General features: G+C 42.5%; 3 protein-coding genes across 4 annotated transcripts; 2 read left to right on the forward strand and 1 right to left on the reverse strand.

Annotated features, from left to right (window-relative positions):
• Positions 1–13,980: 13,980 nt before the first annotated feature.
• rnf208 (ring finger protein 208) lies at positions 13,981–35,245 on the forward strand. 2 transcript variants are annotated; one of them, XM_066651161.1, is made up of 3 exons: positions 13,981–14,645; positions 32,568–33,002; positions 33,145–35,245. In XM_066651161.1, exon 3 carries the CDS (start codon positions 33,381–33,383, stop codon positions 34,269–34,271), a length of 891 nt encoding a protein of 296 aa, XP_066507258.1. In that variant the 5' UTR covers positions 13,981–14,645; positions 32,568–33,002; positions 33,145–33,380; the 3' UTR covers positions 34,272–35,245. The 2 variants fall into 2 exon arrangements, with proteins under 2 accessions (XP_066507258.1, XP_066507257.1); XM_066651160.1 differs by having other exon boundaries at positions 32,568–35,245.
• A 1,023-nt stretch (positions 35,246–36,268) lies between these two features.
• Positions 36,269–49,414, reverse strand: si:dkey-106l3.7 (uncharacterized). The gene is made up of 6 exons (XM_066651476.1): positions 48,657–49,414; positions 41,780–41,950; positions 40,468–40,579; positions 39,755–39,831; positions 39,395–39,492; positions 36,269–37,917 (listed from the first exon to the last, which is right to left on the reverse strand). Exons 1-6 carry the CDS (start codon positions 49,323–49,325, stop codon positions 37,854–37,856), a joined length of 1,191 nt encoding a protein of 396 aa, XP_066507573.1. The 5' UTR covers positions 49,326–49,414; the 3' UTR covers positions 36,269–37,853.
• A 5,874-nt stretch (positions 49,415–55,288) lies between these two features.
• On the forward strand, positions 55,289–60,667 carry cimip2b (ciliary microtubule inner protein 2B). Its single transcript, XM_066651805.1, has 6 exons — positions 55,289–55,425; positions 56,078–56,265; positions 57,372–57,526; positions 58,047–58,179; positions 58,978–59,187; positions 60,507–60,667. Exons 1-6 carry the CDS (start codon positions 55,361–55,363, stop codon positions 60,596–60,598), a joined length of 843 nt encoding a protein of 280 aa, XP_066507902.1. The 5' UTR covers positions 55,289–55,360; the 3' UTR covers positions 60,599–60,667.
• Positions 60,668–63,228: the final 2,561 nt, after the last annotated feature.

The raw sequence follows: 63,228 nt of genomic DNA on the forward strand, positions 1-63,228 counted from the left end.
ATTGTATGCTACATTGCAGCTGTATTTTGCTTTATTAAACATATAACAAGCTCATAAATTCGATTCCAATATACTCAATACCAATAAACCTATTGAGAGAAAATCCCAGTTACGTTAGTCCTCATATCTCAGCTTTGGGATGAGATAGTCTGAAAATAATCACACCCCTGTGTAAGTCAGGATGTGCTTAATCAACATCGTGAGTTTGGAAGAAATCTGAGACAGTCAAAAATTTACTCTAAAATAACACAAAGGGGTACCCCTTAGTGTTTTTTTTGGGTGAAAAATGTGACCTCCTCAGATCTTCTTCAAACCCACACCGTGTGTCAGGGAGGTCCTGACGAAGAGAGTGGTGTGGTCATTTTTGCCCTACCACATCCCAAAGCTGAGATATAGGGACATGTTGTACTGCATAAAATGTATAACTGTAAATTTCATGATAGGATTCCTACTTCCAGTGAAGCTAGGTAAACACATGAGTAGAAGGGTGTGATCAGAAAAGTCTAGTCCCTCCAGTATATGCCACATTGCAGCTGTATTTTGCTTTATTAAACGTATAACAAGCTCATAAATTCAATTACAATATACTCAATACCAATAAACCTATTGAGAGAAAATCGCAGTTACGTTAGTCCTCATATCTCAGCTTTGGGATGAGATAGGCTGAAAAGAATCACACCCCTGTGTAAGTCAGGATGTGTTTAATCAACATCGTGAGTTTGGAAGAAATCTGAGACGGTCAAAAATTTACTCTAAAATAACACAAAGGGGTACCACTTAGTGTTTTTTTGGGTGAAAAATGTGACCTCCTCAGATCTTCTTCAAACCCACACCGTGTGTCAGGGAGGTCCTGACAAAGAGAGTGGTGTGGTCATTTTTGCCCTACCACATCCCAAAGCTGACATATAGGGACATGTGCTGCACAAAATGTATAACTGTAAATTTCATGATAGGATTCCTACTTCCAGTGAAGCTAGGTAAACACACGAGTAGAAGGGTGTGATCAGAAAAGTCTAGTCCCTCCAGTATATGCCACATTGCAGCTGTATTTTGCTTTATTAGACGTATAACAAGCTCATAAATTCAATTCCAATATACTCAATACCAATAAACCTATTGAGAGAAAATCCCAGTTACGTTAGTCCTCATATCTCAGCTTTGGGATGAGATAGGCTGAAAATAATCACACCCCTGTGTAAGTCAGGATGTGCTTAATCAGCATCGTGAGTTTGGAAGAAATCTGAGACAGTCAAAAATTTAGTCTAAAAAAACACAAAGTGTTTTTTTGGGTGAAAAATGTGACCTCCTCAGATCTTCTTCAAACCCACAGCGTGTGTCAGGGAGGTCCTGACAAAGAGAGTGGTGTGGTCATTTTTGCCCTACCACATCCCAAAGCTGAGATAAAGGGACATGTTGTGCTGCATAAAATGTATAACTGTAAATTTCATGATAGGATTCCTACTTCCAGTGAAGCTAGGTAAACACATGAGTAGAAGGGTGTGATCAGAAAAGTCTAGCCCCTCCATTATATGCTACATTGCAGCTGTATTTTGCTTTATTAGACGTATAACAATCTCATAAATTCAATTCCAATATACTCAATACCAATAAACCTATTGAGAGAAAATCCCAGTTACGTTAGTCCTCATATCTCAGCTTTGGGATGAGATAGGCTGAAAATAATCACACCCCTGTGTAAGTCAGGATGTGCTTAATCAACATCGTGAGTTTGGAAGAAATCTGAGACAGTCAAAAATTTAGTCTAAAAAAACACAAAGGGGTACCACTTAGTGTTTTTTTGGGTGAAAAATGTGACCTCCTCAGATCTTCTTCAAACCCACACCGTGTGTCAGGGAGGTCCTGACGAAGAGAGTGTGTGGTCATTTTTGCCCTACCACATCCCAAAGCTGAGATATAGGGACATGTTGTACTGCATAAAATGTATAACTGTAAATTTCAGGATAGGATTCCTACTTCCAGTGAAGCTAGGTAAACACATGAGTAGAAGGGTGTGATCAGAAAAGTCTAGTCCCTCCATTATATGCCACATTGCAGCTGTATTTTGCTTTATTAAACGTATAACAAGCTCATAAATTAAATTCCAATATACTCAATACCAATAAACCTATTGAGAGAAAATCCCAGTTACGTTAGTCCTCATACCTCAGCTTTGGGATGAGATAGGCTGAAAAGAATCACACCCCTGTGTAAGTCAGGATGTGTTTAATCAACATCGTGAGTTTGGAAGAAATCTGAGACGGTCAAAAATTTACTCTAAAATAACACAAAGTGATTTTTTGGGTGAAAAATGTGACCTCCTCAGATCTTCTTCAAACCCACACCGTGTGTCAGGGAGGGCCTGACGAAGAGAGTGGTGTGGTCATTTTTGCCCTACCACATCCCAAAGCTGAGATATAGGGACATGTTGTACTGCATAAAATGTATAACTGTAAATTTCATGATAGGATTCCTACTTCCAGTGAAGCTAGGTAAACACATGAGTAGAAGGGTGTGATCAGAAAAGTTTAGTCCCTCCATTATATGCCACATTGCAGCTGTATTTTGATTTATTAGACATATAACAAGCTCATAAATTCAATTCCAATATACTCAATACCAATAAACCTATTGAGTGAAAATCCCAGTTACGTTAGTCCTCATATCTCAGCTTTGGGATGAGATAGGCTGAAAATAATCACACCCCTGTGTAAGTCAGGATGTGCTTAATCAACATTGTGAGTTTGGAAGAAATCTGAGACGGTCAAAAAATTAGTCTAAAATAACACAAAGGGTACACCTTAGTGTTTTTTTGGGTGAAAAATGTGATCTCCTCAGATCTTCTTCAAACCCACACCGTGTGTCAGGGCGGAACTGACGAAGAGAGTGATGTGGTTATTTTTGCCCTACCACATCCCAAAGCTGAGATAAAGGGACATGTTGTGCTGCATAAAATGTATAACTATAAATTTCATGATAGGATTCCTACTTCCAGTGAAGCTAGGTAAACACATGAGTAAAAGGGTGTGATCAGAAAAGTCTAGTCCCTCCAATATATGCTACATTGCATCTGTATTTTGCTTTATTAGACATATAACAAGCTCATAAATTCAATTCCAATATAGTCAATACCAATAAACCTATTGAGAGAAAATCCCAGTTACGTTAGTCCTCATATCTCAGCTTTGGGATGAGATAGGCTGAAAATAATCACACCCCTGTGTAAGTCAGGATGTGCTTAATCAACATCGTGAGTTTGGAAGAAATCTGAGACGGTCAAAAATTTAGTCTAAAATAACACATAGGGGTACCCCTTAGTGTTTTTTTGGGTGAAAAATGTGACCTCGGGCGGCACGGTGGCACAGCAGATAGTGTCGCAGTCACACAGCTCCAGGGGCCTGGAGGTTGTGGGTTCGATTCCAGCTCCGGGTGACTGCCTGTGAGGAGTTGGTGTGTTCTCCCCGTGTCCGTGTGGGTTTCCTCCGGGTGCTCCGGTTTCCTCCCACAGTCCAAAAACCCACGTTGCAGGTGGTTTGGCGACTCGAAAGTGTCCGTAGGTGTGAGTGTGTGAGTGAATGTGTGTGTGTCTGTGTTGACCTGTGAAGGACTGGCATCCCCTCCAGGGTGTATTCCTGCTTTGCGCCCGATATTTCCAGGTAGGCTCTGGACCCCCCGCGACCCTAAATTGGATAATCGGTTACAGACGATGGATGGATGGAAATTTGACCTCCTCAGATCTTCTTCAAACCCACACCGTGTGTCAGGGCGGTCCTGACGAAGAGAGTGGTGTGGTCATTTTTGCCCTACCACATCCCAAAGCTGAGATATAGGGACATGTTGTGCTGCATAAAATATAAAACTATAAATTTCATGATGGGATTCTTACTTCCAGTGAAGCTAGGTAAACACACATGTAGAAGGGTGTGATCAGAAAAGCCTAGTCCGTCCAATATATTCTACATTGCATCTGTATTTTGCTTTATTAGACGTATAACAAGCTCATAAATTCAATTCCAATACACACAATACCAATAAACCTATTGAGAGAAAATCCCAGTTACGTTAGTCCTCATAGCTCAGCTTTGGGATGAGATAGTCTGAAAATAATCACACCCCTGTGTAAATCAGGATGTGCTTAATCAACATCGTGAGTTTGGAAGAAATCTGAGACGGTCAAAAATTTAGTCTAAAAAAACACATAGGGGTACCCCTTTGTGTTTTTTTGGGTGAAAAATTTGACCTCCTCAGATCTTCTTCAAACCCACACCATGTGTCAGGGCGTTCCTGACGAAGAGAGTGGTGTGGTCATTTTTTGCCCTACCACATCCCAAAGCTGAGATAAAGGGACATATTGTGATGCATAAAATGTATAACTGTAAATTTCATGATAGGATTCCTACTTCCAGTGAAGCTAGGTAAACACACATCTAGAAGGGTGTGGTCAGAAAAGCCTAGTCCGTCCAATATATTCTACATTGCATCTGTACTTTGCTTTATTGGACATATAACAAGCTCATAAATTCAATTCCAATACACACAATACCAATAAACCTATTGAGAGAAAATCCCAGTTACGTTAGTCCTCATATCTCAGCTTTGGGATGAGATAGGCTGAAAATAATCACACCCCTGTGTAAGTCAGGATGTGCTTAATCAGCATCGTGAGTTTGGAAGAAATCTGAGACAGTCAAAAATTTAGTCTAAAAAAACACAAAGTGACTTTTTGGGTGAAAAATGTGACCTCCTCAGATCTTCTTCAAACCCACACCGTGTGTCAGGGAGGGCCTGACGAAGAGAGTGGTGTGGTCATTTTTGCCCTACCACATCCCAAAGCTGAGATAAAGGGACATGTTGTACTGCATAAAATGTATAACTGTAAATTTCATGATAGGATTCCTACTTCCAGTGAAGCTAGGTAAACACATGAGTAGAAGGGTGTGATCAGAAAAGTCTAGTCCCTCCATTATATGCTACATTGCATCTGTATTTTGCTTTATTAGACGTATAACAAGCTCATAAATTCAATTCCAATATACTCAATACCAATAAACCTATAGAGAGAAAATCCCAGTTACGTTAGTCCTCATATCTCAGCTTTGGGATGAGATAGGCTGAAAAGAATCACACCCCTGTGTAAGTCAGGATGTGTTTAATCAACATCGTGAGTTTGGAAGAAATCTGAGACGGTCAAAAATTTACTCTAAAATAACACAAAGGGGTACCACTTAGTGTTTATTTGGGTGAAAAATGTGACCTCCTCAGATCTTCTTCAAACCCACACCGTGTGTCAGGGAGGGCCTGACGAAGAGAGTGGTGTGGTCATTTTTGCCCTACCACATCCCAAAGCTGAGATATAGGGACATGTTGTACTGCATAAAATGTATAACTGTAAATTTCATGATAGGATTCCTACTTCCAGTGAAGCTAGGTAAACACATGAGTAGAAGGGTGTGATCAGAAAAGTTTAGTCCCTCCATTATATGCCACATTGCAGCTGTATTTTGATTTATTAGACATATAACAAGCTCATAAATTCAATTCCAATATACTCAATACCAATAAACCTATTGAGTGAAAATCCCAGTTACGTTAGTCCTCATATCTCAGCTTTGGGATGAGATAGGCTGAAAATAATCACACCCCTGTGTAAGTCAGGATGTGCTTAATCAACATCGTGAGTTTGGAAGAAATCTGAGACGGTCAAAAATTTAGTCTAAAATAACACATAGGGGTACCCCTTAGTGTTTTTTTGGGTGAAAAATGTGACCTCGGGCGGCACGGTGGCACAGCAGATAGTGTCGCAGTCACACAGCTCCAGGGACCTGGAGGTTGTTGGTTCGATTCCAGCTCCGGGTGACTGCCTGTGAGGAGTTGGTGTGTTCTCCCCGTGTCCGTGTGGGTTTCCTCCGGGTGCTCCGGTTTCCTCCCACAGTCCAAAAACCCACGTTGCAGGTGGTTTGGCGACTCGAAAGTGTCCGTAGGTGTGAATGTGTGTGTGTCTGTGTTGACCTGTGAAGGACTGGCGTCCCCTCCAGGGTGTATTCCTGCTTTGCGCCCGATGATTCCAGGAAGGCTCTGGACCCCCCGCGACCCTAAATTGGATAATCGGTTACAGACGATGGATGGATGGAAATTTGACCTCCTCAGATCTTCTTCAAACCCACACCGTGTGTCAGGGCGGTCCTGACGAAGAGAGTGGTGTGGTCATTTTTGCCCTACCACATCCCAAAGCTGAGATATAGGGACATGTTGTGCTGCATAAAATATAAAACTATAAATTTCATGATGGGATTCTTACTTCCAGTGAAGCTAGGTAAACACACATGTAGAAGGGTGTGATCAGAAAAGCCTAGTCCGTCCAATATATTCTACATTGCATCTGTATTTTGCTTTATTAGACGTATAACAAGCTCATAAATTCAATTCCAATACACACAATACCAATAAACCTATTGAGAGAAAATCCCAGTTACGTTAGTCCTCATATCTCAGCTTTGGGATGAGATAGGCTGAAAATAATCACACCCCTGTGTAAATCAGGATGTGCTTAATCAACATCGTGAGTTTGGAAGAAATCTGAGACGGTCAAAAATTTAGTCTAAAAAAACACATAGGGGTACCCCTTTGTGTTTTTTTGGGTGAAAAATTTGACCTCCTCAGATCTTCTTCAAACCCACACCATGTGTCAGGGCGGTCCTGACGAAGAGAGTGGTGTGGTCTTTTTTTGCCATACCACATCCCAAAGCTGAGATAAAGGGACATATTGTGATGCATAAAATGTATAACTGTAAATTTCATGATAGGATTCCTACTTCCAGTGAAGCTAGGTAAACACACATCTAGAAGGGTGTGGTCAGAAAAGCCTAGTCCGTCCAATATATTCTACATTGCATCTGTACTTTGCTTTATTGGACATATAACAAGCTCATAAATTCAATTCCAATACACACAATACCAATAAACCTATTGAGAGAAAATCCCAGTTACGGTAGTCCTCATATCTCAGCTTTGGGATGAGATAGGCTGAAAATAATCACACCCCTGTGTAAGTCAGGATGTGCTTAATCAACATCGTGAGTTTGGAAGAAATCTGAGAAGGTCAAAAATTTAGTCTAAAAAAACATAAAGGGGTACCCCTTTGTGTTTTTTTGGGTGAAAAATGTGACCTCCTCAGATCTTCTTCAAACCCACACCGTGTGTCAGGGAGGTCCTGACGAAGAGAGTGGTGTGGTCATTTTTGCCCTACCACATCCCAAAGCTGAGATATAGGGACATGTTGTGCTGCATAAAATGTATAACTATAAATTTCATGATAGGATTCCTACTTCCAGTGAAGCTAGGTAAACACATGAGTAGAAGGGTGTGATCAGAAAAGTCTAGTCCCTCCAATATATGCTACATTGCATCTGTATTTTGCTTTATTAGACGTATAACAAGCTCATAAATTCAATTCCAAAATACTCAATACCAATAAACCAATTGAGAGAAAATCCCAGTTACGTTAGTCCTCATATCTCAGCTTTGGGATGAGATAGGCTAAAAATAATCACACCTCTGTGTAAGTCAGGATTTGCTTAATCAACATCGTGAGTTTGGAAGAAATCTGAGATGGTCAAAAATTTAGTCTAAAAAAACATAAAGGGGTACCCCTTAGTGTTTTTTTAGAAAGCCCAGCAATGCCTCTACTTCCTTCGAAGGCTGAAGAAGGCTCATCTGCCCCCTCCAATTCTCACCACTTTCTACAGAGGAGTCATCGAGAGCATCATGACCAGCTGCATCACTGTTTGGTTTGGAAACTGCACTGGGGCAGATCGCAAGTCCCTCCAGCGGATCGTGAGGACAGCTGAGAAGATTATCGGTGTGTGTCTTCCCTCCATCACAGACATCTACACCACTCGCTGCACCCGCAAAGCACTCAGCATTGTGGGAGATCACACACACCCTTCACACACTTCACGTCTGGAAAAAGGTATCAAAGCATTCGAGCCCTCACATCCAGACTCCGTAACAGCTTCTTCCCACATGCTATCAGACTCCTAAACACCTAGAGACTGAGACTGGACTGAAAGAAGCTCACACACACACACACACACACACACACACACACACACACTTCACACAAACACTGGTCTGTTGGACTGTAAATGAGTGTACTGTTTTCACATATCCAGTTTACATCATGTTTATATCCAGTTACCGTTTACAGCACATGAGTAGAAGGGTGTGATCAGAAAAGTCTAGTCCCTCCAATATATTCTACTGTAAATTTCATGATGGGATTCCTCTTTCCAGTGAAGCTAGGTAAACACATGAGTAGAAGGGTGTAATCAGAAAAGCCTAGTCAGTCCAATATATCCTACATTGCATCTGTATTTTGCTTTATTGGATGTGTAACAAGCTCATGAATTTAATTCCAATGTATTTAACACCAATAAACCTATTGAGAGAAAATCCCAGTTATTTTAGTCCTCATATCTCAGATTTGGGATGAGATAGGCTGAAAATAATTACACCCCTGTGTAAGTCAGGATGTGCTTAATCAACATCGCGAGTTTGGAAGAAATCTGAGATGGTCAAAAATGTAGTCTAAAAAAACACAAAGGGTGGCCCTAGGGCCCCCTCAGGCCGCCGCCAAAGGCGGAGCCCCCTGACCCTGTGAAATACAACATAATAATATAAATAAATAAATCAATTTAAGAAAAAAAAAGCTCTCAGCAATATCACATGACTTCTGTAGACACACCTACAATTTCACTAGGCACACCAGGCCATAGAGCAACCACTCCTGGTCAGTTGAATTCAGTGTTTTAAAAAGGTCCTCAGTCTATACTTTTAAATCATGGTGAATTAACAACAAATGGCGGGAATTAGAGCTATCTTCACCATTCTTGAGAACTTTAGTCATTTCATAGGATATGTTATCATATTAAACCTGGCCGAAAAACAATGTCTCTTTCTCTGAGTGTGTTTTGGGAGAGTTTTCTGACTTGCGCGATCTAAGCTCCGCCCAGTGTGGCAAAAAAATAAACATACCTCTCAGCTGTATCACTTGACTTCTAAAGACACACCCACAATTAGAATAGGTAGTCTAGGCCATAGAGCTACCTCTGTTTGCCGTTAGAATTCAGTGTTTTAAATAGGCCCTCAGATGTCTATTTTTTTAATTCATAGTGAATTAACAAAAAATAGCGGGAATTAGAGCTTTCTTTGCCATCCTTGAGAACTTTAGTCATTTTATAGGATATGTTATCATATTAAACCTGGCCGAAAAACAATCTGTCTCTTTCTCTGAGTGTGTTTTGGGAGAGTTTTCTGACTTGCACGATCTAAGATTCGCCCAGTGTGGCAAAAAAACAAACAAAAAAACTCTCAGCTGTATCACATGACTTCTATAGACACACCCACAATTGGAATAGGCGAGACAGGTATGCTGTGTGACGTCAGCGTTTCCAAAAAATATCCATTTTTCTCGTCCACATGAGAACAGTGAAACAGCATTTACAAAAAACTTCATTTTAGAGAGTCTTTAAAAAAAACTTAAAACATTAAACTTCATTTTAAAAAACACCTGTATCCATGTGGACGGAGTCTTAGACGGGTGTTTGGGATCCAGCATCAGCACCTGACCCCTCTAATGATGTTGTGGTGGAATATAATCACATACAGACTCAGAAGAGAAATTAGATTAAGCCTGGTGTAAGCAAACGAGACGAAGGTAAGAGCTGATTGGATTTGAACATAGAGAGTTAGTTAGACTTTAAAGGAAGGAGAGCTCTAAAATTCCAGGAAGTGCTTGAGAATATGGGAATATGCTTGTGGCTAGAGAACACATCAAACTGCATGCAGACAGTGACCCAGGGTGTGGCTCTGACCCAGGACCCTGTGGCCCTGGGGCTGTGAATTTGTGACATATGGAGATGCAGGGATTACTAATAGACCAGCTGTGAAAGAATAAGAAAAAGAAAAAGAAGAAGAAGATTAAGTAGTAGAAGGTGGTGTATTTGGAGATATAATAAAGAAAGAATGGCCCTAAAACAGAGCCTTGAGGAACACCCTAATGCACTCTTCTGTGTTACCTATTTATTTACACTGATACATTATTCTTGTAAAGCACAGAGTCATTTCCTTCTATTTTATAAAAGCCTTCCCTGTTTTCTGGAGAATGGAGGAACATGTGAGTTAAAGTTTACAGTCTGATAGTGTTCACACAAGTCCAGATACTCCGCAGATGTCACACTCACATCTTTTAGGTCCTAATGAGTAACACATTGCTTCTGTTCAGCGGTGAACTTCCCTGAAACCGCACAAACAAAAAAATGATTCATTTATTGAGTTTGGAGAATGTAGAGACTTGCCACAGACAGGGTTCAGCCTAAACTCGATGAATGAACACTGTTTACCTTTAAGTCACAATAGGAGCAATGTTTTTCGTTTATGAAAATAAAACTCTACAGGTTCAAAAAATTCACGATTAATATTTTGTTCCATAAACCACAACTCGAATGAGATGAAAGAGCTGTGGTGAAGTCCCCAAATTAACCACTTTATGCTCCTCAGAGCGTGTCCTGCATGAGCACCATGTTTAAAAATGTATTTTACAGAATCTTGGATATATCCAGCACACTAGGTGTCAGTATAACGTCTGCGTCATAACATAAAGAAGAACCCGTGAAGAAATGTGAGTGACTGAAAATATCCAAAGGTATCTGTGTGTGTGTGTGTGTGTGTGTGTGTGTGTGAGTGAGAGAGAGAGAGAGAGAGAGAGAGAGAGAGAGAGAGAGAGAGAGATGTGTGAGTGACTGGGTGAGTGAGTGAAAATGTATACAGCTGTGTGTGCGTGTGTGACAAAGAGAGTGACAGGATGAGGGTATGCAAATGTCCACAGGTGTGAGTGAGTGAGTGGTGAGTGAGTGAGTGAGTGAGTGAGTGGTGAGTGTGTGAGTGAGTGAGTGAGTGAGTGGTGAATGAGTGAGTGAGTGAGTGAGTTAGTGAGTGTTTGAGTGTGTGAGTGGGTGAGTGAGTGTGTGAGTGAGTGAGTGAGTGAGTGAGTTAGTGAGTGGTGAGTAGGTGAGTAAGTGAGTGTGTGAGTGAGTGGTGAGTGAGTGAGTGAGTGGTGAGTGTGTGAGTGAGTGAGTGAGTGGTGAATGAGTGAGTGAGTGAGTGTGTGAATGAGTGAGTGAGTGAGTGAGGCCTGTGATTCATAATGAGCTCTGAACTCTGATTGGGATGAAGTGCTGACAGAAGATGAATGAATTATAATATTATAATAGAGGGGATATATAAGAGTCAAATATAGAAGAGTCAAGCCCATGTTCTGATATGAACATATAAAACCTTATGAATAATCTGAATTATAGTTAGTTTATGCTAATAATATAAGATTGTGTAAAATAATCTGAATCATATATACATATAGAACATATATAGTATTAGGAGATATTTAATAATTGATTATAATCTTCTGATCACATACAGACTGTATACAGTGTGGTTCCTGATCTCAGTCATGTGACTTGTGGTGAAAGCTTGGGTTGACTGACCTCTTCTGTAATATGGAGGATGAATGACTGTCTGTGTGTGTGTGTGTGTGTGTGTGTGTGAGAGAGAGAGAGAGAGAGAGAGAGAGGGAGGGAGAGAGAGAGGGAGAGAGAGAGAGAGAAAGAGAGAGAGAGAAACAGAAACAGAGAGGCATCTTTGTAGGGTCTAAATCCCCCAGGATGATGAAAACACAAACAGTTAATAGTTACACATGAGCATTCAGCTTCTGTCCATAAAGAACCACACCGGAGGTGGAAGAAGCATCTAGTTACATTCTCTCATACCCTCTGTACCATGACCCAGAGCGTCTGTTTAATGTAAACTCTACTTTCTAATGAATTCATAACCATTTCATAGTTATAACTTTGTCTGTGACACGTTTAAAATGACATTAACTTCTTCAGATGCCTGGTTCCATTCGTCTTCACTGTGTACAATTCTGTCTGAGAAGAGAGGGAGACAAATGATTTCTCAAAAGCAGTTTGCAGAAGCTCTGGTGATGAAAGAGAGGAGAGAGAGAGAGGAAGTAAGATGTAGCCTAATGTGTGTGTGTGTGTGTGTGTGTTGTTTTATGGGGACAACAAAATGTCCTGTCCAACTTAAATTATAACGTTTAAGCTGAAGCTGTGTTAGTGTTATGTCAGGGTTAGTGTAAAGTTAGTGTAAAGGTCAGTGTAAAGTTAGTTTAAGAGTCAGTGTTAGTGTAAAGTTAGTGTAAATGTCAGAGTTAGCGTAAGGGTCAGGGTTAGTGTAAAGTTAGCGTAAGGGTCAGAGTTAGTGTAAAGTTAGTGTAAGGGTCAGTGTAAAGTTAGTTTAAGAGTCAGTGTTAGTGTAAAGTTAGTGTAAATGTCAGAGTTAGTGTAAGGGTCAGGGTTAGTGTAAAGTTAGTGTAAAGGTCAGTGTAAAGTTAGTTTAAGAGTCAGTGTTAGTGTAAAGTTAGTGTAAATGTCAGAGTTAGTGTAAGGGTCAGGGTTAGTGTAAAGTTAGTGTAAAGGTCAGTGTAAAGTTAGTTTAAGAGTCAGTGTTAGTGTAAAGTTAGTGTAAATGTCAGAGTTAGTGTAAGGGTCAGGGTTAGTGTAAAGTTAGTGTAAGGGTCAGTGTAAAGTTAGTTTAAGAGTCAGTGTTAGTGTAAAGTTAGTGTAAATGTCAGAGTTAGTGTAAGGGTCAGGGTTAGTGTAAAGTTAGTGTAAAGGTCAGTGTAAAGTTAGTTTAAGAGTCAGTGTTAGTGTAAAGTTAGTGTAAATGTCAGAGTTAGTGTAAGGGTCAGGGTTAGTGTAAAGTTAGTGTAAAGGTCAGTGTAAAGTTAGTTTAAGAGTCAGTGTTAGTGTAAAGTTAGTGTAAATGTCAGAGTTAGCGTAAGGGTCAGGGTTAGTGTAAAGTTAGTGTAAGGGTCAGAGTTAGTGTAAAGTTAGTGTAAAGGTCAGGGTTAGTGTAAAGTTAGTGTAAGGGTTAGGGTTAGTGTAAAGTTAGTGTAAGGTCAGGGTTAAGGTTAATTTACATGTAAAGTTAAGGGTGAGGTCTTAATAAGAGCGAGCATTGGTTATGGTTAGTGTTAGGTTAAGTCTCCATGAGATGAATGGATGTTATGACATTGTGTATGTGTGTGTGTGTGTGTGTGTGTGCTGGGGATTATCTCTGCACTATGTCTGTATGTTGATCTGAGCAGATCCGAAACTGATTAAAATCCCACAGTTATGTAACGCAGGCTCTGGACGATGCACGTTTAAAGACAGACGTCCAGACGCTGGGGAATTCTCTCTCTCTCCGGACGTTCATTCATTTATTAATTTATTATCATTGAATAAACTCTTTCCATGCTCTTTTTGTTTGTTGGCATGATTTTATCAAGCTGTAATGTTCCTAAAGCATCTGTAAAAAACGACAAACTAACACTGAATGATTGTGTCACAGTGCATCCACCATCTTCTGTGAGCAACAACATTGAATCTTAGCTAAAGATGTGTTAAGGTTTGTGTTAATCTCTGTGAATGTAAGTCAGTGTAATGTCCTCACAATGCATGCAAACAAACAGCTGTGTGTATGTATGTGTGTGTATGTATGTGTGTGTGTGTGTGTGTGTGTGTGTGTGTGTGTGTGTGTGAGGGGGGGTGAGCTACTGTGGGCATCATAACAAAGAAAGAATGTGTTTAGTGACACAGAATGAATGGAAGGTCTGAAAAATGCTGTGTGTGTGTGTGTGTGTGAGGAGGAGGAGGGGAAAGCAGAGAAGGGTTCTGATTGGCTTAGATTTTTCACTGGTGACGAGAAAACGTGATGCAGTCTGCAGAGGCACTGCAGCGGAGACTGCAGAGAGAGAGAGAGAGAGAGTGAGGAAGAGAGAGAGAGAGAGAGAGAGAGAGAGAGAGAGGGAGATGAGGAGGATTTGTGATAAAAAATAAGGAGAGTGTGGAAAAAATGAAGGGGAGGATATAAGGAGAAAGAGAGAGAAGCAGCACAGAGAAAGGTCTAAGAGGAGAGAGAAATACATACACACAGGTGAACGAGGGGGAGTGTGTGAGAAGCACAGAGAAGCATTCATGAGAGAGAGAGAGAGAGAGAGAGAGAGAGAGAGAGAGAGAGAGAGAGTTTGTAGTGAAGAGAGCTAAACGTTAACTGAGAAGCAAAATCAGACTGCAGATGCTTTGGTGCTGAACAAGAGAAAAGAGGGAGGGAACAGAGAGAAGAGGCATGTGAGAGAGCGAGAGAGAGAGAGAGAGAATGGAATGACAAGCAGGTGGGAGGGCTGAACTGATGGAGAGAGATATGTTCAGAGAACAGCAGTGAGAAAGAGAAGCATCGTGAGAAAGGAAAGAAAAAGAGGAAGAAGAAGGAGGGAAGGAAGCCGCTCGCCCGTCATATCTCCCTCTCCATCAGTCTTGTCGCCGTGACGACGCATCTCTCAATCTTTCCCCCTCCTCCACCCTCCTTTCTTTCTCCTCCCAGACGAAGGGATGCAGGGATGCTTTCGTTTGCTCCGTCCTCCGCCACATCCCTCCATCCACAGCAGGAACAATACGCACGAGTGAAGGAGTGAACCTTCATCAAAGAAAACACACGGATCAGCTTCTTCTTCATCACCATCTGTGGATCTGACTGTTCTAAACACACAGGTAAGAGAAGGGCTTGGGTTCCTATCTGTTTATAAACATGTGGGTTAACACACACACACACACACACACACACACACATGCTGATAAGTGCGTATGTGTCCTCTGACTTTCACTATATGTTTTGATCACTATTCATTGCCTGAATGCATCTATGCCCGAAGGCATGATATCTCACACACACACACACTGATTTAACTGCTGTACTTATGAGGACCTGAAGCTGAACACAAACCCTAACACCTAAGGCTAACCTTAGTAAAGATAAACCTGACAGTTGAAGAGTTGTATACACACACATCGTATGTCTACAAAAGAGCTGACTGAGGCAGCTGGGATTATATATATATATTTACATAGGGGTGTATATGTTCTGATCCCAGCCCCTGACCCAGAGGAGGCTGTGGGGTCTGGGTTTGAGTATGTTATTGTGTGTTACTGGGTTTATATCGTTCAGGTGCTGTAAAAAAAAAATGTGTCATGTGGACACGGAGGAATGAAGAACATTCCATGAATGAGTCATGCTATTTGTGCGGGCATCTGTAACACACACACACACACACACACACACACACACACAGAGAGACATACACACACAAACAAACAAACACACACCTTTACGATCTAATGTGAGTGTAAACCTGGATTTCATAATTTGGATTTTATGACCTGATTTTAATTTCTTCTTCTACTGTGTGTGTGTGTGTGTGTGTGTGGCTGCATGCTGCCCATGCACGGCTGCTGCAGTCAGAGTTTGTGTGTGCTGCTCCGATTGCATAACCTCCCTGGCATGCACCATACACACACACACACACACACACATATATATGCACGTTCAGGTGAAGCTTCCAGATCGATATACATCCCAGGTCACGGTCACATCTGCTTTATTAGCCTCCTTCATTATTAAGGACGCTCATTAATATGCGCTAATTAGCATTCCTCCTTAATGAATACCTTTACAGCTGTAACAAGCCGTTGCTTTGTGTGTGTGATTATGGAGGTGGGTTATTATCACAACATGCTTTAATGCGAGCATCACCGTGAGCAGCAGGTGCAGTTACGGTCAGTTCATCGTCATTAGGGTTTATTGTTATTATTATGGACAGTCTCAGTGTTATTAGCGCTGACAGTGTGCGAACGAGACTGTGTCTGCTTCCTGCGTGTGAGCGATAGCATATTTATAAATGTAATATTATTAATAATGTTAAGACAATCCGTGTTTACAACCTTATTATTTTTCAAGGTTAGAATGTTATTATTACCATAATGTTATGGTTACGATGTTATTGTTACCATAATGTTACTATAATTTTTTTTTTTAATAATATTGTTACAATTGTATCTTATGCTCAATACGTCATATGTTCAGCCTAGTGCATTCTCTAATGCTGTTTACAAAATTGTAATTATCAAAATGTTGCAATGTTATAACACCATTGTTATCACTGGGGTCTTTGTGATTAATGTTTATTGTTATCATGAACACTTCTGACTGTTATTAAGATGCATGTGAATCATTTTCAGAGCTCCTCAGGTGTTTGTAGTCCAGCGTATTACTGTGTGGTCACTAGGTCAAGCTGTTTTTGCTAAGAGGTTGGTTTGGTGTTTCAGGTGGTTGCTAAGTTGTTCCATTTGGTTGCTATGGTGATTGATATGGTATTGATAAGTGGTGGCTGGGTCACCGCAGGTGTATGCTGAGTTGTTGGTCATCAAGGCAAATGTATTCATTTTATTAATAAAAATATGTATTATTAATAACAAACAGAATTCACTATTATTAGCATTAAAGGGAACATAGATGCTTCTGGGGAACTACTGTTCTCACAGCAAAACAAACTCCCTCTATGTGTGTTCCTTCAGAGTCTCCACGTATTTTAAGGTGGAATGGTGCGTTTTGTGGTTGAATGTGTAACTCAAGCTGTTTAGTTTTGTAGCACTTTCACTCTGTGTTTATTTTCATGCAGTTAGCGCTCTCCCAAATTTAGTGTCAGTTCTCCCTCAAGTAATGCATCTCAATCATTATCCACTATTACCCACCAATGAAGTGGAAATAGAGCAACATCCTCAACACTTTTCGAGCTCTTCAATGTTCTGAGGTCTCTCCACCATCTAAAGGCCTCTAGATGTTGTTTGTCGAGGGTCAGACAGCGATGCAAGGAGAGAATGCCTGAGCAGTTTCAGACTGAGACCCTTATTTTTTCCCATTTACAGAGCCAGGGCTGTGTACAAACAGTGGATCCTTTTCCAACGTGAAAACCAACCAAAGAGCAGCAAGGAAACAATCTCTGAATTTTACAAAACAGTATTTTTTTTATTAAAATTGTGAACACCGTAGACATTTCTATTCTGTCATCCATTTTGGAGCAGTTAGCTAACAAACCAGCTAACTATACACAGTACAAACCACACCATAAAAGATATGTCCTCTAATCCCAGCTCCTGACTGACCATGCTCCTGGCTGAGGGCCTTTCTGCACTATGTAATAATCCTCTCTAAACACGTTATATAAAATGTTGTAGTAACACACAGCTACATGCCCAGTGTTTACTCCAGTTCGGATCTACAGTACTGCTCTACAAAGCCTTACACCTTCAGTACACCACGGCCAAACAACGCCGGCCATGCTATTGGTCAAAGACACAAATCTGAGTCCAAGTTCACTAAACCTACTCACTTCACCTTCTACAGCGTGTATATAAGTGTGTACAGTGTGTTACCTGATGTAGGTAGTAGGTGGTTTCCTTGTCTGAGGACATATTGTAGTCAGCTCTTATTATAAACATTGGTCAGGAGCAATTAATCAATTGAACACTGATTGTCAGAGAAGCTGTGCTCATTAAGGATTCTCATTGTGAGGATTAGTGTGAGTGGTAATGTAAGGCAGTGCTTATATCAGCATTAAGGCTTTAGGTTTTGAACGTCCTACAGTATTATACCTGCATCTAGCACTTTATAGAATACTTGTTTTACACTTGTGCATTACAGATCACTAGTATGTGAGTACGTACTGTGCTAGTACTTTATTAAATACAGTAAAATACTGTAAATCATATTACAGTATATTAGTGTTTCACACTCTGTGTGTTTACTATGCTCAGATAAAATTGACCCAGTGTAATACTGGTATACAAGGGCTTTACTGTATGTTCTACTTTTGTAGAATGTGTTTATAGTTTTTCTTTCCATCCACTACATCCCAGAGGTCTTCCACTAAACACAGTGAAGTAAAAATACTCAAAAATACACGATGATATTTCTGTCTGTCATAACGCACCTGTCACCATCTCCTTTTCCATGAATCGCTTCAAGGTTACCTTTACCCTCAGTCCTCCCAGGTGTGTCTTACTAGGGTCCTGTTCAGATCCTGAGGTCTTTAACTCTTTAAAGCCTGACACATGAAATAATAATACAATAAAACGGTCGTTCCTCAGTACTTTTCAGGAAAACGACACATTGAGCCGATGAGAAACACTGCTCCGGAGGTGTCCTTGACCCATGAGCACTCTGTTCTTCTCTCTGACATTATACTGGTGGTAATAAAAACACCAAAACCACAAAGGCTCGTTTTTGTTGCTCTGCACAGCCGTGTTTCCACATTTAGAGAAACTGCAGTTGTTTCTGTTATTGTCTGAACATTGGCCTGAGGTCTGAGGTCATTCAGAAGACCTCCCCCAGTCCTCTGTATCATCACCTTCTTCCTCTGAATCGGTCTCACAACATCTACATCGTCAACTGAGCGACATTTACACACAGAGGCTTTTGGAAAACTACAAATATATTTTTGTTTCATAAAAATAGTAAAATTCTCTAAATGTGCTTTGCTGCTGTAAAGAACAGTCTGAATTTACTGAGTATTTATTATAATTCATGAGCATGCGACAGGTAGAATACACTACAGCTATGAAATGCTTAGTTTTACTGCAAGTAACATCACTCAGGTCATACCTTGATTGCTGCAGTTAAAAAATTAGCCTTGAGATGTTCTCCTGTGTTTTCATGAAGATATTGTAGTGGTTTGTTAAAGGCGTGGAAATGCTTCCACTTCATTCACAGTTCAGTACAGGATTCAGAACACTTCCCCAAAAGGATGGAAGTTTGTTTTGGTTTTTCTCTTCATTAGATGATGAAAGAGCCACCTCTAAAGATCATGTCTCATATTGGATACGTTTGGCTTTAAAGGGTTAAAGGAGCTGGCGTATCTTCTTATTTTGACAAAATACAGTGATTGTGTGTGTGTGTGTGTGTGTGTGTTTGGGGGATGACAAATAGACATTCCACTTTAGAAGGTGATATGTCACTTTATTGTGATATGTTCAGTGATAAATTACAGTTTTGTTTGAGTTAAAATATTTAAAGTAAATTCCAGTCCTGGGAGCAAACCACATTTCCATTTGTGTCGGAGGGGGGAGGGGGAGGGGGGTTGGGAAATATTTGAAAATATTTTCATCTACAAAAAAGGGGGGCACTGTAGAAAATGTTTGGGAAACACACGTTTAGAGCATCATCAGAGTGTCAGTGTAATGTGACTGTGTCTCTAAAGACTGAAATACATCACCACTACAACACTGCGAACCACAACCAAGAGTCTAACCCCAACAGCAGCTTCTGCATTTCATGAAAAATGGATGCTTCTGGGCAGTCACCATTTCCTTGGTCTGAGTGTTATCTGGAAATAGAAGCTCAAAGCAATGAGTAAGGTGTGTTTCAGCCATGCGTGCGTGTGTGTGTGTGTGCTTAGCTGTGTGATGTTGCATGTGTAATATAATGATATTTTATTTAATTTTTGTTATGATGAATGTAGCTATAATGATATGCCATAAACTTTTCTGGTTATTGCAGACACACACACACTATATATATATGAGAGAGAGAGAGAGAGAGAGAGAGAGATGTGATTATGGAGAGAGAGTGTGATGGCAGTTTTTAATTCCTACTCCAGTAATTTGGAATCGTCCTTTGTAGGTCAGGAATGGGTTAATTTACAGACCTCATACACTCACACACAAAAAGAATCAGCCGAAGTGTCCAAGCATCAGCGAGGAAACTAGAAACCACAGAAAACCCCAGTCATTAAAACCATACAGAAGTCAGAGAAGTGAAGTTCATTCACAAACACAATCCACACGTCAACAGTCAGGACTCAGGTCTGTGTCCGGTGTGTGTTATTAAGGACAGATGTGTGCAGTTTTATCAATGTTTTTAAAAGCTGATCAGTTGTCTAATGGTTAGAGAAGAGGATCTAGGGCTGAAAGGTCGTTGGTTCGAATCCCACAAGCGGCAGGAAAATTGAGGACAGTGGGAGTGAAGGAACATCACTGTCTTCCTCCTCGATCCACGGCTGAGGAGCCCTTGAACAAGGCACTGAACCTACAACTGCTCCCTGGGCGCTGGGGATGTCTGCCCACTGCTCTGGGTGTGTGTTCACAGCCCCTAGTGCAGTTGTGTGTGTGTTCACTGCCACAGATGGGTTAAACACAGAGGACACATTTCATTGTTTGTTTCATCGTCCAGTGACAAACTGAAGATGTCCTGCTGCTCTGTATAAGGATGTCTTCCACAGTTGTTGTTTTTAAGTCAAACTTAAAAATCTATTTATATTCTCAGCCTTTTCGCTCTTAAATGGTTGTATAGATTTTTGTCCTATTCCCAGGTAATATTCTCTTTATTTTAGTTTTATTTTAATTAAACTTCATTTTCTTTATTTATTTTTTAATTCAGAATATTAATTAACATTCTGTTTTATATTTCTGTTGTTTTTGAAGTGTACAGCACTTGGGCTGAGGTCTTTTAAATGTCCTTTAGAAAAAGAATGATTGAACTTACCTTAGGTCAAGTTACCTCAGATGCCATCTGATCTCAGTAGTCTGTTTTCTCGGCTCAGTTACGCTCCAGTCCAAACATTTCAGAGATCTGATCTAGACATTTCTGATGATTCATACAACATTCAAAAAGATTACCAACCTTTCAAAGTTCTGTTCACATTTGAGCGACATGGTGGAGCAGCACCAGGGTCATGGAGGTTGTGGGTTCTCCCTGTGTCTGTGTGGGTTTCCTCCGGGTGACTGTCAGTGAGGAGTGTGGTGTGTTCTCCCTGTGTCTGTGTGGGTTTCCTCCGGGTGACTGTCTGTGAGGAGTGTGGTGTGTTCTCCCTGTGTCTGTGTGGGTTTCCTCCAGGTGACTGTCTGTGAGGAGTGCGGTTTGTTCTCTCTGTGTCTGCGTGGGTTTCCTCCGGGTGACTGTGAGGAGTGTGGTGTGTTCTCCCTGTGTCTTTGTGGGTTTCCTCTGGGTGACTGTCAGTGAGGAGTGTGGTGTGTTCTCCCTGTGTCTGTGTGGGTTTCCTCCGGGTGACTGTCTGTGAGGAGTGTGGTGTGTTCCCACCTTGCCCAATGATTCCAGGTAGGCTCTGGACCTACCACGACCCTGAACTGAATAAGGGTTACAGACAATGAATGAATGAATAAATGTTCACATTTGCATCTCAGATGATGAAATATCTCTGTAACAGAGGAAACCACTAAAGAAACAGAATGTTTCTATTTCTAATGTGAGTGGTGGAATATTAGTGCATTGTGAAAATATCTGAGTATCGTGATTAGATCATTTTACCAACTGCTAGCATTCAGTTGTGTAACAGGAAGTTCCCCCTCCACAAAATGAATGGAAGACTAAGCAATGTCCCCACAACGTATGAAAACAAGCTCTCACACACTTATACAGCAACTATACTGTAAACCCTGTGTGTGGGTTCTGTTATTGCAGACATGTTATTTTGTGTGTGTGTGTGTGTGTGTGTGTGTGTTAAGGATCCCTAGCTCTGCTGCAGCAGCAGGAACACAGAGTCCTCCTCAATGAAACTGGAGGCAAAATGGCTGACGCTAGCTCTGAATGACAGCCATTGAATTATTAAACACTGCTGCCTTTCACACACACACACACACATTGGTTTTCCTGAATCGTGGGACCATTACATAGACTGCTATTCCTTCTATGAAGACCTACATTTACCATAAGTAATACCAGGTTAACCCTAATCTTAAAACCTGTCCCTAAACTGACAAGTCTTCACTTTACAATGTAATTAAATTAATTGTGAGGTCCAGTTTGTGGTCCCAACAAGGAAGTAATGTCCCCATAATTAGAGTTCCCATAATTTTGTTCCCCACAGCGTATGTGAAAACTGGTACCCACACATACACACACAAAATAAAAAACCCAAAAACACCAAAAAAAAAAAAAAAATAATAATAAATAAATAAATAAAACACGCAGAACCTCCTCCTGTACACACACACATACACTCTCTCTCTCTCACTCTCACACACACACACACAGTCTACAGTCAAGGCTGTGTTTGTTTTGGATGTAAGACCAGTCCAGTGTAATACTTTAGTGTTCAGACCTAAATGTGCACTTCTCAAAGTAAAGGTACACCGTAAAGTAACATGTCACAGGTTTGTTTAAATGCGGAGGGTTTAACTTTGGATGATGTGGAGCTATTAAAATAAACACATGCAAATGATATTAGTTTTTTTTCCCTTGATCTTAAATCAAGTACAGATTATTTCAACAAATGAAGGGAAAACAACAAGAGTTTAAAACAACTGTGAGTCATTGTGATTAATAGATAATATTAAGATGTGTTATTTCCTTTCACTAAACAAGGTCTTGTCTTGTTCGTAGAGGTGGCTTTAATATTATGGCTGGTCAGGGTAAATACTCACACATAACACATCTAAAACATGACCCAACATAAGGATAAGATATAACAGCAAATGTGTGTGTACGTGTATGAAAAAGAGATATCGATAACATCTCACAGATACATCATGTTCTTTCTCTGATCTATCTGAGCAGGTGGAATGTGTCCAGGCTACACACACCCACACACACACACACACTGAAACCCACTCTTACCCACATGTGGACACTGACATAGAGAGATTAAGAATGATGAAGAGAGACAGAGGGAAAGCGAGAGAGAGAGGGGAGGATGAGGCTAAGGAATGTTCTGGGTGGTGCATGTGTGTTGCTTTTATTTAGACTGTGTGTGTGTGACGGGGGGATGTGTACAGGAATGTTCTAGATGTGAATGAGTGTTGAAAGTGTTTCCTGTGTTTACTGATGTGAGCTGGTGAAGAGGATAAATCACAAGGAGGTACAGCAGGTACCATCAACTTCATTATACGAATGTTTTTTTTTTTTGTGTGTGTGTGTGTGTGTGTGTGTGTGATGTATATAGCTCCTGGTTTGATGCCATGTGATTTCCTGATGTGAAATGGCTCCTGAGTTGAAGACATTTCTAGTAAGAGCTTTAATGTTTTAATGTACGTTTGTGTGATATGTGTGTGTGTGTGTGTGTGTGTGTCTAGTATTGATTTATGTTGAAAAAACATTGGTCTGCACAGTGGCGCAGCAGGTAGTGTCAGTCACACAGCTCCAGGGACCTGGAGGTTGTGGGTTCGATTTCTGCTCCAAGTGACTGTCTGTGAAGAGTGTGGTGTGTTCTCCCTGTGTCCGCGTGGGTTTCCTCCGGGTGACTGTCTGTGAGGAGTGTGGTGTGTTCTCTCTGTGTCTGCGTGGGTTTCCTCCGGGTGACTGTCTGTGAGGAGTGTGGTGTGTTCTCCCTGTGTCCACGTGGGTTTCCTCCCACACTGTAGATTGATTAGATAGTACATGTGCAAAGAATGAGCGAATGAATGAGAGTGTAGACGATCAGTGCTCACACAGAGAGAGACTAAGGATGTGTGAAATGGCTGGAGGCAACAGCAGACTGTGCCACACATCAGTGCAGTGGCATGGGTTCAGTGCAGTGCTCAATGCCACAAACTTAACACTTGCTTTTTTGTAATTTTTTTTTTTTTTGGAATCTCTTTTTCCGAATGTGATCAGTGTTTGGTTGAATCCACAGATACAGAACTGGCAGATACAGAGGGACCACTGTATGTTGGTATTTTCCCTTCTTATAATTGGCACTGAAAAGGCTATAACCAGTGGCGGATGCTGGTCTTTCAAGGAAGGGAAGCTCAATTTCGGCCTACATCATAAAATGTGTCGGTTTATTTATACGTAAATTCTACCCTCCGTTCCTTTTTAAGAAAATGATCTGTGACCCTGTCGTACCAACAAGGCGTCTTTTCCAGGGACTTGACTAGTGTCCGCTCAATGTCCAGCAGAGCTAGGCTGCTTAAACGGCCTTGGCCCATGTGAAGTGTGTCCGCCTGTGCTCCCACAGATCTTTACACCAAAGGATCGCTGATTCGCTCATTTCGCAGTCAATCAAAAAGGGATTCAGCCTCAGACAGATCATCCAATCATCATGCAGAAGCTGAGCGTCCGGGCCAGCCGAGGCCAGCCCACTGCCCCATAGACCCCCAGAGACGCTGAGCGTCCGATGGGCGGGACAAAGCCCGGCATTTATCCAATGACTCGTCTCGTTTCGCTGCACTTCGCTATTGAACTCTGTGGACTGTTTAAAGCACTGTGAAGCTGCGGGAATGATTGAGAGGAAAGCTGCGTCTTTACCAGTGATAAGAAACTGATTCTGAACAAAAGTTGAGCGCGTTGTAGTGCATATTTATTCAATGACATGTACACACAACAGTTTGTATTTGATCACTTATTTTTTGACATTTTAGGGGAAGCTGAGCTTCCCTTGCAGTCTTAGAGCAATCGCCACTGGCTATAACATACGTTAGGGATGATAGTAGGTAGATGTCTTTAGAAATAAGCTCAATGATCTGATAATAAATATACAGCTATCTCCTATATCTCATTCAGCTAATGAGAATGTAAAGCAGTATTAACTACACTTACAATGCAAAATACGTACACTTGGCATTTTGTTTCAGTGTGCTCTCTCTCTCTCTCTCTCTCTCTCTCTCTCCTTCCTTTTGGCTCATGCCTACAGTAAGTAATATCTTACATGTGGGTGTTATATCCAGTATTGCTGATTATGAGAAATGCCAAATTCTACCTGTTTTCTTTTATAAAGCAGTCACATCAAAGCAGAGGTCTGATTTTTTAGGGTTAATTCCTCTTTTTATAAACACAAATGAACAGAAAATATAACCTGCTAATATACAGTGGTCCCTCAATGAAAATAGTGTTTATTTGAGAGGCCAGCCTTTAGATGTGGTGCACAGCAGTAGGCCTAGCGTTAGTATTAGCATTAGCATGGCGCTTCTTGGACTGCTTTAAATCTATTTGCTGCTTCTGAGATTAGCCTCTTATATAACGTCTAACAGCAAAAAGGATGCACTGGCTTCTCACTGTTTGGGTCAGTACTATACTGAATGGAATGGTGTGGAGTATGGTATTTAACAAACAATAAATTCACTTTGACTATTGAGGTATAAACAAAGATAACATGGTACTGCTTTAGAATAAGACTATACTTATAAAACTCTATACATGGTTAATATATTGTGTATTCAGGTTGTAAACACATTAAAAGTCATTAATTATAATTTATAACACAGATATAAAGGCCATTGGTGACCTGTTTTTTGCCAGAGTCAATCCACATCCATCTACACGTTTAAACCTTAAATGTTACAGAGTACTCATCTTCATTTTTGCCATCAGTCGACATTAACCCTGTCAGCTTCAGCACATATTTTTAATACGTTTAACCCTTTAAGCATTAAGTTTAATCCATTAACCACTGACTTATAACATGTTTACAACCTAATTAATATCCATGTAATAACCAGATATTTTATTGGCCTGAAAAAAACGATGTTATATCACCACACCAAATTACACACTTCTGAATTGTTGTGATCCTGCTCCACTTCTGACATCAAGTGCAGGGACTAAAATCACCCTGCCCCCTCGTTTGAGTCTGTCCAATCACAGCGCTGGACGCTCGTTTATGTGAAAACGCAAAGACAAGGTTAAACGCAGCAAAACAGACACAACGAGCACTGAGTAAAAACTGAGAAGAGAGAGAACCGAGTGAAAACAGGTCAGGTGTTTAGTTGTGAATCACCATCACCACTAAAACTCATCCCACGTTATTGAATGGAGGTCTCTCACTGGGTGTATATCACTGTAACCTGTGCTTGGCAGTGGGTATTGTGACCATAAGCTCATGTGCGGCTACTCTAATATCTTTTGGTCTGTGCTTTTTTTGGAGATTGTAGAAGCTGCTTTTGGTGCTGATGACTGTCTAGATACATTTGGACACATTGAGGTGTACAGTGTGTAAAGGGCAGTGTTTTGTTCTCAGAGATGACAATGACGTGACGATGACTTTGTGGAGGCTCTTTAGTGAATTCCATAACATGATCAAACCCTGTATCTCCAAACAAACTCTTATCTACGTGGAATGATTCGCAGTGTCTTCAGTATGTTCTCATATCCACCCTTACAGTTTAGTGCGCAAATACAGATGTCCAACATAATTGGAACATATCTTCCTTCAGTCATTTCTGTTTACACTCAGTGCACTTTGAAAGAAACACGCTGTTTTTATTAGGGCTCTGTCTGCTGGAGATAATTGTGTGCTGCTTTACATCATTGTACTGGCCTCAGACTCTTCACTCGGGATGTGAAGCATAAGAAATGACCAGATTTCAGCTGCTGTTTGTGCAGAGAGTTGATAACCTCTTATCTCTGTTGTTTACTGCCAGCATGAAAGTGAGGCGGCCATTTTTTCCTCTACATCTCACGCATGCTGACGCCTGTGCATGTGTGTGTGTGTGTGTGTGTGTGCGCGAGCGCGTGTCAAGTGTGTTTCATCACGAGTCTATTGTTAGGATTTTAGAAGATTGTGAAGATTATTCACCGCACCTCTACATTTCACACATTGTTTCTTAAAATATCTGTAATATTCACCACAGTGAGTCATTAATAAATTACTTAAATGGCTTGAAACATTAAAAAAAATGGTGCTTTCACAATGATGCACACTTAATCTGTCAAGGCAATCATTATTAGTTTAATATGGTGGATGGCTGTGTGTATTTCTGAATGCATCTACAGAGCATCTGTGCTTATAGGTCTACGCTTGTGTGAGTGCCTACACTTGCTGTTGTGTCGAGTTGCCCTGCGGCTCCCTGGTGCCATGGCAACGCAGTCAGAAATGAATGTGAGTGAATAACAGCTCAAAAGCCCCGCCTCCTGCTCCAGGATTGGCTATAATTTTTCTGCAATACAAGACATTAATGATCACAATAATAACTCATTCTAACCCTAACCTTACCTCTAATCTCCTGAAGGTCAGGGGCTGCAGGATTGTTTCCTGTGTAACATCCTCCCACAATGGTTTCAGCTCTGTTTCTGTGATTCATACGAGTGAGTTTGTGTGGATTTAGAGAGAGAGAGAGAGAGAGAGAGAGAGACCAGTGGACAGCAGCTCACTTACTGATCTTAAGAAGTGATTGTAGAAGTGTTACAAGTGTCTGATGTTCTCCTTTGAGTCGTATATGTACTAAACTTTAGAGATATTCCTAGGTGCCTAAAGGTGTAATAAAGGCATCTGTTACCCTCTTTCATTCTCCTCAGTAGCAGTTAATATGCGCCAGATTAGTTAAGAGCATTATTGTGGTGCAGAATTTTGTTTGCACAATGTTTTTCTCATGCATTTAATGTTAATACGAAGTAATTGGGTGGCACGGTGGAGCAGCAGGTAGTGTCTCTGTCACAACTCCAGGGACCTGGAGGTTGTGGGTTCGAGTCCCACTCCGGGTGACTGTCTGTGAGGAGTGTGGTGTGTTCTCTGTGTCTGCGTGGATTTCCTCCGGGCGACTGTCTGTGAGGAGTGTGGTGTGTTCTCCCTGTGTCTGTGTGGGTTTCCTCTGGGTGACTGTCTGGGAGGAGTGTGGTGTGTTCTTCCTGTGTCTGTGTGGGTTTCCTCTAGGTGACTGTCTGTGAGGAGTGTGGTGTGTTCTCCCTGTGTCTGTGTGGGTTTCCTCCAGGTGACTGTCTGTGAGGAGTGTGGTGTGTTCTCCCTGTGTCTGCATGGGTTTCCTCCAGGTGACTGTCTGTGAGGAGTGTGGTGTGTTCTCTCTGTGTCTGCATGGGTTTCCTCCGGATGACTGTCTATGAGGAGTGTGGTCTGTTCTCCCTGTGTCTGCATGGGTTTCCTCCGGGTGCTCCGTTGGTAGTGGATTGGAGACTCAATAGTGCCCGTTGGTGTGTATCGCCCTGTGAAGGATTGGCACCCCCTCCAGGGTGTGTTCCCACCTTGCACCCAAGGATTACAGGTAGTCTCCGGACCCACCACCGCCCTGGAATAGATAAGAGTTACTGGCAAATGTAGACCTTTCTCACATTTTCTGTGACCACTTCATTCAGAGCCAAGCATGACATAAAAAACCCAGTTTGAAAAATAAACCTAACCTAAAATTAAACCAGCATTTCAGCTCTCATCAACTTACCTTTAAATTCAGTTGTAGAAACTGGGCTAACCCAAGCAGGGCCCTCTGCTGAAGACTCAACTGGTCTTGACTCGCCCGAAGGGTGACCCAGCTGGAACCCATTAAACAGCCTACAACACACTATCCCACACTCGGGCTGCTGTGGCTACAAGACTTGGGACATGACGGTCACCGGTTTGATCCGTAAGACCTGCAGGAACATCCACGGCTAAGGTGCCCCTTCACAAGGCACCTGACCCCATGCCACTGCTCTGTGTGTGTGTTTGTGTGTGTGTGTGTGTTCACTGTCACAGAGGTTAAATGCAGAGGTCAGATCCTGTTGTACTCTTCTACAATGACGATAAAGCACGATTTCCCCTGGGCAGCCCTTGTCACAGTATATTCACCCTTTTTGATCCCAAGCCCAGGTAAAGCCCAATAAACCCAGGTAAGTCCCAGGTGTAACTCACTTCGACGCGCTGGCAGGGAAAGGGTAAATGGAACAAAATGATCTTCTGACATTTAACTAGAAAAAAAGAAACAACAAAATATAAATCCAGAAATAGCTGGAATAGTCATATATTCATAAAAACCTGCAACAACAAGAAGTGCCAAGATTCTGCAGTGAATGAGGAAGGACCAATGGATGTAGGAGGACTGTAGGGGTTGTATTAGTCATGATTCAGTGAGATCGGGTGGGCTGTGAGTGATGAACACTGTGCGTGTGTGTGTGTGTGTGTTGTGTGGGTAAAGTGGGACACTGTCACTGAGTGAATCTGTTGGGGAGGCTGCTGTGAAACGGAGGAGAGATAAAAAGCTCATAAATAGCAACTCTGGTTAAAGAGTGCTCTCTCTCTCTCACACACACTTACTTTTTCATCTCATCTTTCATGCAACATCTAGGTCACCTCTTTCTGCCCTCTATTTCTCTCACTGCCTCTTGGCTTGCTCTCTCTCTCTCTGCTCTCTCTCTCTCTTGCTCTCTCTCTCCCACTATCTGCTCTCTCTCACTCTCCTTTCTCACTCTCTATCTGCTCTCTCTTCTCTCTCTCTCTCTCTGCTCTCCTTTCTTTCTCTGCTCTCCTTTCTCTCTCTCTCCTGTTTCCATCTTTCCATCCTCCCACTGCAAATATGTCATTTCTCCCTACTGTTTCCTGTCTTTACCAAACACACACACACACACACATTCTCACAGATGACTGGCTCGTGCATGTCACTCCACACAATAAACTGCTTTTGTTTGTGAGCTGCTGGCGTGCTGCTGACTCACTGAGGGCCTACACGCTGTCGTCCATTTCGCAGCGCAGTCTGTCTGCCTCCATTACATCCCATAAAAACTGCACGACAGTACGGAATTAAGCAGCTACTGGACAGGTTTGTCCTGCAGCAAGGTCAGTTCCTCTCTCTGCCGAAGCGCTCAGGCCCCTGCAGGACCACAGATGGCTGCTGGTCTCTGCAGCTTTTTGGCTTTGGGAGCTGTGTTCTCACAGATAGCTCTTAAAACGGCAGCCTTTCACTGCTAGTCAAATGTTTGGGGACATCCACATTCTTGAAATGTTTTTCATAGACTTCAGAAGGAAGTCCTCTGGCAGCGTCGTGCCCATATAAGGAAATCTGAGTCTAGTAGACTTTCTGTATGGGAAAATACAGAAACATGGCTAACACTTAGCTGCTAAAGCTATAGTCTTTCTCTCTTAGTCAGACGTTTGGGGACATTCCCAAGATGTTTTTCATTGACTTCTGACATCCTGTTGTCAGCTTCATGCCCATATAAGGACTTCAAGGTATAAGCATTTTCTCTGTTACTTAAATGAATGACGCTTCTGTTGCATTCTCTTCTAAACAATACGTTTTTCCCTTGCGCTGTATTAGCATTTAGCATACACTCTGTAATGGGACAGCTATCCAGACAAAGATAGCTGTTGACTGATTGTGATAAACCCAAAAACAAATAGATAAACTAAAATAAGTATTGGGGCTTAACCAGGTTTGATGTGGTGAGGGGTAATAGTCACCAAGAGCTATCAGGGAGTGAAAGTGCTTGTGACTACCAGGGAAACAAATGAAGAGGGAAACAGATCAAAGTCAAAGAAAATGAAAGAAGAGAGGATTTAAAGAGGAAAAGGGGGAACAGTGGGATATAGAATCCCAACAGGGCAGTGTTTTCCAGACAACTGGAGAACAGAGAAAAGATATATCATGGGAGACTAAACCCAACGTTTAAATAGCACAAAAGCAAGCAATCACTTCTTTTAAAGAGCGAGATAACAATTACCAGCAAGGTTTGGCTTTTGCAAACTCAAAACTCTGCACTGAAGACACAGACTGAAGGCTTAATAAAGGGTAAGCCCCAGCTGTTGTCAATCGGGCTGATTAACACGGCTCCTGAGATGTGGTCGCCCCCTGTTGGTGGGAGGACCACGGCGCGGGCAGCCCCTTACACACTCTTATCCGAAATGATTTGCATTTTTTTTTTTTGCTGCTAGACAAAATGTCTGAGGATGTCCACATCTGTCTACAATATGTTCTTATATCCACCCTTACAGTTCAGTACGCCAATACAGATATCCAAACTCTCGATAAATGTTAAGATATTTTTGGTAAATCATCAAAAATAGTTAGAACGCATCTTCCTTCAGTCATTTCTGTTTACACTCGGTGCACTTTGAAGCGAACAAAGATAATATTTACATGTTTTTCTGATCCAGAACATCATCTTTATCAATTACACCCTTCTGGGAGGTGCTATAGAGCTATAAAACTAAGACAACCCATTTCAAAAACAGATCTGTCTCTACTTTAATAAGGTTATTAACCACTTCTGAGTTGTGTATACCATTACAGATTGTCTGCTACTTGTCAGCCATTGTAAGAATGCACAGATTACCACTGACTTTATATGTTTATTTTATTACACATTAAATGTTGTGCATTGTATCGTATGTTGCTTATTGCATGTGTTTCGTATGGTGTTTGTATTACATCTTGTTGCACCAGGCATAATCATCACGGACATGACATGTGTCAAAAACATCTTTCAAGTTGAGTCTTATCCATAGTTGGTGTCAAAGCCAAATAAGGACTTCTAATGGGCTTCTAATAAGGCTTTCTAATTTCTTTGGGCTATTTTGGGAAGGTCTTATATCAGTTCATATGACTGCAGTGTTAGTTCACATGTAGCACTTCTACTTTGCAGAAAACAAGCCCAGACCAGGTGGTCCTAATAAGATACTACAGACTTCAGAAGCCCTTTATCTAAATAACCGTGTGACCACTTCATTAGAAGACCCTCACTTGCTGGTGTGCGTTTAGAAAATGGCTCATCTGTTGAGGATAGTTTGTGTTTGCCACCCTTTAACCTTTCATCAGTGGTCATTCTCCCAACACAGAGATGCTCTTGGCTGGACATGTCTGGGTGGTGACCCGTTCTGGTTTCCATATATGGGCGACCATGATCTTGAGGTCTGAAACTGACCAAAGATGAATGGGATTTGAGAGTGGCCGATAAATTATGCAGAGGCAGTCTGTAACTTTACACCTCTATAGGGCGCTAACAAGGTAAAGTAGGATGTTCTAAGAAAGTGGACAGAGAGTGCCATCGTGGGAGGAGAAGCCAAAGCTGTAATGTTAGTACTCAAAGGTGATTAAACCTCTTTTGGGCCTTGTTAGTTCTGCAAAGTCAGGGTCTGTTCACACAGAGTCTGTTAATGCAACTTTAAAACTTTCAACACAGCGGAAACTTCACTGGAAGAGGAAGAGGCAGCCGGGTTCACGCACTGGGTTCACGCCATTCTACAGAAAAGACAACCACACGAGGAGTGCACCACCTCATTGAGAAACTGAATCTGTGTAAGGAGCTGTTCTGAATGTATTTCCGTAGGTCAGGGCGAGTCTGAGGAGCTGCTTCTGTGCGATTCTCCTCATTAAAATGATTATATTTTATATGTTTTTTTACTTATGCCTTTTTTGAAGTCTGTGTTTGTCTTGTTTTATGAGCGTTTGTGTTTTGCCACCATCTTAATGGTCATTCGTTAATGCACATAACCATAACACACACTCACACACACTACGCTTACTGAATGCAGAATGTAAACATTTATTATCCTTCCAAATCAATATGTAATGTGAGTTTTCATGTGTAATTCATTTGTTCTGATTTTTATTACTTTTTAGATAATTTTTTAGAAGGTTTATATTGTAAATACTTGCTTGTGATGTCTTTCTACTGTTGTGTGCCTTGCTATCTCTAAGCTTCTGTAAACACTGTACATTTCCCCACGGTGGGATTATCTTATCTTATTTTATCTTGTGAAAATGCAGTTTTGATTGGTCATGATCACAGCCTATTCATTTCCAAAGTAGAACTTGTCCCTCACAGTTTACCTTCATTTCAAACTGGCCACACTTGGCTTTGTGTTAAGACTTTGTGTTAGTTGGCCTTAGGTGACTTTGTCTAATACTGTGCAATTGCCGAAGGTTCCTCTGTGGAACCTATGAAAAAGACTGCTATGACCTTTCATTACATAATCATCACCTGGCTTTTTTTGTCTTTGTCACCAGGAAAAGAGACTACCTAAGAGACTCCACATCCGGCCTGCATGGGAAACAAGCCTGGAACAGACGAGATCTGGACAGACTCCTGGGACACTCCGGAAGCTGTCACATCACCGGAGAGTGGACTCGCACACACATGCGCAGACATCTCTAGAGGAATTCCAAACTGCGTCTGACCTGCCTTGTCTTCCCTTTGCCTCAAGATCCTTGGCCAAAAAAAGGCATTGCTTATCACTGCCCAGGAGGCTGGATCTTCTGGGCTTCTGAAGCTCAACACTGAAGGAGGAAGGACCTCATTTCTGTTGTGCCATTGGTGTGGAAGGGTTACCTCAACACACACCACTCTAGTTCCTTTTGGAATCTTCTCCAAGCCTGAGAACACAGACAACGCGCTTGGGACTCTGTCTTTAAAAGCCTTCTTAAAAGGTGTATACTGTGCAGGTGCTTATTGTATTTATTTCAGTATAAAATAATTATTTATGGTACTAACTTGAATATTTAGAATTACCTTTTTGGTTGAGTATTACATGCTGTGCTGTGTTCAGCCATTCCTTTGTATAATTCTGTTTTTCTGGTAGAGAAGCCGGAGTATTAATAACCAGGGTGTAAGTCATCAAATTTGGACACTGCAAACTCAGAGAGACTGGACACCTCAAGTCAGTCAAACTTGCGACTGCTGGACCTTGAAATCTTGGACTGCTGGACATCAGAAACTGCTGGACATTGTGATCTGCTCTCTGTCCATTCTTAAAAAACGGTGCTTGACCAGTGGAAGAACCAGAACAATGGACAAAAACATTCGTCCCTACGTACCCTCCAATGGCTGATTGTAGACCACTGAATATCCACAGACCTGTGAGTCTGACACCACCAACACCTACTCAAGCATTTACAAAGAGCAACTTCCACTTCCCGGAGCGGATGTCCTGTCTGCGGCGCCAGCCTGTGACCATCCCAATGGATACCGTCAAGATCATCCAGTCGGAGAAGTTCCCTCGGGAGTGCCCCATGCCGGTCACTCAGCCTCGTTACGCGCCTCCTCCGCGAGTGGCCTGGGACGGAGGAGGTGAAGGGGAGGTCATCGTTAACCAAGCTTGCAGTGACTTGTCCCTGGAGGTCAATGGAAACACCGTGGTCAATCCCCGGCCTTTGGTCTCCCCTCCAGCTCCGGTCTTGCGCAGGGAAGCGAGCTACTTGGCCCAACGCAAGGCAAGCTCCACCGAGATATGCTACCACCAGTTTCACTACAAGATGGACGACGTGATCGTGAACCAGTATGTGCTTCGCTCTTCGTCCACTTCTTCTTCCTCCTCCTCCTCCACATCCTCTGGGCCGGTGATGCCATGCGAACCGCTGGACTGCCCCACTTGCGGACACATGTACAATTTTGCGGGAAAGCGCCCCCGGATCCTCTCCTGTTTGCATTCGGTTTGTGAGGAGTGTCTGCAGATCCTGTACGAGTCTTGTCCCAAGTACAAGTTCATCTCTTGCCCCACGTGCCGTCGGGAGACCGTTCTTTTCACCGATTACGGCTTGGCAGCGCTGGCCATTAACACCAGCATCTTAAGCCGGCTGCCGTCTGACCCCGGAGGGACGGTGCAGTGGGGAGGAGACGCCGACCGCAGTTGCTACCAGACAGTGCGCCAGTACTGCCAGTCGGCGTGCACCTGCCACATCGCCAACCCTCTCTCATCCTGCGGAATCATGTAGATCCAAAACGGGCCAAAATTAAGTGGTACTTACTGAGCCAAAACCACTACTCAGCTACTCACTACGCTTTTCCAATCTCTCTTCCTGTAGACCCAAAACACACCCCCTGGTGGCACTGTTTGAGTCTTTCCTATGATCCTGCTTTCCTCACCTTCTCACCCACCACCTTTGTAACTTCTTGCAGCAACCTGTAGGATGTTAAAAACCACTGAACAATGCAGACGGCTGGAACAAAAGCAGGTAGCACTGTTTGAGCCAAAACCACAGCCCTGCTTTCCCAACTCTCTCCTTCTCCCGCCACTTGCCACACTGCGTAGGACACTGTAAACTCCAAAGGACAGTGCACACTGCTGGATCAAAAAGCAGGCCATCAGATTGGACACTAAACAAAACCCAACAAAGGCCATCAGGTGGTGCTATCTGAGCCCAAACCACAAATCTCAACCACTCTGTGGCCCTACTTCTCCAAAGCTTCCTTCCTCTTGCAGCATCTTCAACAAATCAGGCCATCAGGTGGCGCTGTTTGAGCCAAAATGCCAAAACTCAAGGCCTCCTTGCCATGACCCTGCTATTCCAAAGCCCTCCGTCACCCCCTGACACAGATGTATCTATAGATCTATAGCACAGACGGTTGCTGTCTGGACTTTGAAGTGATAGAGACACTTGTGCGCGGAGCCAAGATAAATGAAATATCAGAGTAAATGTATTTTATGTACGAAATGACAGACCCTTTCCTTCAGCCCTGTTTCTCTTGTTTGGATGTGTTTGTCATTGACATCTCTTCACATGGGAATGCCAAGGAGACGTTGTCTCCCCCCCCTCCTGGGTAAAATACAGCAAATAAATGAATTGAGTCCAATGAAGAGCTTGGTCTGGTATTCTAACCACAGGTCCCTTCCTATGAGTCTGGTATATTTTATAAGCTATATTTTATAATACTTTATAATACCTGGCATAAGCCTGTATGACTGCTCCTAAGTAGTTTTAACTTCATAAAACATGTGTTTGACGTTGGTAAACCAGATTACACAATGCTTTATAAAGTCTGTTCATAAGAATCATGTTACAGTGCCTTATTTTTACAGCATTCATATCAAGAGATGTTATAATGAACACTAATATTTAAAAATATCACACTCTGGTTTTATAGAGTATCATGCAGCTAACTATTACAACTCACAAGTAACTATTCAGGCTTGCACCAGGCATTATTAAGTATTATAACTCTTTATAAACACATTTATTAAAGGAACTCTAGGTTCGATTTGGTATTTCTTTTATTTTGCTCCTGGGAATATTTTGTCTTCTATATTTGCAAAGTCCTGAAATCAGTGGAAAGCGGGAGGGAGCAGGGGAGGATTCCTACCCACCTTCAGAAGTTCCATAGTGCATTTACTGCAGTGCTGAGCCCATAGTAGCAACGACAGAGGCTCTGTCATCCCTAGCATAGCTCAGTGGAGCTTAACAATGATTATGAAACTGTAATTATATGGCAAAATTATTACCTACTGTTGCTTTAAGTCTTATGTATCACAAGGGGTCCACAAAAGGCCTTGGCCTTATGCAAGGGGCCATCTCTCATTCTGTGAATCGTGAATGTGTGATCTCACACATTCGCCAGAGGTGTGATACAAACAAAATACAATAGTTTGCTCAGTCATTAGAGCTTTGGACTGTGATGCAGAGCAAACCAGGTTCACACACCACTTCTGGTGAGTTCTGGTTGTCTCTCCAGGTGTGCATTCGTGTTCCACAGGATACGAGCCCCTGCCCAGCTACTGTTGAGCTTCTGCAGGGTGCAATGCATCCTCTCACGTTAGGAGAAGACCCCTCTGGTCCTCCAGGTGTACCTTAGCAGTCCAGTTTGGGAGTTACTCAGACACTAGTGCCGGCAGGTATCGTTGGACCCTTCCCATGACATGGGCTTATTAGAATAAAAACAGGATGCACACAAGAACAGAACTGGACAAAAACTGCTTCAAAGACAAAGATTTGTAAACAAAATTTTATACAAATTACATAAATAGTGTGAAAAATACTGCACATGACATGAAAACATGAGGAACAGTGAATATTTAGAAAACCAGAGAGGAATGGGTGCATTGAGGAAGTGAGAATGAAGCACTGTACACATTCCACCGAGAACACATCATCTACAGCCTGACAAAGACATACTACTTTTCTTTTTGCTGTTTAACAGCGGAAGGGCCTGGACGTACTGAAAATATATCACAATAAGTTCCATAGACAGTTTTAAAAGTACATTACCTCCACATTATAGCTTATATTATATTATGTTATAGCATATATACATTATTCATATCATATTCCACTTCCTCAAGCCTGCAGAGAGCTCTCTTTGGGTTTTGAAGCTGTAAAATATGTATCTTCACTGTCAACACAAAACCTCATCTTTAAAAATAGCAACTTCACAAGAGAAGTATGTAGTATCCTTATTATTCTCAATGGAAGCCAGTGTAACACATTGATTGGAAGTCATTTTGGGCCATTTCTATTGGCCCGTTTATCTTGAAATGGGGTAAATGACAGCTGGCTGTTTCCAGTTTTGTTAAAAAAACAAAAACACCTAAGGTGGAGATACAAGGTTTTGTTTTGACAGTGATGATAGACGTCTACCTGAGTCATTACATTGACAGCAAACTTCCATTATATTTGAAAGTATGGAGACAATGGTGAATTGTCTAAGACACACCATCATTAAATATAGTTACTGGGTGCATTAACCCTTACACATCACACACAATCTGAGCTGAAATGAAGTATAGAAAAGGAGGCCACGTTCTACAGTAGCCCAGAACGGACAAAACAGTAAGTGCCTTTCACGCTTTTATGCTGTAGCAGATGTTTTATGTTGAATGGGAGGGGTGAGGGAGGGGTATTCAGTTGATTGCAATTTGCAACCTCACCAATAGATGCCACTAAATCCTACACACTGCACCTTTAAAGGGGAACCAGACATCTCAATGTCTACATCACACATGTTGTGTTTTACTTCCTCTACAGTCAGCAGTGAGCTCCACTCATCCACATATATACACTGAAGGGTGATGGGAAAATAGCGGGAACGTTTGTTTGGGAGTTATTTTGCACCTGTACCTTACATTTTATATTTTACACAATGATTAAAAAAGTGTCTCAGACAGCATTTCACTTTGTGTGGGGAGCTTTTAGAGCCATTAAACTCTTCTGACGTCTGGTTCCATTCAACACCACTGTTAAACTGTAACAACTGAATGTAGATTTGTAGTAAATGAGTAAGATTTAAGACTGGACTAAACTGGTCTGTGACATGTCATTATCTCTTACTCACTTTAAACCAGGCTCTGAACCCTGCTGTGTAATGCATGGCACAATCCGAATGCTGTGATGTAATGCCACGGTACTACACGAGATTACTGTGTAATCTTACACTTCATTGACATTCAGATTTAGAGCAAATGACTGGATTAGCATTACATAAAAATGGGGTATTTACACCGGAGGGACCCGTTAGAACCATTCATTACAGGCGTAGTGTGATCCTTGTGGTTTCCTTGTCTGGGTAACGTCACAGTTAGAGCGTCAGAGATGTGTCGTCTTCCTTCTGTTTCTGAACAGCTTCATCAGTGACCTCTCTCCGTATAAACTGTGGGGAAAGAGAGGGTCAGGTTTAATGACTTTTAACTGAACCACATCATGAATCACACACTCACACACTCACCCAGTCACTCACCTGGTCACTCACACACTCGTCCAATCAGGTACACACTCACCAGGTCACTCACACACTCACCCAGTCACTCACACACTCACCCAGTCACTCACACACTCACTCAGTCACTCACACACTCACCCAGTCACTCACCTGGTCACTCACACACTCGTCCAATCAGGTACACACTCACCAGGTCACTCAAACACTCAACCGGTCACTCACACACTCACCCAGTCACTCACACACTCACCCAGTCACTCACACACTCACCCAGTCACTCACACACTCACCCAGTCACTCACACACTCACCCAGTCACTCACACACTCGTCCAATCAGGTACACACTCACCAGGTCACTCAAACACCCAACCGGTCACTCACACACTCACCCAGTCACTCACACACTCACTCAGTCACTCCCACACTCACCCAGTCACTCACACACTCACTCAGTCACTCACACACTCACCCAGTCACTCACACACTCACCCAGTCACTCACACACTCACCCAGTCACTCACACACTCACTCAGTCACTCCCACACTCGTCCAAATCACTCACACACTCTCCCAGTCACTCACACACTCACTCAGTCACTCACACACTCACCCAGTCACTCACACACTCACCCAGTCACTCACACACTCACCCAGTCACTCACACACTCACTCAGTCACTCCCACACTCGTCCAAATCACTCACACACTCTCCCAGTCACTCACACACTCTCCCAGTCACTCACACACTCACCCAGTCACTCACACACTCACCCAGTCACTCACACACTCACTCAGTCACTCCCACACTCGTCCAAATCACTCACACACTCTCCCAGTCACTCACACACTCTCCCAGTCACTCACACACTCACTCAGTCACTCACACACTCACTCAGTCACTCACACACTCGTCCAAATCACTCACACATTCACAAAGTCATTCACACAGTCATTCACACACACACACACACACACACACACACAAACACACACACGCACACACACCTCTGGGCAGTTTCCCACACTCACTCAGTCACTAACACACTCGTCCAATCAATCACACATTCACCCAGTCATTCACACACTCACCCGGTCACTCACACGCACACACCTGTGGAAAATTTTACACAACTGTACGATTTGTGTGTGTGTGTGTGGTGTGTGTGTTTGTGTGTTTGTGTGTGTGTGGACGCGCGTGTGTTTGTGCGCGCGTGCATGTGTGTGTGTGTGTGTGTGTGTGTTTGTGTGTGTGTGTGTTGTATTGTGTGAATCATTACCCATTCACACAATCAGAATCAAAATGAAACTGTTGTTATGACTGTTTTTCAGCAGAGTTCCACTCTGTTAAACCACACCTAAGACTCTTATCTCTGGTCACACAGTGTCAGCGCGCTGGCAACGTCTCACCTGTGGCTCCTGGAGTGTTGTGATTTCTCATTCTTTCTCAGTGAGCTCATCTTCTGCTTCAGGTTGCTACTCGTCCTCCCCGGCTCTGATTCGAGAGGCTGGAAACCAACAGCGACAGAAATCACTTTAACACAATCAACTAACTCCAGATATCAGTTTCCAATTCATTTCAGAAGGGGTTTCCCTGCTCTGGAAAAGTTCCTGTTCTTTAGCCACTGATAAGTCTCTGATCAAAACACACTTGGCTTTACATTCAGTTCTGATCTCCTGTTGGAACATGTTGGGAAATGATGTTTAACCAACACACACCAAACCAGTTTAGCTCAGCTTTACCCAGGAACAAGCTGTCATCACCCTCACCTCCTGCAAACTGTCGTACGGCTCCTCCTGTAACACATCCGTCGATCCAAACTGTTCAGACTGAGGCTTAGCTTTTCCTGCAGGGGACAGAAACCATCCCAACACATCAGACATCCGCATATCAGCACCGGGGGGTTCTAGGTTTACAGCTACAGGATCAATCAATCAATCACTTCATTTGTAGTCAAGCTGAGAATTACATCTAAACAAGGGTAATATCTCTGTGTGTGGCTGGAGGAGGACTAGATTCAGGGTGGAATTAACCAAGTCTAATGATCACAGAGGAAGACCATCAAAACTAAATCTATATATATGTTTATATTTAAAAAATGTGTGTTAATTTTTTAACTAGTAACAAACACTTAAAAAAAACGTAAACTATCAAAACAGTAGAATAACATGGTTGTAAAATCATTTACGCAGTCAAATCAAATAAAAGGCCACAGTCACATGCAATAAAATGATATGAGACAATGATAAGGACAGAGACATATTCAAAAAATGAGACACAACAATAAAACAATCAGAATGAACACCTTTAGTAAAGTGATTCTGTCCGAGACCCACAAAGATGCATAAATGTATAACTTTATCTTTTGTTGTTATTAGAGCGCTAGTCACTTTTCTTTTCTATTTTGAATGCTTAATTATGTATTATATAACTCCCTGGAGTGCTATTTTTATCTCCTTTAGTGATAAATTCAGTGACTCACGTCGATGCCTGAGGAAAGCCCACGTGTCTGAGGCAGTCCTGCGGCGGAAAGGAGAGGAAAGAGTGGAGGGGTCATCTGCGCAGTGCTTTTCACTCTTCTGTGAACTGACCGTCTGCAGAAACCAAAGTAGGGGTCAAGTTAGAACAAGTCGTACGCTTTCATGTTATACGCAGTGTATATTATAGAGCACTCATATTGTACGTACAACTCTGTGTAGTTTTACATCCATAGATACCTTACAATTTTACGTTTTACTTAAAAACACTATTCAACTGAACATTTTCACACACCGACTCTTAATGTGGCAGCGGTGAGAAACATTCCTCTGAGATGAGACGAGGAGGAAGGAAGTGGGATTTAAGAGAAACCTGATATCTCCAACGCAACACCTGCTACAGAAGTTCAGATTCAAACAGAAGATAAAAAATACACAGCTGTAAACAGGTGCAGCTCCTGGAAACCAAGACCCAACGGAGTGAAACCTGAGATGATCTTATACACTTAAAAAAAAAAAAGGATTGAATTCACTTCACTCTGCTGAGAAACAGTTTATAAAATCCTCTATGACTTCGTCATCCGGATCAGGGCCACTGTGGGTCCGGAGCCCACCTGGAATCACTGAACGGAAGGCAGGAACACACCCAGGTCTCAACGGTCCAAATACTTACCCACTCGCTCATGCACATGGACAATTTTAAACAGCCAGTCCACCTACACACACGTGGTGTTGGACCTGCGAGAGGAAACTGGACCACTCTGATGAGGACTGAACCTAGGACCTCAGGACCCCACAGCTGTGTGGCTGTGACACTTTCTGGACTGCCACCATTGCTGCCCAAAGTTAACAGTCGTTTTAAAATGAAATAGCTGCTTTATTTGAAGGTAGTAACAGATATTAACAATAACAGACTTCTCTCCAAAACTGTAGCTCTGCAGAAGAAGGGAATAAATGCATTTGATTGAAAGGTAATTGTCTGAACTCATATAATGTTGTAATTTAAAATATCCTTGAGCTCAAACAAGTAGCTTCCATTCCAATGTAATTATTCCCTTCTTCTGCAGAGTTATAGTTTTGGAGATATGAGGTTTTTAACCCTTTGTTAATGTCTTTTACTACTTTCAAATAAGAATAAGCCCTGGATAAGAGCTGTCGACTAAATCCCGTAAATGTAAATGTAAATAAAATGGGAAAAGATTCCTCCACAATCACTGCAGAGCATGAGTCATTTTCAGGTCTTATCTGAGGCTCTGGGAGGTCATGAGGGTCTACACTTCACTTTACTAAACTAGTGAGACTCACTGGATCTCTCACCTCTCTGTGTGGGTGTCCTCTCTGAATGTGGATGGCGTCCATCTCCAGCTGAAGGCTTTGGTTCTGACGCTGTAATCGAGCGATGTTCTCCAGCATCCGACACAACTGCTCCAGATACAGCAGCCCGGGAGAGAGAGCATCGCTGTCCGGGTCTCTGTCAAACACACTATCCTGTAAGACACACACAGAGAGAGAGAGAGAGAGAGAGAGAGAGAGAGAGAGAGAAATGAACATTTGTTTCTGTGAGTTTTCTTGCAACATACTCTAACTCTGCCCCAAACTTCTACCCCTAAACCTAGCCCTCTCCTTTACCCCAACCCTGACTCTACCCCTAAACCTAGCCCTCTCCTTTACCCCAGCCCAGACTCTACCCCTAAACCTAGCCCTCTCCTTTACCCCAGCCCTGACTCTACCCCTAAACCTAGCCCTCACCTTTACCCCAGCCCTGACTCCCCCCTAGACCTAGCCCTCTCCTTTACCCCAGCCCAGACTCTACCCCTAAACCTAGCCCTCACCTTTACCCCAGCCCAGACTCTACCCCTAAACCTAGCCCTCACCTTTACCCCAGCCCTGACTCTACCCCTGAACCTAGCCCTCACCTTTACCCCAGCCCTGACTCTACCCCTGAACCTAGCCCTCACCTTTACCCCAGCCCTGACTCTACCCCTAAACCTAGCCCTCACCTTTACCCCAACCCTGACTCTACCCCTAAACCTAGCCCTCACCTTTACCCCAACCCTGACTCTGACACTTATTACTCTGACAATCAGTGCTGACCAGTCTATAAAGACACATGTCAATTTACACTGTGGACACTGTGTTTGTGGACACCTCATCTATCATTTCCTTTAAAATCAAGGGCATTGATGGGTAGTTTGTCCCTCTTTTGCCACATAAAGTTTGTACTTTTCTGAGAATACTACATGTTGGAACATTGTTTGGAAGAAATGATGGTAGCCCAATGCATCCAACACGCTTGGAGGAGCTAACTAACTAGCGATACTTACAGGAGCTATCAAATCCCAGACATGGATATCACTGAGGTGAGTGATGAGGGAACAGACAGACAGATGGTGACACTGGGGGTCTCAATCTGCTTCTGATTAGATGTTCGATCCACGGTTGCACAAAGGCGCATGTGACATACGTTCATTAATCCAGAGGCATTTTTTCTATTGATGACCAAGCGGAAATACACACGGGTGCCACATTACAACATGCGAAACCACAGCATGGAAATATTAATAACAATAACAACAGCAATTCTGAAACTGTTTCTATTTCCCAGCTCTCATTAAAGTGTCAGTGTTCAGACATGTCCTGAATGCATTGCTATCTCTAGCCTGCATTCTCTAACCACACACACACACACACACACACACACACACACATACACACACCCATACACTGCATTCCTCACAGTCCAATTTAACACCACTGAATTCACCTGAACAGACTGGTTCAGAGAATAGGGGAAAGTGCAACACACACACACACACACACACACACACACACAAGTAGGAAGAGTGATTAATAAGCAGGTGTGTAGTGACAGTCGACGTGCGAGTATGCACCAGCATGAGTGTGGTTTTTTTGCATATATTTAAAAGACAAAGTTCTGATTTTGTAATTAAACCAGAGTCAAATTTAAAGTTAAGAGACTGTCAGAGACATTTACTTTTATAGATGACAATATTGATGATGGTAGTTACACATCCACAGTGCTTTTCTAGACTTTCAAAACTCTTTACATTCTTTGGGACAATAGGGAGTTGCCTTATATCACACCGGCTTTGGTTAGAGAGGAGATCAGAGGAAGTGACCGAGACGGATTTATGAACTTGGGTTAGATTTAGTCAGACATCAGGGTCACACCCCGACTCTCTTCAAGGAATTGCCCTGGAATCAAAACGCCCTGGGTTTTACGTCTCATCTGAAGGACCGTGCTGTTTATTCGTAGTGTCCCTGACACTGCACTCAGGCATTGGGATCCCATTAACACCACTTCCAACAGCCACCCAACGTCTCCCATTCAAGTACTGGCCCCAACCTGCCTAGCTCCGGCGGATTTATACATTCTACTGCTTGGGTGCTATGGCTGCTGGCTATTTATAAGATAATCCACTTGCCGAAAGAAAGAAGAAAAATGAAAGCAAATTCTCAAACTGAAAGGTGGGCTGTAGAGGAAACGGCAGCCTTTACAACTGTCCCCAAGGGGTTCAGAGAGAGAGAGAGAGAGAGAGAGAGAGGAGATGCTGAGACAGATCCACAGCTGTGTGTTTCCATGCTTACACTGTGAGGAAAACAAACAACACTGGGTCTGAAAGGACGTGGAGCTGCAGAGAAAAAAAACACACTGAGAAAAGGACACAGACAGTGGACTGGCTCTGTGGTGGTCTTTGTGGGTGCTGAGCACTGAAGAACAGGTTGAAAACAATGAAGTATGCAACCTATTGACTATAGTCAAAGTACTTCTGTGTGGTCAGTGGAGCCGAGAGAATGTGAGAGAGTGTGAAAATGTAATAAAATATACTTAAATATCGTTTAAAATGCAGTGTGGTCTCTGAATTTTGAAGAGCTCTGTGTATGTATTGCATATGAAGATGATTATATTTCATATAGGTGCTTAAAAAAATACATATAGGACATAGGTAAGGCTCAATGATGTCTTGACTATGTATAAAAACACACCCGTGTGTGTATATGAATGTGTGTGTGTTTATTGCCTCAGTGAAGTGTGTGTGAGAGGTAAAGAGCTCATTATCTGAGCTTTCCTGTAAAAAGATTATAAAACACGACAATTGCTGGCCATTTACCGACCATTAAGAGTCATCTGAGCGAATCGAGGAGTCCCTGAGAACGTTATCAGACGTCTCTTCACGTCCTGTTCACGTCCAACTCTCTCTCTGCCAACATCTGATGCATATCTCTCTCTGATGTAAAGGAGAATCAAACCCCTGAACCTCCCACTCAGATAAAGAGCGGTTAACGCTGCACCTTTACAGCAGATACAGAGCTCACCCAGCCAACAGCACGGTTATAAATATTTCATGTGAACAGAGGTTATAAAAGGAGCCGGTTATGTAAATGTATGCAGTAATTCAGTTGTTCAAATGTAATTAAAAATATAACCACAACAGCAGTGAAGAGGTAAAAACAGAAACTACTGAAGCAAAGGTTAATAAAACATGACACGTTCATGCTAATCACATCTGGAACTCTGCCAGTAATGTGTAATAATGTCAGTAATGTGTAATAATGAGAGTAATGTGTAAATATCAGTAATGTGTAATAATGTCAGTAATGTTTAATGAGAGTAATGTGTAAATGTCAGCAATGTGTAATAATGAGAGTAATGTGTAAATGTCAGCAATGTGTAATAATGAGAGTAATGTGTAAATGTCAGCAATGTGTAATAATGAGAGTAATGTGTAAATATCAGTAATGTGTAATAATGAGAGTAATGTGTAAATGTCAGTAATGTGTAATAATGAGAGTAATGTGTAATAATGAGAATAATGTGTAATAATGAGAGTAATGTGTAATAATGAGAGTAATGTGTAAATGTCAGTAATGTGTAATAATGAGAGTAATGTGTAATAATGAGAGTAATGTGTAAATGTCAGCAATGTGTAATAATGAGAGTAATGTGTAAATGTCAGTAATGTGTAATAATGAGAGTAATGTGTAATAATGAGAATAATGTGTAATAATGAGAGTAATGTGTAAACGTCAGCAATGTGTAATAAGAGTAATGTGTAAATATCAGTAATGTGTAATAATGAGAGTAATGTGTAATAATGAGAGTAATGTGTAAATGTCAGCAATGTGTAACAATGAGAGTAATGTGTAAATGTCAGTAATGTGTAATAATGAGAGTAATGTGTAATAATGAGAGTAATGTGTAAATGTCAGCAATGTGTAATAATGAGAGTAATGTGTAAATGTCAGTAATGTGTAATAATGAGAGTAATGTGTAATAATGAGAATAATGTGTAATAATGAGAGTAATGTGTAAATGTCAGCAATGTGTAATAATGAGAGTAATGTGTAAATATCAGTAATGTGTAATAATGAGAGTAATGTGTAAGTGTCAGTAATGTGTAATAATGAGAGTAATGTGTAATAATGAGAGTAATGTGTAAATGTCAGTAATGTGTAATAATGAGAGTAATGTGTAAAAATGAGAATAATGTGTAATAATGAGAGTAATGTGTAAATGTCAGTAATGTGTAATAATGAGAATAATGTGTAATAATGAGAGTAATGTGTAATAATGAGAGTAATGTGTAATAATGAGAGTAATGTGTAATAATGAGAGTAATGTGTAATAATGAGAGTAATGCGTAATAATGAGAGTAATGTGTAAATGTCAGTAATGTATTTACATTTCCTAGCTTCACCCTATTATTAAGCTTTTAGTACAGGACTGTGTTTCAAATCAATGATGCCACAGCCATCCGTAATCAGTCATCCAAAAGTGTATAATCTCTCTCCTCTCTCTGGGTGGGAGGGTCTTTTATCAATCTCTCCCTCTCCCCCATTTCTTAGCACAATGCAGACCTCTGTTAGCTAACATAACAAAACTAAGTGGTTACGGTTCTCCTCTAAGCGTGTTGAGCTTTAGGTAGCTTCATGTTTCAGAATGATTATTTTACTTCTTCTGGTTTTAATACATCAGCATCTCAGATTGTAAAATGATTCTGGCCCAGGTCTGCCCCACACCCCCCATTATCATGGCCCATTTGCCACAGGAATGACAGCTTCTGGGCGGATTGCTCCAGCTTGTCACTTAAGGGGCAAATGTAGGCCTTTTTCACCAATATAGAACTGGTTCTGTTCCAGGTCCTGAAAGGTTGGTTTCTGGCTGGAACCAAAGAACAGTAGGTCCTTCAACACATAACCGTGGTGACATCTGGGAATGTGTCTAAGCTAAAAAAGCTCCAGAAAGAGCACTGAGTTACAGTGCAGTGAACTCTTATCTGCTTTAATATATATATATATATATATAATTACAAGGAAATAAAAACAGGACAATGCTCTGTCTGTTACTGGGGCTGTGGTCAGCACAAATCGAGGTGTGTTCTTTAAAAATACTCACTTTGAACTGAAATTGACTCAACTCTGCATCATTTACACATTTATATCAAATACCACTCTGAACTGAACCCTCTTTAAACAGTGAATAAACCATGACACTTTCCTGATTCTATACATGTATCTGTGGCACCGGCGCCGACCTGGTTAAAACCGGTTCACTGGGGAGTTCATTTGGTCAAAAAGGGCTAATGGACACCAAATCCAGGCCACAGGTCATGAGAGGTCATTTTTGGGCCACCTCTGGCTCACGTCCAGTTTTCTCCAATTAACAATGACATGTCCTCATCAGGAGCGGGTCGGATCTGTTTTGTGACGCATCACTAAAGAAGTGTTTTAATTTGTGGGTCACTTCTGTTCCCATGCAGTTTGCCAGCACCAACACTGGGCCAGCAGTGTCCACTTTGTTATTTGTTATTTGCATATTTTCTGGAACTAAATCTATCCATGTATTAGGTGCAGAAATACATTTTAAAGGATTTTTATCCTTTTATAATTACTAGATAATTGTAATTTAAACATTCTCACACTGTGTTTTATTCTATGGTAACTGTTGCACTGTATTAGAATTGTATTTAATTAAACAAAACCCAAAATAAGGGGCGCAGCAGGTAGTGTCACAGTCACACAGCTCCAGGGACCTGGAGGTTGTGGGTTCGCTCCGGGTGACTGTCTGTGAGGAGTGTGGTGTGTTCTCCCTGTGTCTGCGTGGGTTTTCTCCGAGTGACTGTCTGTGAGGAGTGTGGTGTGTTCTCCCTGTGTCTGCGTGGGTTTCCTCCGAGTGACTGTCTGTGGGGAGTGTGGTGTGTTCTCCCTGTGTCTGCGTGGGTTTCCTCCGGGTGACTGTCTGTGAGGAGCGTGGTGTGTTCTCTCTGTGTCTGCGTGGGTTTCCTCCGGGTGACTGTCTGTGAGGAGCGTGATGTGTTCTCTCTGTGTCTGCGTGGGTTTCCTCCGGGTGACTATCTGTGAGGAGTATGGTGGGTTTCCTCCGAGTGACTGTCTGTGGGGAGTGTGGTGTGTTCTCCCTCTGTCTGCGTGGGTTTCCTCCGGGTGTTCCGGTTTCCTCCCACAGTCCAAAAACACACGTTGGTAGGTGGATTGGCGACTCAAAAGTTTCCGTAGGTGTGAGTGAATTTGTGGGTGTGTGTGTGTTGCCCTGTGAAGGACTGGTGCCCCCTCCAGGGTGTGTTCCTGCCTTGCGCCCAATGATTCCAGGTAGGCTCTGGACCCACCGTGACCCTAAACTGGATAAAGGTTACAGATAATGGATGGATGAAAAACCCAAAATTAACCTAAAATTGAAGCATTGTGAAAGCAGCGAGTGAAGAGTTTATTGGACGCTGCGTTTGTTCTGAGCTTCATCAGGAAAATTTATTTATGGATTTGTTCTGTTCTTGAGGATAATGTTGTGTCCAATAGTCTGTGTGAGTGTGGGTTTAGACGATTTGTGGAATATTAATATTGAATTTTTAGGTTTTTCTTGTTGAATAAAATGATAATTATATATACATACATTATTAATAAAATCATAATAAAGATTTACCATTAAACAACAAAGGAGAGAATGTTTGAACACTGAATTACGATTCTGTTTTATGAAAGCACTTTAAAATGTATTTATAAACCTAATAAAATACACAAGAGCGCTCTCAGTGACATCGTTTATGCCTTAACTATTGCATTATGTATCTGTTTTGAAACATCAGCTGCACTCAGGACCCTCAACATAAAGATATCTCTGTTAAATCAATGAGTAGAGACAGGCCACAGTGTGTCGTACCTCTGCCGGGTCCCCATTAGTGAGGTTATGCTGTTGAGGTGAGGGTATTTGTCTGTGCTGATCAGCTGATTGTGTCTGAGGCCTTCTTGACCCCACACTCTCAGTCCTGCTCCTGTGAGGTATCCTGTCTGCAGCTGTGTGAAGTCCTCTGGTCAGTGAGGTTGTGTTGCAGCGTCTACGAATCCTGACATCCTGGCTTTTGTCCTGGAAAAGCGACTTACTCTCTGTTGCCTCTGTCCAATTTGACTCATTTGTCCTCAAAACCCGGTCCACTGAAGGTCTACCTCCTTCTGATGAGCCATTCTGAGACGCCTGGGTCACTGAGAAACATGAGGATGACGATGAGCACAGAGAAGAGGTCGGAGAAGAAGCTGAAGGCTTTAGATCTTCTTCAGCTTCACATTTAGGCACCGGTTTGAACGTGAGAGAGTCTTCAGAGGTCAGCACACTTGACCTGGAGGTCTTAGGGCTGCCCACGTGAGACAAATCCACACCGGAATCCTCAGACTCGGACCTCAGCGTGGTTCCTGGGACTCTGATGGAATCTGCTGAACCGGAGTCAATGCTGCTGGCATTGTGCAGTTTTCCTTCAGAGAAACAGGAGGCTTCTGGGTATCCATCCGCCACCCAGTTCTCCAGCATGGACCCGAAATTCCTGTAGAGATTCATCAGTCCATGGCTCTGTCTCCAAACACAAGGAAATCCAAAAAAAAACAGCCCCGTGTGTCTTCTCTAAACCACTTCCACGCGACTCCTCTGCAGCCTGACAGGTGATGACTGACTGCAGCCACCAGGAAGTCAGTCTAAAGACCTGTGACAGAATTTGAAGCATCCTCCCAACAGCGCCGCCCACATTCCTCTCTCTCTCCCACAGCTCAGAGCGGATTCAGAGCTCTATATGACGCCACACGTTTTCCCCTTCTTCCCTCCATCCTTCTTTCCCAACCACCCGATGTGTCCAGACACGTCCCAAACGCACCGGCTCTCAACACTCACCGAAACTGCAACTGTGCAGAAAGCAGCGCGTACCGAAACTCTAAAGGAATGCCTTGTAAAAACTTTACTCTGTAAAGGCCAGGTCTGCAGACACCTGCTCCTTCATTTCCTGTGGAAAGGTAGTTGGTGCACATTCGCCAGGCCTGGTTTTAGACACGATGGCAGCCACATAAACATTTCCGAGGTCTGGGACTGATGCTGGATGACGTTTCTGGATCAACAACACCACTCCAGCACGTTCCATAGTGTGGATACAGCTCCAGAGAACTCCACAGCTCCTCAGCCCAATCCTGGGGGGGGATTTGAATCCCTCTAGATGATGCTTGGCAGTGGGTGTGGTGACCTTAGCCTCCAGAGCATGCTCTTTGGTGGAGAAGAACTGAAGAACTGTGAGCACAGCGTGTGTACTTTAAAACACAGCCCTGTGCAGAAGGCTTAGGCTCCTGACAAAATGGGATTTAAAAGGCTGTTTATCTGAGCCGTAAAAGTGTATTTGCTCAAAACCCTAATGTTAGAATGAAAGCAAATAACACTGTTACAGTAAGTAGTGATATTCTCTGTGTGAATGTCTTGCTTTAACCCTTTCCACATTGATATATATTTAATAATGTTAATAATAACACAACAATGTGCTGTTGATTTAACAAATCCATACGATGAAGGAGAACATCTGGAAACACACTTTGTTCTTCACTCGTTCACAGCACAGATACACTGCAGAAAATGAATCTAGTTTAAATATCTAGTATCATACAGTAAGTTTATTAAAATTATTTCTAACTTATTTTGACTTGTTTTAAGTCATTTTATCTACAGAAAGTGTCTTATTTCTGCCACTGGAACACAACACTTTCTGAAGATACAATTACGTAATAGAGGTAAAAAAAACATTCTTACAGTTATTACCAATAGAGAGTAATACATGTTTAGACTAGATATAAGTCCATTTGGCTTAGATTTCGTTTTTCTGCAGTGTAATACTTTTGAATCCTTCTCCTGAATAAACATTTTTTTATCTACATGTCATTTTTTACAAGCAGCTTATTTATTCATTCATTCATTCATTATCTGTAACCCTTATCCAGTTCAGGGTCGCGGTGGGTCCAGAGCCTACCTGGAATCATTGGGTGCAAGGCGGGAATACACCCTGGAGGGGGCGCCAGTCCTTCATAGGGCAACACACACTCACACATTCACTCACACACTCACACCTACGGACACTTTGGAGTCGCCAATCAACCTACCAACGTTTGTTTTTGGACTGTGGGAGGAAACCAGAGCACCCGGAGGAAACCCACGCAGACACAGGGAGAACACACCACACTCCTCACAGACAATCACCCGGAGGAAACCCACACAGGCACAGGGAGAACACACCACACTCCTCACAGACAGTCACCCGGAGGAAACCCACGCAGACACGGGGAGAACACACCACACTCCTCACAGACAGTCACCCGGAGGAAAACCACGCAGACACAGTGAGAACACACCACACTCCTCACAGACAGTCACCCGGAGGAAACCCACGCAGACACAGGGAGAACACACCACACTCCTCACAGACAGTCACCCGGAGGAAACCCACGCAGACACAGGGAGAACACACCACACTCCTCACAGACAGTCACCCGGAGCGGGAATCGAACCCACAACCTCCAGGCCCCTGGAGCTGTGTGACTGCGACACTACCTGCGGCGCCACCGTGCCGCCCAGCAGCTTATTTAAATATATAATAATAATAATCTTCTTCTGTGTCTATGACTTTTACACACTACTATAGTTGAATCCAAAATTTTTAAAGAGTATAAGGGGAGGTGTGTGTGTGTGTGTGTGTGTGTGTGTGTGTGTGTGTGTGTATCTGTGAGGACGAGGCTGACATGAATCACTCTGACTTTGAGTCTGAATCTCAACAGAGCTTTGAAAGAGCCCAGAATTGCACAATTTTCAAATATGTGCAGAGCTTAAAACATGAACGACGTGACAAAGCATTCCTGAAGATAAGGCCTGCATTCCTGTCTGTGGAGGTGAACTGGAGGCAGCACGTCCACTCCCAAAGGGAGCTTCCAATTACCCGAGGAAAACTGGGAAGAATTTGTACTTTTCTGAGTTTATTCTCAACCCTTTAAATAAACGTCTGTGACCCGCTTTGGTCCAAACCCCACGAGCCCCACAGCAGTGTTCTCCCCCTGTGTAAACAGCCCTGTTCAGAACGCCCGCTTTCAGCACCTGTTCCTTTAAATGATAATGAGCCGCTCGCTGTTCACCCCGACCCCGAGCGCACAGCAGTGAGGAGCGAGGAGCAGAAGCTCTGGTTTTTAGCCGTTTTCACTCTGTTCTCTTTCTTTTCCATTGTCTTTTCTCTATTTCTGCTCAGTGTTCTTATTTCTCTGCCCTCGTTGTGTCTGTTTTGCTCATTTTAAATAATATCTATATACGAGATTGTTTTCTTTTTTTTTTTTTTTTTTGGGGGGGGGGCTGGTCCAGGAGCTCCCCTTAGTGTAACTCATTTTTACAGCACTGTTCTAAAATCTAAGGGGAGGGGGAGGGAGGGGGTTCCTACCATCCTCAGGACTGATTTTGAAGAGTCTGAAGCTTCAAAATCCAGTGCTGTGATTGGACAGACTCAGACGAGGGTGGCGAATTGATGTCAAAACCTAGGGTTAGAGTTAGTCACATGTTTTCTGACTTTGGCAGCATACTGAAAACTGACTGGGTGACACTTGTTTCACAGTGTGTGGGTTGGTGGACTCAAAAGTGGAATACACATATTAATGTGAAAAAGTCATTTTTTTTTCATAAAATTTATTCATTCACTCATTCATTATCTGTAATGCTTATCCAGTTCAGGGTCGCGGTGGGTGCAGAGCCTACCTGGAATCATTGGGCGCAAGGCGGGAATACACCCTGGAGGGGGCGCTAGGCCTTCACAGGGCAACACACACACTCACACACTCACACCTACGGACACTTTAGAGTCGCCAATCCATCTACCAACGTGTGTTTTTGGACTGTGGGAGGAAACCGGAGCACCCGGAGGAAACCCACACAGACACAGGGAGAACACACCACACTCCTCACAGACAGTCACCCGGAGGAAACCCACGCAGACACAGGGAGAACACACCACACTCCTCACAGACAGTCACCCGGAGGAAACCCACGCAGACACAGGGAGAACACACCACACTCCTCACAGACAGTCACCCGGAGGAAACCCACGCAGACACAGGACCCTGGAGCTGTGTGACTGCGACACCTACCTGCTGCGTCACCGTGCCGCCCCTTTTTTCATAAAATGTCCCCTTTAATTCTTTTAAAACTTTATTTTATTCAATTTCACAGTGTTAAAACCGATTCATTTTGCTGCACTTTAAATTTAAACACCTTCATACGCTCCACTGTGTTTTCAAACTTCTTGTACGGGCAAACGCACTTGTGCAATAAAGCGTGATTCTGAGACTGTACTTACTCAGGAATAGCTTTTGTGTTATGGACAGAGCATAACGTATTTTGCTTCGTTCCCCTTCGCAATCCTCTGAGTAAAGAGCACTGGGTTTATATTTGTCTGAAATACAGTGTTATGTCTGACTCCGCTAATCCAGACCAAACACACAAAACCTGGTAAACCACACACGGCTCTCACTCACACTCCTCCGCATAAAGCACTGCACGCTTTCAGAAATACCACAGATTCCACCTGCACACCTCCAGGTTTCAGACTCTGAGAGGAGAGCAAAGAGTTCACTTATTTTAGTCAAGGGTGGGTTCTGTAGAAACTGGTGGTGGTCGTTTCTTCCAACTAAATAATTCAGTGCTGAGACATGGCACAACAGAACGTTTTTTTTTTCCAAATGCCCAAAGGAGGAAAGGTCTGAAGTCCCAAAACCATGCTCCCGTAAAAGTACTGTGCCTTCAGCATCAAATAAAGCAGTGAAAACAATAACTCTTTCAGACAGAATGCTGCTTACAGATCAGGAAATTCACAATGACGTTTACAAAGGCTTTGAACAGCCGGCCCAGCCCAGAGCTTACCTACTCACAAGCTGCGGGGTGTAACACAAAGGGGAGGGACAAATGAGGATGGTGGATTAGAATGTACCACAAAAACCACCATCTTTTTGCACACAACTACACATCTGAACAGAACCACACTGCACAACAACATCAGTAAACATCTATCTTTAATGCGAGGGAGCTACTCGTCATGGCCACACCCCCAGAGCTCCCCAAAAACATGCAGAGTTTAAAATAGATGCCACACTTCAGTGAAATAGCGACTGAAGTAGAAGCATCTTTCTAAAAACATCTGGAGAAAAAGAAACATAACTCTTTGAGCTCCTTTAAGCAGCACTCGTTTGTGTTTTTATCTTAGAGTTACAGCTTCAGAGTCATTGTGATGCTTCTTTGAGCTGTAAGAGGGAGAACAGAACCTCTGTCTTTGCTACTCCAGGCTCAGCACTGCAGAAACTACACTATGTATATTTGGAGGAAGGTAGGAAACCCCAAAGTGAGAGGCATATACTCCCTATTTGCACTAGAACATTGTGTTAAGTCGAGTGTACTCATATTCCCCGAACAATGAAATGAAACATGAATTTAAATAGTCTAATTAACCCCAAACAAGGGTCGATGCCAATATGGCTCCCTCTGTGAGTCCTGATTGGCCCAGGCCTCCCTAAAGTCCATGGTAGCATTACTATTAGAAAATCCTCAGGAAAGTGAAAATCCATCCCACCTCTTCTTCTTTAGTCGGCATGCTCTAGCCACAAGAGGGAGCCATAGTTAGTGAAGCAGGCTTGGAGTACTGAAAGTGAAAGGAGTACTGAAACAGTACTGAGAGTGCTTACTCCTCCCTCAGTATCCACCACTGAATTTCCCTTCAGCAAAATACCTAAACTCCTACTATCAGACTGCCAATAATGGTTGTGTGTGTGTGTGTGTGTGTGTGTGTGTGTGTGTGTGTGTGTCTGTTCACGCCCATGGATGGTTTAATCTTCCCTAAGGGATTAATAAAGCAGCACTTCTACGCTGGGCTTATTTCATACACTGCTGGCTGTATTGTTTTTGTAATTCCTCTACTCACCGCCAGAGGCCGCAACAGACCAATGCATTAACACTCCATAACAGTAAAATGACTCCTACTCTGTTTACATTTCGCGGGCAGTGGAATCGTCTTCTAACTTTTAACTTAGTTCAATTTTAGGCGTAAAACAATAAAGCCCTTCTTCCCATCTCTCACTTTTGGAGCTTCCGCTTTATTTTAGACTAGAATTATTAAAAAAAGAACACTGAGGTTACATAAATAAAACCGTCAGAACATGTTCACGATTGCTGTCCTGTTGATCATTTTGATTAAAAACGAATGCTATTTTTTATTTGGACTCTGTGTGAGTTATTAATTAATAATTAATCCGATAATGCTCTGAAAATGAATGTGTAATTTAAATGTAAGGTCTGTCTTCTTGGGAATGTGCTGTGGAAACAAATCCTCTGTTATGTCGTAGTTCAGACCCAGTCCTTTATGACGCAGTAAGAGAGTCCAGCGCTCGTATTGTGATGTCACTGAGCTTGGGGCGCTGACTAGCAACGGCTTCCAAACACACACACACACACACACACACACACACACACACAAGCACGCTCACACACACTCACTGGAGGAGTAGACTAAAACACACTACACACACACACACTCGGGTTTGCTCATGGAGAAATTCCCTCCAAAATTCAGCAAGACCCTCGTGACTCCGGATCCACAGTATATTCCAGGGTGAGTAGGAAGATACCAACCAGGAACAGTTAGTATGTGTTGGATTCTCTTGCATTACTTTATTTATTTTTTAATATTAATTGAACATGGTTCAGAACTTTTGGTTCAAATTGAATAAATAAAGAACCAACAACAGAAACGTGTTACGATGATGTTTCTTAATGTGGGTGCTCTCTTATTCTGTGTTCAGTCTTTTAACGCTGATCATATTTCATGTTTGCCCTTTGCCATGGAATAGTTAATGGCCACAACAAAGGGCAGAGGCCCAAACACAGATTTGCTGCTTCTAAAGTCACAGATAGAGACATTAAATCTAAAGAGCAGCACTCATGAACATGGCTTGATGCTTCGGGTGATGAGTGTAAACACACACTGGGTTTCATCACACCATTTAAGGGGGATTTCACCTACGATTTAAAACCTTTTCATAATCAAAGGTTTGGGATGTAAACCCAGTCAGAGAGTGGGTTTGGTTTGGTGTAAAATGCCCTTGTTATGGATTCAGAACTCTTAACAGTGTTATTGAATGGAACCAGACGTGTGAAAAGGATCGTGTCTTTAAAAGCTCCACGAAGAAGCCTCACAGTAATGTTCCAGCATCCAGTGTAAATATATAACACATATACTTACATCTATATAAATGTATCTGTAGGTATGCAGGTTACTGTCCACAGCTGAAGTATCACCACGGGAGGACGTATGGTCAGCTGACGGCGAAACTGCTGACCTCTCCGGACATTTCTCGCTCTCCGAGGCTCCTCCTGAATTCAAAACATTTTTCCTCTTCACAGAAAAACACAGAGGACGGGCAATGGGGCATCATGATACCTGGATACACAGGTTAATAACTCTCTCTCTCTCTCTCTCTCTCTCTCTCTCTCTCTCACACACACACACACACACACACATTACCCTTTTCTTGTTGAGTTTCATGACCATTTGATTTTGATTTGAACACTTTTCATATTAAAGGAGCAATAAGTCATTTTTACCAACATGAATGAATGGGCATAAATGAACCAGTTTATGCTCCACAGAGTGGGACCCCCACATAATGGGGGATGAACAATGACTTTAGTATAAATAAATAAAAACAAAAACATATAATTTAATTATTAAATAAATAAATAAATTAATTAATAGGTTGGAAATTCATTGTCTGTAAGCGCTTACCCTGTTCAGGGTCATGGTGGGTCTTACCTGGAATCACTGGGCGAAAGGCAGGAACACACCCTTGAGGGGGCGGCAGTCCTTCACAGGGCAACACACACTCACATATTCACTCACACCGGAGGAAACTGGAGCACCCGGAGGAAACCCACACAGACACAGGAAGAACACACCACACTCCTCACAGACAGTCACCAGGAGGAAACCCACACAGACACAGGAAGAACACACCACACTCCTCACAGACAGTCACCAGGAGGAAACCCACACAGACACAGGAAGAACACACCACACTCCTCACAGACAGTCACCCGGAGGAAACCAACGCAGATAAAGAGAGAACACACCACACTCCTCACAGACAGTCACCCAGAGGAAACCAACGCAGACACAGGGAGAACACACCACACTCCTCACAGACAGTCACCCGGAGGAAACCAACGCAGATAAAGAGAGAACACACCACACTCCTCACAAACAGTCACCCAGAGGAAACCAATGCAGACACAGGGAGAACACACCACACTCCTCGAAGACAGTCACCCGGAGAAAACCCACGCAGACACAGGGAGAACACACCACACTCCTCACAGACAGTCACCTGGAGGAAACCCACGCAGACACAGAGAGAACACACCACACTCCTCACAGACAGTCACTCGGAGCTGCACCACTGCGCCGCCTGCATAATTAATTAATTAAATTTAAATACAGGAAAAAAGAAATGTACATGTTCATAATAAAAATTGTGTGTGTGTGTGTGCACGCATGCTCAGGTTTTGTTCCTAGGAGCCAGAACTACTTCTCAAAGTCTTATGCAGAGACGTGTCGAGATGCTCTCCATGAGTTCGACTCTGATCAGAGGAGGAGGCTCCAGCTCAGGACAGAGGATCTACTGCCTGCAGTCGGATACTCACTGCCTGAGTTTAAAGTAACACACACACACACACACACACATACACACACACACACACTATTTAAAGTGACCTGGGTCAACTCTCATGAACTCTCTACGTTCTGGGGCGTGTTTAATTATGAACGCCGGAGCGACTGAGTATCAGAGCAGATTGAGTTTCACACACTCATTAAAAAGAGAAGAAGAAGAAGTAGCTCTGCTTTTAAAATCTGGACCATCACACGTCATTCCTCTTACCATCAAATCCTCACAGACATGTTCCAAAGCCCCTCTAAATACCCCACCTTCAGAAGCACTGTTGAATGAGAGCGTATACAAACACTTTGGGTATATTTTTAGTTCTGTGCCCAGTTTTTATTTGAGGATGAGTTTGACCCCGTACTCTTTACGTCATAAAGCAAGCGCTACGGCCTGTGGTTTATAAAGTGACGTGTAGATCTCTCACATAGGAGCCACTGCCTTTGCCCCTGTGACAACGCCACTAGGGCTCAGGGCTGAGAGGACATCACAGCTCACCTTGCTTTTTATTCTTTAGCCCCGGAGTCTGACCACCCCACTGACAGCCATCTCTACGGATGCAGCTCCTTATAAACCTGCTGACCCCTGGAAGCCCTGTGGGTCTCCGTATTTAATGGACGACAGCAGTCCGTACAAGTACTTCATTTCAGGCAAGAAACAAGACACACAAAACTGATGAGTACACATGGTGTTAAATTCAGAGAGGCAGGGACATGGCTTTAGCCTCACCTTGGGTCACTGTCCGTGAGGAGTGTGGTGTATCCACAGGTGTGTGTGTGTGTGAGTACGCTCTTAAAATAAAGGTGCTATAAAAGGTTATGCCATAGAAGAACCACCGTGAATGTGAAAGCTTAATTCAAAAATGGTTCTTTATGGAAACAAAAGCGGTTCTTCTATGTCATCGCTCCAAGAACCTTTTATAGCACCTTTATTTCTAAGAGTGAACATGTGATTGTCCAGAGGTGTGAGTGAATGGGTGAATAGATGAATGTGTGATGTCTTGTGATTGAATGGTGTTGCCCACTGGGAGTTCTGCTATGTGCCAATGATCCTGGGCAGGTTCTGGACCACTGATTCTAAGTTGTTCTGGAGTTTTTCCATTGGTCTTTGAAAGTTTCACACACAACATTGAGCAGTGGGTTCTAAGTCAAATGATGCAGAAAATAAATCCACTTAACTTTTAATGGTAGTTAACACATTCGTTCATTCATTATCTGTAACCCTTATCCAGTTCAGGGTCACGGTGGGTCCAGAGCCTACCTGGAATCACTGGGCGCAAGGCGGGAATACACCCTGGAGGGGGCGCCAGTCCTTCGGTAGTTAACACAGCCCTCATTTATTCATGTGTCATGTGTAGTTTATTAACGTTGAATACACTGCTGTAGTTCACGCTGTGTATCTGGGTTTTGTTGTAAAAAAGCTGATAGTTGTGTTTCCATGTGCTGTAGGTTTTACAGGATACGTTCCCAAAGCTCGGTTCCTGATCGGCAGCGGTTATCCCATCACCACCAACAAAGCACTGATCCAGTTCAGTAAAGAGAGGAGCATGGGTCACGGCTCCAAGAGTCTGACGGAGGGGGACAACAGTCTGCCCCCAGTCCCCAACATCTACCCCACGCATCGCGGCCTTCTGCCCTCTTATACAGGACACGTGCCAGGTATACACCCTTTTTAACTACTATCATATATTTATAATAAATATCATGTAGACATCGCAGCAGCAAATACATTTAATCCTCATTAAACTATGTCTTCGCTGTAAAATTATCAATCGATATCAACATCCACTGAGGAACTGAGTAAATTATCATTATTTTCTGTTTTAAAAACCAGTACCACTTTAAAACAAGCGATAATTCTAACAGTTTATATATGGTTTATATCTGTGTATTAAACAGTTATTCATTATGAGTAATAACAGTGAATAATCCTTGTGTTATAACACGTAGGAAGTGACCAATTGTTTCTTTAATAGAAAAAGAGTCATAGAACTTATGTAAATGTAAAGATCATTAGACAGAATTTAGTCATTTCTTATATATTCAGGTACATTGTATTATCATTAATGTCTAAAAAGACATGTTTTTGGTTAATTGACTAAACGTATTAACAAATATATGCTGAAGCTTATGATGAAGAACTGATGAAGAAGACAATGTAAAGTCAGTATCCAACAGGTTCTGAGGTTTAACAGTAGAGACGGATGTGGGTTCACTATTTCACTGTTTTATGTGTTATAACGGATTATTAATGATATTTAAGGTGTTTACCCCCCAATTCATTCATTCATTCATTGTCTGTAACCCTTATCCAGTTCAGGGTCACGGTGGGTCCAGAGCCTACCTGGAATCATTGGGCACAAGTCAGGAATACACCCTGGAGGGGGCGCCAGTCCTTCACAGGGCAACACAGACACACACACACACATATTTACTCACACACTCACACCTACTGACACTTTTGAGTCGCCAATCCACCTACCAACGTGTGTTTTTGGACTGTGGGAGGAAACCGGAGCACCCAGAGGAAACCCACGCAGACACAGGGAGAACACACCACACCCCTCACAGACAGTCACCCGGAGGAAACCCACACAGACACAGAGAGAACACACCACACTCCTCACAGACAGTCACCTGGAGGAAACCCACGCAAACACAGGGAGAACACACCACACTCCTCACAGACAGTCACCCGGAGGAAACCCACACAGACACAGAGAGAACACACCACACTCCTCACAGACAGTCACCCAGAGCGGGAATCGAACCCACAACCTTAAGGTCCCTGGAGCTGTGTGACTGTGACACTACCTGCTGCGCCACCGTGCCGCCCTACCACCTAATTAATAACCATTAACACACACATTTCAAACCGTTTCTAAACCGTTAAAGGGTAGTCAGTCTGAAATGGTTCCTAAAAACCTAGCATACATTTAAAAACCTAGCATACGGTTGCTTTTTCTTATCTCCCACAGGATATAAATTCCAGTATGGTCAGACGTTTGGGGAGCTGACCCACAATGCCTTGGCACACAGCGGATCTCGAAGAGAGACAAAGAGCCTGTGAGGAACTGTGGGATCTTAAGTTGGAACTCAACAGTCAAAAAAGTCAACCAGCTAATGGTTATTAAAGGAATGTGGCAAAAAATGCAACGTGGACTCGGCTGCTTTGGTCTTGAGCTGAATGAAATGTACAAAAAGAAAAAAAATAATCCTGAACGTGTAATGAGTATGGAATTTAACAAAAGAGGCTGAGAACATGATAGATTTCATTAAATAAAGACTTTAAGTATCATATTTTTAAAATGTCTGATCTATAGGAGTAAAAAAGCCAGACTATGGAGATAAGGCTAAACAGAGCTTTATTATCACAGGGGTCTCACCAAGCAATGTTTTAACACCACTCACTGAGGAGAGAAGGGAGGCACTACATACATCACTCTTCTGACGGTAGCTCTACTGCACCTGGATTAGCTCCAGAGCTTCTGGAATCAGTGATGACAGAGATTTTACTGTGTGAACAATGTGTAGTTTTTACAGCGTGGTATGATTCTGCAGTCATTTTTAGAGTGTTATATGAAATCCAGCATGAAACTGATATGAGTGAACTTTTAACCGAGTGACTGTAATAACTGATTTGAATCTGCAGTGTGTGTGTGTGTGTGGTTAACACAGCCTGAGAGAAATAACAGTGGAGTGAGTATGAATCTGAATGGGGAACAGTCTGATATTAATAACTGTGGGGTATGAATTTACAATGTGAGTAGTTGTAACAGTAGTATTTATAGCCTGAGAGTAATAACTGTGAAGTGACTTCTGCGGAAGGTTAAGTATTAACTCGTCTCAGCCACAGAGGCTCCGCCCACAAGTTGACGGAGGGTCTGATCATTTCAGTGCACTAACCTGGCCTCACTGTCAGGATTCAGGCTGCTGCATTCTGATTGGCTCTACATACGTCAGAGTATACGCAGATCCATGTATTGTTTTGTGCTGGCTCTGGTATTGGTCCGAAGTGAATGGCCACTTTCTACCAAAGTCATGCCAAAGTAGCAGACTCGTGATTGGTTGTTTTGTGTGTCAGTTAAATGTCTTTTCCTGCTGTAGTAGGCGATTCTTGGCCACGTTACGTGTGAGACTATGTATTAACAGTCTGAGAGTAATATGTGGGCAGTGTTTCTGTCCTGCATCAATGTGCAGTGTGAGTTGTTATAACAGTCGGATGGTAATGAATTAGAAGTGTTTGTGTAGAAGAGAAAACGTCAGACATGTGACGCTAGTACAAACTGGCAGTGTGTGTAGTTCAGTTAATAATCTGCAGTGTGTGTATTTTTTAGAGTTTGTCAGTACTAACAGTGGAGCGGGATGAATGTGTAGTAATGTGCTTCCTCAACAGTCGACCTGTAGTGGACCAGTTCACCACATGCTAATAGAATAACAAGGACTGACAGCAGAGCTGTGCACAGTTTAGTTATTTGTGATTGTGGATTGGAGACTATCATTTTTGCAGATATTTTACACTGAACCAAACAACAAATTGTTGAATACCACATTTTAAATGTAACAAATAATTCTGAGGGGGAAAAAAAATCCAGCTCCAGTAGAGCTACAGGGGCAATCCATTAAAGGAGCAATCAGTCTTTTTTCTCCAGTGATTCTTCTTCACTTTACAACTGACACCTAGTGGCCGGGGAGCGTCAGAGAGTCTGCTTTTGTAAACACTATTACAGCCTACATTTCGGGGACCCACTCTATGGGAAATAAACTGGTTCATTCAATGTAGACACAGTAGTTTATTTCATCACTTTATGCTGTACTTTATACAAAATATGAATAATAATAATAAATAAACACTTAGTTACCTAAATTGTCAAAGGGGGAACAACTGGTCCGCTTAACCGACCACACCTCCAGTGCCCTGGACCCGAGGAACTCAAACCTGGATACTCAAAAATTTGCACTCCCCTGGCACTGGAAACTCCAACATGGAGGAATAGGGCAGGCATGGCCTTAAATGAAGGAGAGCCCGGCAACTAGAAGGTGCACTGGGTTTATGAAAGAGTTCTAATCAGCATCACAAACCAGGTTTATCCAGTGTGTACAGCAGAGGTCTGCGATGCGGACCGGACCCACTTCAAACATCACCATTGTCTCTTGAGTTTGCTTGTTCGGGTTCTAAATGTGGCAAGTCACTCCCTCGCTTAAGGGCAAGGCTGCCCTCTTCCTCTAGTCTGGATATTATTCACCAGGGGAGTTTCTAATTCCACATTAGACTTGGATCTGTGGAGGCACAAGCGAACCAGTGGTTCCCCCATGATTTAAATGCTGTTTGCTACTTTGTGTTGGCAAAAATGACTCATTGCTCCTTTAAACGATTAAACTAACGTACTCTGCAAGGCCTCAGATGTGGACAGACCTCTTCGTTGATTGTATCTGTGCATCACAGGCCTGGGTCAGACCACACCTTTCTGCATAGTACATCACCAAAGCTACAGTAACATCTGCAAATGCTGAACCTGCAACAATTACACATTTCACTCTGCATGCATTTTACTAAAACGTGGATAGAAACAGACTATTACTGACGTGCTTCACATGAAAATACCTCTGCAGCACGTTGTTGTCATGCATTAACCTTAATGTTAATCCTCATGCTGGGGAACATGAACCCAGTATGAATCTACACTGTGTATAGAGTCA

The sequence above is a fragment of the Hoplias malabaricus genome, chromosome 18 (genome assembly GCF_029633855.1).
Source record: "Hoplias malabaricus isolate fHopMal1 chromosome 18, fHopMal1.hap1, whole genome shotgun sequence".
NCBI classification, from domain to species: Eukaryota; Metazoa; Chordata; class Actinopteri; order Characiformes; family Erythrinidae; genus Hoplias; species Hoplias malabaricus.

Bases quoted from the DNA above. Each gene is read 5' to 3' on its own strand.
- rnf208 (XM_066651160.1), top strand. From the start codon at position 33,381: ATGGCTGATTGTAGACCACTGAATATCCACAGACCTGTGAGTCTGACA.
- si:dkey-106l3.7 (XM_066651476.1), bottom strand. From the start codon at position 49,325: ATGAATCTCTACAGGAATTTCGGGTCCATGCTGGAGAACTGGGTGGCG. The intron at 41,951-48,656 runs GTACGACACACT...TGTGTCTTACAG, and splicing joins CTAATGGGGACCCGGCAGAG to GATAGTGTGTTTGACAGAGA. The intron at 39,493-39,754 runs GTGAGGGTGATG...GTTGGTTTCCAG, and splicing joins CGTACGACAGTTTGCAGGAG to CCTCTCGAATCAGAGCCGGG.
- cimip2b (XM_066651805.1), top strand. From the start codon at position 55,361: ATGGAGAAATTCCCTCCAAAATTCAGCAAGACCCTCGTGACTCCGGAT. The intron at 55,426-56,077 runs GTGAGTAGGAAG...ATGTATCTGTAG, and splicing joins GATCCACAGTATATTCCAGG to GTATGCAGGTTACTGTCCAC. The intron at 57,527-58,046 runs GTAACACACACA...TTTATTCTTTAG, and splicing joins ACTCACTGCCTGAGTTTAAA to CCCCGGAGTCTGACCACCCC.